The sequence below is a fragment of the Cibotium barometz genome, chromosome 36, assembly GCF_041138505.1.
Source record: "Cibotium barometz isolate CiBa-2024 chromosome 36, ASM4113850v1, whole genome shotgun sequence".
Lineage (NCBI taxonomy): Eukaryota > Viridiplantae > Streptophyta > Polypodiopsida > Cyatheales > Cibotiaceae > Cibotium > Cibotium barometz.
The window spans coordinates 46,204,545-46,276,633 of NC_141081.1; the positions used below are offsets into that span (position 1 = coordinate 46,204,545).

The window sequence follows — 72,089 nt, forward strand, 5'->3', positions numbered from 1 at the left end:
TGGAAGAGTTGAGCACAAGAGAGAGGTGGCAAGCCACGATAGAGTACACCAAGCCCAGCCTAACGACCACCACCGCAAAAAGGGCTCTGCTGCAGTAGGTGTGTCGAGGCAGCGAGGCAACTTGGGCGGTGCTACTGGCCTCTCTTCTGCCTGTGTAATTACTAGAGTGAACATCATTCACAAGAGAGTTCAGAGAGTAAAGTGCAATGTGTTCTTTCACTGTTCACACATGTAAAGGTTGCAAATTTATTAAATTTTCTCCCTCTTTGTTGCCCCTCTTTTACCCCAATTGATTTAATTCACAAGAACTCTCTGGAGTGTCCTTGGTCTTGGTCTTATTGACCAACTGGGTTGATTCTTGCAAGGCATTTTGAACGTTTTTGGGGTTTTTACATCTCTTCTCTATAACTCTATCTCTATATACATCTCTTCTCTTCTCTATCTGTAGGACACATCCCTCCATTGCCATGTGCCAGAAGCACAAGCAATGGAAGAGTTCCCCAATTAATCATCTCATCATGTCACAGATGCCATGTTTGAGGTCTCTGCCAACAAACATTAGTCGCTATAGCGTCCATTGTCGCTCTCTTTGTGAATGCTAACTGGGGCATGGCTTTTTCTTGGGGTGACTTCAAACCTGTAAACATTTTTTTTCATTTTAGACTTCAAGGCACCCTGTTTCAAATTTTTCTCCACACAATCATTCCTTTCGGGGCACCATTTTGGGCATTCAACAATAGTGTGGTTAATGATATGGAAGTTCGAGCAGTTAAGAGGAGGCTAGGGAAACTCACAAAGGTGGATCATGAGTACATCGCCATCATTATAATATATCCTATCTACATTCGATTCCCAGATTCCACACTCACATCAGATCAGCTATGCAGTCTCTGACTCTCTCTCTCTCTCTCTCTCTCTCTCTCTCTCTCTCTCTCTCTCTCTCTCTCTCTCTCTCTCTCTCTCTCTCTCTCTCTCTCTCTCTCTCTCTCTCTCTCTCTCTCTCTCTCTCTGTGTGGCAGACCAACAACTGCTATTCCTTAGTGAGAAGTTTCCACTCATAGGGCCACATGGAGGATGCATTGCTATTTGAGCTCTTGCAAACTGTACCAATCCTTACCCATCATTATATCCATGCCATAGAGATCAACCAGCACATCAGGAAGTCTCTCTCTCTCTCTCTCTCTCTCTCTCTCTCTCTCTCTCTCTCTCTCATGTCGTTGGTGTGCGTGTGTGTTGGATATGTGCAGGTCTACTATCGGACCGCTCTTTTCGTAGTTTGGACCCATAGGAGAATTTTCAAAATCTATACTTGTGCTTCAAAATTCTCTTCAGGTTTGTGCTACTGGGGAAATTCATTTAACTTGCTTGCAATAAGTAAGCTTTAAGCTTCCATGGGAGCAGAGGGAGGTTGAGTGTCCCAAAGGACGATTGCATGAGCTCTGAGAAGATGGGTATCCTTGTGTATGTGGCTCAAAGAAAGAATTGAAGAGAAGCTATAAAAAGTAGAGCTCTCTCTCTCTCTCTCTCTCTCTCTCTCTCTCTCTCTCTCTCTCTCTCTCTCTCTCTCTCTCTCTCTTTCTCTCTCTCAATTGAATTTCAGGGCCCTGCAAATAAACGAAAGAGAATAGAAGGAAACGTGTTGCAGATGTGGAGATCAGAATCCATATCTCCTCCTTACTCTATATTTGCAGAGATTGCTCCCAATAATTGGCACCAAGATGTAAGAGAATGAAAGGAGGGGCAATTTGACAGTGATTTTTCTTACACGAGGTGCACCAATACCATTGCTAGAAAGGTTCCATCACTGAAAGTCTACATTTGATGAGTGCCCTTTTGTCTTTACCTCAGATACTCTCTTCGGGTTTTGTCTTCGGAAGGAGGTAACTAAATAAGTGTTCCCTTCCATTGCTGAGCAATAAAGCGATGGGACTTCTTAATCAAACTTTGTGTTATGGGGGTGGTTCCCAGCTTATGAAGTGTGCTGAAGCAAGGGAGATTCTAGTTGTATGCCTTGTGTGTGTGTGTGTGTGTGTGTGTGTGTGAGAGAGAGAGAGAGAGAGAGAGAGAGAGAGAGAGGATCCCTTAGGTGGGCATATCAGATGGGAGTACTCTCCGTCGACATGGTTCATCCTCCACTCATCACATTTTGCACCATGATTGACACACAATCAGAGACCTAGAGTCCACATTCATGTCTGACAGTTTGTATACTGCATGAGCAGGCTGGATCCAGCACTCATGGAGATCTCTATACTTAGGGTATACATAAGATATGATCTTTTCCGCGAGAGAGAGAGAGAGAGAGAGAGAGAGAGAGAGAGAGAGAGAGAGAGAGAGAGAGAGAGAGAGAGAGAGAGAGAGCTACTGCACATCCTGGGAGGTACTAGAACATGTGTGCATACATTCATAACCTCCTGCAAGATATACTATCTTCCCTACTGAATGTATATAGATACTTCTGGTGATCTGGCATCAACACGGCTCACACTGATTTGACATACTGTCTTACATGGTGCTCATATATGTCTACCAGGTCTATGGTGAAGTGGATCATGGTGGGGGTAGGCTCAAAGGATACCATGGTGAAGTGGATGGTGGGGGTAGGCTCAAAGGATACCATGTGAGCTGAAGAAGCTTATGATAGTGATAGGTATGTATGGTCTAGTCCTATCGAGTGCTGTGGTTACTACTATGGTTAGATTCTGGAAGATGTGTGGTCTCCTTAGATCCAAGTACATAGTCCAGAGTGCTATGCCCTCCCCCACTGAAACACGTGTGTGTTTCATACCTGGGCCACTTATGCCATCCCGTTATAAATAACGAGATGGTGTCATGAGCCAAGTCAATCAGATACTGACCATAAACTTCTTGAATATAATGCTGATCAAAAGAAGAAATCCTACTAATTAATATGTCGAGTTAATTTCTATCATGAATGGATGATGTATTTCTTGGCTGAGTAATATATGGGTATAAATCCTAAAGAAGCATAATTAAATGCTTGCAAGATCAAAAAACTAAGTTTTTTATCACAAAATGTGCAGCTGACCCTCTTATGGTTCTTTGAAAGATTCATGTTTTGCGTGAGAAGATATCTGCATAAGAAGATATGGCTGGAAGCAAAGGTAATCATGCTTTAACTTTGACCAGCCTGCTGCCTCTTGTGTCTTGTCTACCGTTTTTTTTGTATTTGCATATTTATGTAGAATCTTGTCAACAGGAACTTTTAAACAATTGAATTTGAAGAGCTGGATTTTAGCACGCTCACCTCTAGTCCCTTCCGAGGTGCAAAAATCTGAGCAAGATGCATGCAATCAAATGTTTGCAGAGTTATTTGGAGAAATGTCATCTACTTCCGAAGGGAACGATGAGCTTTTGGCTGAGATAGAAGAAAGTAATGAAGCCACAGAAGCTAGTACCTCAAAGCCAAAGGTTGGATCAAAAAGAAAGTTCAGAGACTCCTAGAGGTTTTTTCACGGTTGGGTGCTACCAGATTCCAAAAATGGTGAATTAGTGAAATGCCAGGTCTGTATAGCAGCAAAGAAAAGAAACAAATTTGCAACCACATGATCAGATGTTATGCACCTTGCAGCATTCAGAAAACATGAAAGTACGAATCATCACCAAAGTGCCGAGAGGATAAAAGAGAAGCTTCTAAAAAGTGGAGGACAAATAGTTGGAGCAATGGATACAGGCTTGCAAAGAAGTGGGGAAGTTTACAGGTCTCAAGTCATAAGTGTTATGCAGGCAGTTTACTATAAAGCTTTAGAAGGAAAGAGCTTGCATGGTATCCCAAGGCTTATAGAATTCTTAAGATTCATGCAAATAGATTTTATCCCTATTAGTGATAGTTATGGGACTTATGGAAATGCTATGGCTGCAAGGGAGATGCTACAGGCTATCTGTGATTATGTAAGAGATGAATTACTAACAAAGCAAAGAAGAAGTCAGTTTTTCTCTTTGTCCATCGATGAAAGCACAGATTGACGCCTAGAGAAGCACTTGATTGTTTATGTGACTTACTTAACATCACAACTTGAGGTTGAGGTGAATTTTTTGCAGCTATTGGAAATAGAAAAGGCTCATGCTAAAACAATTTACAATAGCATCGTTAAGCTCTTCAAGGATTTGAAGCTCGACACAAGAAGATTTGTCGCCATTGCCACTGATGGTTGTAGCACCATGACAGGGAAGAAAACAGGTGTAGTGGCTAGATTGAAAAGGCTGTTTTCCTCTCTAATTGCTGTTCATTGCATTGCACATAGAGAGGCATTAGCTGCCAAAGATGCTGTTGATCAATTTCTAGAATTGGAGTATATGGACAAATTAGCAGGAAAAGTATACACTTGGCTGGGAAAATCTAGTAATCGACATGCTGAATTTTCAAAGCTTTTGAAAGAGTTTCAAGTCCATGACTTGGAAATTCTACTTCACAGTGTTCGATGGCTTTTAAGAGGTTTGGTTATGGCCAGAATTGTAGAGGTAATGCCAGCTATATTGGAACTTTGGAAAGCAAATAATCATCTAGATTATGGAAATATGTTCCTTTATCAAGTTCAGTTTTCATTTCACTACCTTGCTGATGTTTTGGAGCAATTGAACATACTGAGCAAAGTTTTTTAGGAAAACATCGTTGATGTTTTGTTATGACCCATGTTATTTGACGAATGATAATCATGGTCATTTAATATTTGATTTATATATTTTTTATGATGCCTATTTCTCATGAACACGTTAGGATTGATTGATGTGATGTCAATTGATTGTTACTACTGACGTGGTTTATGTTTATGAGTTTAGGTGATGAGGTGTGCAAGGGTACCGATTTAGGTGTTGCACAGTGCGAGGGTACCGATTTAGGTGTCGCACGGATGGTGGATTGAATCGTGGCGTGTGGATAGATCTCATTATTATGTTCGCAATATTTTGTGGCTGTACTATGGCGTTTGATATTATTTTAACATGAGTGTGATGTGTGTGTGTGCACGCGTCAATTTATTGTACAGTGTGCATACGAGCATTAGTTGATTTATTTTGTAACGTGCATATGTGCACAAATTAGATTATTGTATTAGAAAAATAGTGCAAACCTTAGAAGGTTTGAGGACAAAGGTTAATTGAGGAGACAAAGGCTAATTAAATGGCAAAGTCCAAAATATAGGGATGTATACTTTATTTTTGGCTGAAAGCCTACTTTTGGGAATATATCAAAAATACCCATGCGAGAAGAAGTCACTCACGTTGGGGGGGGGAAGATTGCACCCAGTCTTGTGTTGCCTTGTGTTGATGGTGGTGATGTATTTCTTTCTCTTGCTCTATGTTTTGATATGTGCTTTAATTTTCAATTTAATTCAAGTAGTTGTTTTGATATTTGATATAATTTTTATGAGTCTTTTGATTATTCTCTTCAAGAAAATTAAAGGTCCGGTTTGCAGTGGTATCAGAGCTTTGGTGTAATTTAATTTTCTTGAAGGCAGTCAAAAGAGGTGAAAGAGACAAAAATAGAGGTGATTTTGGTAATTTTCTTGAATTTTAATTGAAGAAGAACACATTTAGGGATTTTTGTTTATGTATGGATGAAATAAAGCTTGCTTTTAACCATTGGGTAATCAATCTCCATCAATCTATTGCCCAAAGGGTAAAACTAGATGGAAAACCATTAGTGGGTTTCTAAAACCATAAAACCACCTTCTTCTTCACTAATCCTCTTCTTAATCTGTCCGTACGGATTGAAAGAGCAAGTAGAGGAGCATTGAGAGCCATAATCGGAATTGCTAAACCTTCCCTTTGCTCAGTTTCTATAATCAAGGGTGGGAGGTGATGGATTTTTCTTAATTTCTTTCAATTACTGAAAGCGCATTAGTCTCTGACAAATGAGTAAAATCCATATATATATATATATATATATATATATATATAATTTTCAATTAATCTTTTCCAATCTCTCTCTCTCTCTCCCTCCTTTGTACCCGGCGGCGCGACCGCTGCAAATCTCTCTCTCCCTCCTTCATACCCGGGCGGCAGCGCGAGGAGGCGCTGAATTTCTTCTCTCCATTCGGCCGGCGGGCCGGCGGAGGGAGCTGCGAATTCAGGGGGGAGCGCCGATTTTCTAATTGCCCTTAGTGAGGCTTAAAAAAGGCGATTTTCTAATTGCGCTTATGGAAGCTTAAAAGCTTTGATTATTACAAAGCTTATATTACCTAAAAGCTTTATAAGCTTATAATATTTATTTTTATTTTTAAATTAGATATGCTGAATTTTTTTTCATGGGCTGCGTTCCAACCCTTGGCGTTGGGCATTGGCAAGCTTTAATAGTAAAGCTTTCATAAGCTCTTTAATAAGCTTAATAAGCCTAATATTAAAAGCTCTATGAGATAAAGCTTAGTATAAAGCTTTGATATAAGCTTAGTAAAAAAAAAGGAGACCATATCTATAAATATATCACCTCTTTTCTAAATTTGTATCTTCTCTAAATTTGGGTTAGTTGAGCTGATAGTTTCAGGCTGAGAAATGCTTGAAAAAGCTTTTATTATAAAGCTTTGTTAAATTTTTCAAATAAGCTTTCAAATAAGCTTAAAGCTTTACAAATGAGATTAGTAAAATGTTTTACAAAAGAAAAATATTTTTTGACTATTCTCATCATATTTTATGGAAAAGAATCTCATGAGCATATAGTTAGTTTGGGATTTCTTCTACAGATTTTTAGAATTTACCTCGAGAAATTTTGAGACTTTAGTCAAATTCTTATGAATAATGTTGTTTTCTAAAATCCTCATGAAGTACGAATAATATAAACAGCTTGTTAGCGAAGATATCATTAAAATGTTGCTTTAACCTACGGCTAGTTTTCTAATTTTAAAGAATACATGGATTATTTCTTGAAAAAGTATGCATTTTTATATTGAGCTAACTTGGCAGGAGACTCACATCTAGCTCGACATTCCATATGAGATAAGAAACCCTATCTTTTCTCTTGTTTTAAATTTTTCCTATTCCTTTTAATTGTCAAGAAATGGGTGAATATCCGCAGCACCATCATACTATTCAGGAACAGCTTGATTCTCTCTATATTCTTTTGAATCAAGAACGAGAGTATCAGGACAACGTTCAAAGAAAGATTGAACGACGTCTATCTAGAATAAACAAATATATTAAAAAGAAAGTTCAAATTGTGGAAGCATCTGACATGCATAGCCTGACCAATGACATCGTATCCAAGCTGCCTATTGTCGAGTGTTTCAGGTGTACGATGTTGGGACATTATGCTAAATCTTGCCCAACTAGAAAGAAGAACAAAATTGCACAAAAGGACATGCTTGACATCGAAGAGGTTAACGGACTCGACACATTAGCCAAAGGTGGAGGTATGTGTTTTAAAAAAAATATTTATTGTACACAATTTCTTGTTTCCTTTTGTATCTGTTTTCTGAATATTCTTTTCTTCTAGACCTAGTTAGAAAACTTTAGCTCCTTAAAAGAATTTTAGATACAGTGACCTGACTAGAAAGATCGAGACAAGATTAGCAAAAGTTATCTTCAAGATCTAGTTGCCCAAATTCAAGTAAAAAAATGATTGCTAGATATTTCATACGAGGTTAAGACCAATTTGAAGATTCAAGAACCCATCAAGTTTCTCCAATCTTTGATTCAAGTTATCAATTCCTTCACCATCGAATTTAGTGATGATGAGAAAAGTAAAGAAATAGCTCTCAAGTGACTAGAAACCAAGTTTAAGTTGTATACCAATCACAATTACGAAGTTTATACCAATTCAAGTAAAGTTTTCTCTAAATTTTCAAGTGTTCTAGTTTAAGATTTCTCCAAGTACAAGATTCTTTCCAGACCAAGATTTGCTCTAAGTCAAAGATATATTCACAAGATTTAAATCGCTTAAGAACAAGATTTGCTCTAAGTCAAAGATATATTCAACCACAAGATTTAAATCGCTTAAGAACAAGATTTATTCAAGAATTATAATTATGATTAATTAAAGACTAATCTCTCAATTTTCTTCTATTCAAGTATTTTTAATCTAAGCCAAGATTCATTACTAGTACATCAAGTTCTTGCTATCAACTAGGGCACAAGAAGTCTATCATTATTCAAGTTCTGATTTCAAGTTTAAGATTAAGCTTAAGATCAAGATTTCCTTTAGATTTCATTGTTTACAAGTAAGATTTACAAATTCAAGAATTATATACCTATTCAAAGATTATAATTTTTGAAATTTAGTTAGACAATTACAAGATTGAGATCAAGAAAAAATCCCAAGAATTCATCAAGTTATTGACAGTAATGTAAGTGATTATTTTTTAATTTTAAGTTGATAAGAATTTCCATTTTGACCTAATTCATTTTTGGAATAAGACTTGTAGTCTAATTTTAAGGATAGAGAAAAGTTATGTCAGAATGAAAGTTTCAGAGGGAATTAGCTACTCCGTCTCAAACTTCTGTCCTTAAGGTAGTGTTGTGTGGAATTAATCTATGGTATGGGACATTAGATTGGTTTTACATACCTACCCCAAACGTATCTATGTCTTCTATCTTTCACCAACGAGTGTTTGTATGTGGAAGGTACCTCTGTGGTATGGGACACTTAGATCCCTTTTACATGCGTTCATTTGTTTGGTTTTATTTTCAGAAATTGTTTGATATGATGATCTTGTCCTCCACTTGTGCCATGAAGCCATCCACTCATTGATTGTGCAACTGAGGACAGTTGATTCTCAACGGGGAGGACTGTTATGATCCATGTTATTTGAGGAATGATAATCATGGTCATTTAATATTTGATTTATATATTTTTTATGATGCCTATTTCTCATGAACATGTTAGGATTGATTGATGTTAGTGCAAGGGTACCGATTTAGGTGTCGCACGGATGGTGGATTGAATCGTGGCATGTGGACAGATCTCATTATTATGTTCGTAATATTTTGTGGCTGTACTATGGCGTTTGATATTATTTTAACATCAGTGTGATGTGTGTGTGTGCACGCGTCAATTTATTGTACAGTGTGCATATGAGCATTAGTTGATTTGTTTTGTAATGTGCATATGTGCACAAATTAGATTATTGTATTAGAAAAATAGTGCAAACCTTAGAAGGTTTGAGGACAAAGGTTAATTGAGGACAAAGGCTAATTAAATGGCAAAGTCCAAATAGGGATGTATACTTTATTTTTGGCTAAAAGCCTACTTTTGGGAATATATCAAAAATACCCACGCGAGAAGAAGCCACTCACGTTGGGGGGGGAAGATTGCACCCAGCCTTGTGTTGCCTTCTTGTGTTGATGATGGTGATGTATTTCTTTCTCTAGCTCTATGTTTTGATATGTGCTTTAATTTTCAATTTAATTCAAGTAGTTGTTTTGATATTTGATATAATTTTTATGAGTCTTTTGATTATTCTCTTCAAGAAAATTAAAGGTCCGGTTTGCAGTGGTATCAGAGCTTTGGTGTAATTTAATTTTCTTGAAGGCGGTCAAAAGAGGTGAAAGAGACAAAAACAGAGGTGATTTTGGTAATTTTCTTGAATTTTAATTGAAGAAGAACACGTTTAGGGATTTTTGTTTATGTATGGATGAAATAAAGCTTGTTTTTAACCATTGGGTAATCAATCTCCATCAATCTATTGCCCAAAGGATAAAACTGGGTGGAAAACCATTAGTGGGTTTCCTAAAACCATAAAACCATTAGTGGGTTTTCTAAAACCATAAAACCATTAGTGGGTTTCCTAAAACCACCTTCTTCTTCACTAATCCTCTTCTTAATCTGTCCATACGGATTGAAAGAGCAAGCAGAGGAGCATTGAGAGCCATAATCGGAATTGCTAAACCTTCCCTTTGCTCAGTTTCTATAATCAAGGGTGGGAGGTGATGGATTTTTCTTAATTTCTTTCAATTAGTAAAAGCGCATTAGTCTCTGAGAAATGAGTAAAACCCATATATATATATATATATATATAATGAGTAAAATCCATTATATATATATATATATATATATATATATATAATTTTCAATTAATCTTTTCCAATCTCTCTCTCTCCCTCCTTCGTACCCGACGGCGACGACCGCTGCAAATCTCTCTCTCCCTCCTTCATACCCGGGCGGCAGCGCGAGGAGGCGCTGAATTTCTTCTCTCCATCCGACCGGCGGCGCAAGGAGCTGCGAATTCAGGGGGGAGCGCCGATTTTCTAATTGCCCTTAGTGAGGCTTAAAAAAGGCGGTTTTCTAATTGTGCTTATGGAAGCTTAAAAGCTTTGATTATTACAAAGCTTATATTACCTAAAAGCTTTATAAGCTTATAATATTTATTTTTATTTTTAAATTAGATGCTGAATTTTTTTTCGTGGGCTGCGTTCCAACCCTTGGCAGCATTGGGAATTGGCAAGCTTTAATAGTAAAGCTTTCATAAGCTCTTTAATAAGCTTAATAAGCCTAATATTAAAAGCTTTATGAGATAAAGCTTAGTATAAAGCTTTGATATAAGCTTATTAAAAAAAAAAGGAGACCATATCTATAAATATATCACCTCTTTTCTAAATTTGTGTCTGAATCTCTAAATTTGGGTTAGTTGAGCTGATAGTTTTAGGCTGAGAAATGCTTGAAAAAGCTTTTATTATAAAGCTTTGTTAAATTTTTCAAATAAGCTTTCAAATAAGCTTAAAGCTTTACAAATGAGATTAGTAAAATGTTTTACAAAAGAAAAATATTTTTTGACTATTCCCATCATATTTTATGGAAAAGAATCTCATGAGCATATAGTTAGTTTGGGATTTCTTCTACAAAATTTTAGAATTTACCTCAAGAGGAATTTTGAGACTTTAGTCAAATTCTTGTGAATAATGTTGTTTTCTAAAATCCTCATGAAGTACGAATAATATAAACAGCTTGTTACTGAAGATATCATTAAAATGTTGCTTTAACCTATGCCTAGTTTTCTAATTTTAAAGAATACATGGATTATTTCTTGCAAAAGTATGCATTTTTGTATTGAGCTAACTTGGCAGGACTCACATCTAGCTCGACATTCCATATGAGATAAGAAACCCTATCTTTTCTCTTGTTTTAAATTTTTCAAATTCCTTTTAATTGTCAGGAAATGGGTGAATATCCGCAGCACCATCGAACAGCTTGATTCTCTCTATATTCTTTTAAATCAAGAACGAGAGCATCGGGACAACTTTCAAAGAAAGATTGAACGACGTCTATCTAGAATAAACAAATATATTAAAAAGAAAGTTCAAATTATGGAAGCACCTGACATGCATAGCCTGACCAATGACATCGTATCCAAGCTGCCTATTGTCAAGTGTTTCAGGTGTAAGATGTTGGGACATTATGCTAAATCTTGCCCAACTAGAAAGAAGAACCAAATTGCACAAAAGGACATGCTTGACATCGAAGAGGTTAACGGACTCGACACATTAACCAAAGGTGGAGGTATGTGTTTTAAAAAATTTATTTATTGTACACAATTTCTTGTTTGCTTTTGTATCTGTTTTCTAAATATTTTTTTCTTCTAGACCTAGTTAGAAAACTTTAGCTCCTTAAAAGAATTTTAGATACAGTGACCTAACTAGAAAGATCGAGACAAGATTAGCAAAAGTTATCTTCAAGATCTAGGTGCCCAAATTCAAGTAAAAAAATGATTGCTAGACATTTCATACGAGGTTAAGACCATTTTGAAGATTCAAGAACCCAGCAAGTTTCTCCAGTCTTTGATTCAAGTTATCAATTGCTTCACCATCGAATTTAGTGATGATGAGAAAAGTAAAGAAATAGCTATCAAGTGACTAGAAACCAAGTTTAAGTTGTATACCAATCACAATTACGAAGTTTATACCAATTCAAGTAAAGTTTTCTCTAAATTTTCAAGTGTTCTAGTTTAAGATTTATCCAAGTACAAGATTCTTTTCAGACCAAGATTTGCTCTAAGTCAAAGATATATTCAACCACAAGATTTAAACCACTTAAGAACAAGATTTATTCAAGAATTGTAATTATGATTAATTAAAGACTAATCTCTCAATTTTCGTCCATTCAAGTATTTTTAATCTAAGCCAAGATTCATTACTAGTACATCAAGTTCTTGCTATCAACTAGGGCACAAGAAGTCTATCATTATTCAAGTTCTAATTTCAAGTTTAAGATTAAGCTTAAGATCAAGATTTCCTTTAGATTTCATTGTTTACAAGTAAGATTCCCAAATTCAAGAATTACATACCTATTCAAAGATTATAATTTTTGAAATTTAGTTAGATAATTACGAGATTGAGATCAAGAACAAATCCCAAGAATTCATCATGTTATTGACAGTAATGTAAGTGATTATTTTTCAATTTTAAGTTGATAAGAATTTCCATTTCGACCTAATTCATTTTTGGAATAAGACTTGTAGTCTAATTTTAAGGATAGAGAAAAGTTGTCAGAATGAAAGTTTCAGAGGGAATTAGCTACTCCATCTCAAACTTCTGTTCTTAAGGTAGTGTTGTGTGGAATTAATCTATGTATGGGACATTAGATTGGTTTTATATACCTACCCCAGACGTATCTATGTCTTCTATCTTTCACCAACGTGGAAGATACCTCTGTGGTATGGGACACTTAGATCCCTTTTACATGCGTTCATTTGTTTGGTTTTGTTTTCAGAAATTGTTTGATATGATAATCTTGTCCTCCACTTGTGCCATGAAGCCATCCACTCATTGATTGTGCAACTGAGGACAGTTGATTCCCAACGGGGAGGACTGTTATGACCCATGTTATTTGACAAATGATAATCAATGATCATGGTCATTTAATATTTGATTTATATATTTTTTATGATGCCTATTTCTCATGAACACGTTAGGATTGATTGATGTGATGTCAATTGATTGTTACTACTGACGTGGTTTATGTTTATGAGTTTAGGTGATGAGGTGTGCAAGGGTACCGATTTAGGTGTTGCACAGTGCGAGGGTACCGATTTAGGTGTCGGACGCTGGTGGATGGTGGATTGAATCGTGGTGTGTGGACAGATCTCATTATTATGTTTGCAATATTTTGTGGCTGTACTATGGCGTTTGATATTATTTTAACATCAGTGTGATGTGTGTGTGTGCACGCGTCAATTTATTGTACAGTGTGCGTACGAGCATTAGTTGATTTATTTTGTAATGTGCATATGTGCACAAATTAGATTATTGTATTAGAGAAATAGTGCAAACCTTAGAAGGTTTGAGGACAAAGGTTAATTGAGGACAAAGGCTAATTAAATGGCAAAGTCCAAATATGGATGTATACTTTATTTTTGGCTGAAAGCCTACCTTTGGGAATATATCAAAAATACCCACGCGAGAAGAAGCCACTCACGTTGGGGGGAGAAGAATGCACCCAGTCTTGTGTTGCCTTGTGTTGATGTATTTCTTTCTCTTGCTCTATGTTTTGATATGTGCTTTAAGTTTCAATTTAATTCAAGTAGTTGTTTTGATATTTGATATAATTTTTATGAGTCTTTTGATTATTCTCTTCAAGAAAATTAAAGGTCCGATTGTAGTGGTATCAGAGCTTTGGTGTAATTTAATTTTCTTGAAGGCGGTCAAAAGAGGTGAAAGAGACAAAAACAGAGGTGATTTTGGTAATTTTCTTGAATTTTAATTGAAGAAGAACACGTTTAGGGATTTTTGTTTATGTATGGATGAAATAAAGCTTGGTTTTAACCATTGGGTAATCAATCTCCATCAATCTATTGCCCAAAGGGTAAAACTAGGTGGAAAACCATTAAACCATAAAACCACCTTCTTCTTCACACTAATCCTCTTCTTAATCTGTCCGTACGGATTGAAAGAGCAAGCAGAGGAGCATTGAGAGCCATAATTGGAATTGCTAAACCTTTCCTTTGCTCAGTTTCTATAATCAAGGGTGGGAGGTGATGGATTTTTCTTAATTTCTTTCAATTAGTAAAAGCGCATTAGTCTCTCTGAGAAATGAGTAAAACCCATATATATATATATGTATATATAATTTCCAATTAATCTTCTCCAATCTCTCTCTCTCCTTTCCAATTAATCTTTTCCAATCTCTCTCTCTCTCCCTCCTTCGTACCCGGCGACCGCTGCAAATCTCTCTCTCCCTCCTCCATACTCGGGCGGCAGCGTTCGTGAGGAGGCGCTGAATTTCTTCTCTCCATCCGACCGACGGCGCAAGGAGCTGTGAATTCAGGGAGGGAGCGCTAATTTTCTAATTGCCCTTAGTGAGGCTTAAAAAAGGCGATTTTCTAATTGCGCTTATGGAAGCTTAAAAGCTTTGATTATTACAAAGCTTATATTACCTAAAAGCTTTATAAGCTTATAATATTTATATTTTTTTTCAAATTAGATGCTGAATTTTTTTTCGTGGGCTGCGTTCCAACCCTTGGCGTTGGGCATTGGCAAGCTTTAATAGTAAAGCTTTCATAAGCTCTTTAATAAGCTTAATAAACCTAATATTAAAAGCTTTATGAGATAAAGCTTAGTATAAAGCTTTGATATAAGCTTAGTATTAAAAAAAAAGGAGACCATATCTATAAATATATCACCTCTTTTCTAAATTTGTGTCTTCTCTAAATTTGGGTTCAGGCTGAGAAATGCTTGAAAAAGCTTTTATTATAAAGCTTTGTTAAATTTTTCAAATAAGCTTAAAGCTTTACAAATGAGATTAGTAAAATGTTTTACAAAAGAAAAATATTTTTTGACTATTCCCATCATATTTTATGGAAAAGAATCTCATGAGCATATAGTTAGTTTGGGATCTCTTCTACAGATTTTTAGAATTTACCTCAAGAGAAATTTTGAGACTTTAGTCAAATTCTTGTGAATAATGTTGTTTTCTAAAATCCTCATGAAGTACGAATAATATAAATAGCTTGTTAGTGAAGATATCATTAAAATGTTGCTTTAACCTATGGCTAGTTTTCTAATTTTAAAGAATACATGGATTATTTCTTGCAAAAGTATGCATTTTTGTATTGAGCTAACTTGGCAGGACTCACATCTAGCTCGACATTCCATATGAGATAAGAAACCCTATCTTTTCTCTTGTTTTAAATTTTTCCTATTCCTTTTAATTGTCAGGAAATGGGTGAATATCCGCAGCACCATCGTGCTATTCAGGAACAGCTTGATTCTCTCTATATTTTTTTAAATCAAGAACGAGAGCATCGGAACAAATTTCAAAGAAAGATTGAACGATGTCTATCTAGAATAAACAAATATATTAAAAAGAAAGTTCAAATTGTGGAAGCATCTGACATGCATAGCCTGACCAATGACATCGTATCCAAGCTGCCTATTGTCAAGTGTTTCAGGTGTAAGATGTTGGGACATTATGCTAAATCTTGCCCAACTAGAAAGAAGAACCAAATTGCACAAAAGGACATGCTTGACATCGAAGAGGTTAACGGACTCGACACATTAACCAAAGGTGGAGGTATGTGTTTTAAAAAAAATTATTTATTGTAAATTTGTACACAATTTCTTGTTTGCTTTTGTATCTGTTTTCTAAATATTCTTTTCTTCTAGACCTAGTTAAAAAACTTTAGCTCCTTAAAAGAATTTTAGATACAGTGACCTAACTAGAAAGATCGAGACAAGATTAGCAAAAGTTATCTTCAAGATCTAGGTGCCCAAATTCAAGTAAAAAAATGATTGCTAGACATTTCATACGAGGTTAAGACCATTTTGAAGATTCAAGAACCCAGCAAGTTTCTCCAGTCTTTGATTCAAGTTATCAATTGCTTCACCATCGAATTTAGTGATGATGAGTAAAGAAATAGCTCTCAAGTGACTAGAAACCAAGTTTAAGTTGTATACCAATCACAATTACGAAGTTTATACCAATTCAGGTAAAGTTCTCTAAATTTTCAAGTGTTCTATTTTAAGATTTATCCAAGTACAAGATTCTTTCCAAACCAAGATTTGCTCTAAGTCAAAGATATATTCAACCACAAGATTTAAACGGCTTAAGAACAAGATTTATTCAAGAATTATACTTATGATTAATTAAAGACTAATCTCTCAATTTTCGTCCATTCAAGTATTTTTAATCTAAGCCAAGATTCATTACTAGTACATCAAGTTCTTGCTATCAACTAGGGCACAAGAAGTCTATCATTATTCAAGTTCTGATTTCAAGTTTAAGATTAAGCTTAAGATCAAGATTTCCTTTAGATTTCATTGTTTACAAGTAAGATTCCCAAATTCAAGAATTATATACCTATTCAAAGATTATAATTTTTGAAATTTAGTTAGACAATTACGAGATTGAGATCAAGAACAAATCCCAAGAATTCATCAAGTTATTGACAGTAATGTAAGTGATTATTTTTCAATTTTAAGTTGATAAGAATTTCCATTTTGACCTAATTCATTTTTGGAATAAGACTTGTAGTCTAATTTTAAGGATAGAGAAAAGTTGTAGTCTAATTTTAAGGATAGAGAAAAGTTGTCAGAATGAAAGTTTCAGAGGGAATTAGCTACTCCGTCTCAAACTTCTGTTCTTAAGGTAGTGTTGTGTGGAATTAATCTATGGTATGGGACATTAGATTGGTTTTATATACCTACCCCAGATGTATCTATGTCTTCTATCTTTCACCAACGAGTGTTTGTATATGTGGAAGGTACCTCTGTGGTATAAGACAATTAGATCCCTTTTACATGCGTTCATTTGTTTGGTTTTATTTTCAGAAATTGTTTGATATGATGATCTTGTCCTCCACTTGTGCCATGAAGCCATCCACTCATTGATTGTGCAACTGAGGACAGTTGATTCCCAACGGGGAGGACTGTTATGACTCATGTTATTTGACGAATGATAATCATGGTCATTTAATATTTGAAGCCATCCACTCATTGATTATGCAACTGAGGATAGTTGATTCCCAACGGGGAGGATTGTTATGACTCATGTTATTTGACGAATGATAATCATGGTCATTTAATATTTGACGAATGATAATCATGATCATTTAATATTTGATTTATATATTTTTTATGATGCCTATTTCTCATGAACACGTTAGGATTGATTGATGTGATGTCAATTGATTGTTACCTACTGACGTGGTTTATGTTTATGAGTTTAGGTGATGAGGTGTGCAAGGGTACCGATTTAGGTGTTGCACAGTGCGAGGGTACCGATTTAGGTGTCGCACGGATGGTGGATTGAATCGTGGCGTGTGGACAGATCTCATTATTATGTTCGTAATATTTTGTGGCCGTACTATGACGTTTGATATTATTTTAACATTAGTGTGATGTGTGTGTGTGCACGCGTCAATTTATTGTACAGTGTGTGTACGAGCATTAGTTGATTTATTTTGTAATGTGCATATGTGCACAAATTAGATTATTATATTAGTTGATTTATTTTGTAATGTGCACAAATTAGATTATTGTATTAGAAAAATAGTGCAAACCTTAGAAGGTTTGAGGACAAAGGTTAATTGAGGACAAAGGCTAATTAAATGGCAAAGTCCAAATATGGATGTATACTTTAATTTTGGCTGAAAGCCTACTTTTGGGAATATATCAAAAATACCCACATGAGAAGAAGCCACTCACGTTGGGGGGGGAAGATTACACCTAGTCTTGTGTTGCCTTGTGTTGATGGTGATGTATTTCTTTCTCTTGCTCTATGTTTTGATATGTGCTTTAATTTTCAATTTAATTCAAGTAGTTGTTTTGATATTTGATAAAATTTTTATGAGTCTTTTGATTATTCTCTTTAAGAAAATTAAAGGTCCGGTTGCAGTGGTATCAGAGCTTTGGTGTAATTTAATTTTCTTGAAGGCGGTCAAAAGAGGTGAAAGAGACAAAAACAGAGGTGATTTTGGTAATTTTCTTGAATTTTAATTGAAGAAGAACACGTTTAGGGATTTTTGTTTATGTATGGATGAAATAAAGCTTGGTTTTAACCATTGGGTAATCAATCTCCATCAATCTATTGCCCAAGGGGTAAAACTAGGTGGAAAACCATTAGTGGGTTTCCCAAAACCATAAAACCACCTTCTTCTTCACACTAATCCTCTTCTTAATCTGTCCGTACGGATTGAAAGAGCAAGCAGAGGAGCATTGAGAGCCATAATCGGAATTGCTAAACCTTCCCTTTGCTCAGTTTCTATAATCAAGGGTGGGAGGTGATGGATTTTTCTTAATTTCTTTCAATTAGTAAAAGCACATTAGTCTCTGAGAAATGAGTAAAACCCATATATATATATATATAATTTCCAATTAATCTTTTCCAATCTCTCTCTCCTTTCCAATTAATCTTTTCCAATCTCTCTCTCCTTTCCAATTAATCTTTTCCAATCTCTCTCTCTCCCTCCTTCATACCTGACGACCGCTGCAAATCTCTCTCCTTTCCAATTAATCTTTTCCAATCTCTCTCTCTCCCTCCTTCATACCTGACGACCGCTTCTGCAAATCTCTCTCTCCCTCCTTCATACCCGGGCGGCAGCGCGAGGAGGCGCTGAATTTCTTCTCTCCATCCGACCGGCAGCGCAGGGAGCTGCGAATTCAGGGGGGAGCACCGATTTTCTAATTGCCCTTAGTGAGGCTTAAAAAAGGCGATTTTCTAATTACGCTTATGGAAGCTTAAAACCTTTGATTATTACAAAGCTTATATTACCTAAAAGCTTTATAAGCTTATAATATTTATTTTTATTTTTAAATTAGATGCTGAATTTTTTTTTTGTGGGCTGCGTTCCAACCCTTGGCATTGGGCATTGGCAAGCTTTAATAGTAAAGCTTTCATAAGCTCTTTAATAAGCTTAATAAGCCTAATATTAAAAGCTTTATGAGATAAAGCTTAGTATAAAGCTTTGATATAAGCTTCGTATTAAAAAAAAAGGAGACCATATCTATAAATATATCACCTCTTTTCTAAATTTGTGTCTTCTCTAAATTTGGGTTAGCTGAGCTGATAGTTTCAGGCTGAAAAATGCTTGAAAAAGCTTTTATTATAAAGCTTTGTTAAATTTTTCAAATAAGCTTAAAGCTTTACAAATGAGATTAGTAAAATGTTTTACAAAAGAAAAATATTTTTTTACTATTCCCATCATATTTTATGGAAAAGAATCTCATGAGCATATAGTTAGTTTGGGATTTCTTCTACAGATTTTTAGAATTTACCTCAAGAGAAATTTTGAGACTTTAGTCAAATTCTTGTGAGTGAATAATGTTGTTTTCTCAAATCCTCTCATGAAGTACGAATAATATAAATAGCGTGTTAGTGAAGATATCATTAAAATGTTGCTTTAACCTACGGCTATTTTTCTAATTATAAAGAATACATGGATTATTTCTTGCAAAAGTATGCATTTTTGTATTGAGCTAACTTGGCAGGACTCACATCTAGCTCGACATTCCATATGAGATAAGAAACCCTATCTTTTCTTTTGTTTTCAATTTTTCCTATTCCTTTTAATTGTCAGGAAATGGGTGAATATCCGCAGCACCATCGTGCTATTCAGGAACAGCTTGATTCTCTCTATATTCTTTTAAATCAAGAACGAGAGCATCGGAACAACTCTCAAAGAAATATTGAACGACGTCTATCTAGAATAAACAAATATATTAAAAAGAAAGTTCAAATTGTGGAAGCATCTGACATGCATAGCCTGACCAATGACATCGTATCCAAGCTGCCTATTGTCAAGGTACCTACACGAGATGGAGGCATCTCGTTGTTGCCAGGGGGCAATATCTGGTCTTTCAAAAGCCTACAAGAATGGCAATATCTGGTCGTTACTATTAAGATTTAGTCAAATACAAGTTGAAAATTTATCATTTCAACAGTAGGTGTAATCTCCAAAAAAAGTCCTTACTTGAATAGTTCAGTGACACTTGTATTAGACCATCCAAAAATTGACTGCAAATTTAGCATCGTAAGAGATGCACGCAATACAGATATGTTGGCACCATTGTATAATGGAAGGCATGCAAGTTTACGCATGGCCTCTTCCTCTGGTTCATAATTTGACCGTTGAGAATGTCGTGGTTGATGATCTTCATGTTCATGCTCCTCGAAGAGAGCTTCTTGTTGCTCGATGAAGGCATCCAACATTTCTTCCATTGGACCTTCTTCCATTTCCTGACCTTCTTCCATTCCCTCGGGTGCTGTTAATTGAGCTCCATCTGTCACTCCCTCCTGCGATATCCTCATCCTTTGTTGGGGATGAGAATTCACAGGCGCAATGTTATCAAGATGCGGTTGCACACTTGCTTGGTTGTACGATTGAAACCGTAAATTTTGCAAGCGCTCCATTGGAAATATGCCAGTGTCATGAACATGCTGGTTGCACAAATCCTTCGTTTTCGAAAGATTTGGTACTTACATCGCATGATTGGACACGCTATTCTCTCTTCAAGATTGAGAGGCTCCATCTAGCAGGATAACATGTATATGTAGCTCATTAAATACAAATCATTATGCATTGCACAAAGCATTATGTAAACCATAAAACGGGGCTTCTTTTCCCCAACCATGATGAGGGAGATTTTAAAAATAACATTTAAAGCGTCAAACGGGCTTCTTTTCCCCAGCCGTTGAGGGAGACTTTAAAAATATTAAAAAAAGTGTCAAACGGGCTTCTTTTCCCCAACCGTTAAGGGAGATTTTAAAAATAACTTATACATTAGCTTATCTTCTCTCCATACAAAATTAAGAAGGTAATTAGAACAAGGATGGAGAGAGAAGCTATCTCTATTCATAAATAGCTATTTATAAAGGCTTCATAAATAGCTATCTCTATTGATAAATAGCTATCTCTATTTATAAAGGCTTCATAAATAGCTATCTCTATTCATAAATAGCTATTTATAAAGGCCTTATGCAAAAATCTATATGCATAGATTCTGTAAATAGAGCCTACACATTGAGCTCTATGCATAGAAGCCTACACCTAAAGCTGAACGCATAGAGCTTTATGCATAAAGTCTATGCATAATGATCTATACATAAGCTTATGTGTAATGCTCTATATGTAAGTCTTATACAAGCTTTATGTGTAATGCTCTATACGTAGGTCTTATGCAAGCTTTATGAATAAGGTTTATGCAATCGTATGCATAGTAATGCTCTATACGTAAGTCTTATGCAATCGTATGCATAGTAAGGCTTGCAAGCCTTAAGTATAAGCTTGCATAATAAGGCTGCAAGACTTATGCATAAGCTCTATGCATAAGCCATATGCATAAGTCTTATGCATAAGCTCTATGCATAAGTCTTATGCATAAGCTCTATGCAAGACTTATGCATACGCTCTATGCATAAGCCATATGCATGTCTTATGCATAAGCTCTATGCAAGACTTATGCATAAGCCATATGCATAAGTCTTATGCATAAGCTCTATGCTATAAGCCTTATGCACTATGCTAGACCTTAATCCCATCACCCAATGGTGTAATAAACATGATCTTGTCTTACATGGATAAGAGATCTTACCTTGATAATATATATAAACTCTATGAATAAAGCTAATTGGTTTGGTGCCCGGAACGACATCAATGCGATGAGGCAAAGCTCGTTCGGGTGGCAAACCCTCTGGTAAATCATTAGGAAAAATATCTTTAAATTCTTGTAACAGTTGTTGCAAAAACAAAGCATTGACTAGTTGCTTAAGATTATTTAAAGAGATTTTAGAAGAAGGTAAAGAGAAAGAAGGCATCGCTGAGGAAGATTCATTTGAAGAAGAAACATCATGCACATCAAACCCACTAGTTTGAGACACACAATAACAAAAATAGACTTCTTCTATTTGATTTACTATGCTCCAAAAAAGAGAGTTCGGCATTACATATGAGTGGTGTTGGGGGTACATCACGTTCCCCAATAAGTAAAACATGCTTACCATTGGCCTCAAACGTAAACGTATTATGTTCATAACTCCTTTTGATTGATGACCCTAACCCATACAACCACTCCCGTCCTAAGATGACATCCGCACGAGACATATTCATCACTTGGAAGTCAAGAACCATAGTGTGTTCTTGCACAAACATAGGCACTTGCCGTACTAGAGTATCCCACACATCGTGATCATCCCCCTGAATGGTGGACACCACATAACGATGAGAACTCTTTGTCTCCGGCAACTTTAGTTTCTTAACTAATGAATAGTTCAAGAAATTGTACGTGGCACCATCATCAATGAGAATACGTACTCGATGACCATAAATGGAGCCATGCATACGGACCAAATCGTGTGGTCCAACTGTCTCTTGCCACATAGATGCAGTGAGATTACACTCATGCAACTCGGCAATGTGCGAAACCTCTACCGCAAAATACTTAGGATCAGCATCCAAGGAAAGCGTTTGCACCATGTGTACAGCCTTCTCCTTGACCTTATCCTTATTCTTGCGAGGCAACTGTGGACAATTTTTCTTCTCATGATCACTACCTAAGCAATGATAACATAGTTTCTCCTTCTTGGCCCGTTCATAGTCTTGTGGAGACAACGGACCACTTGACCCTTTAGACTTCTTTGTGTTTTCAGTAGAATTGCTGGCAAGTTTACGCTTATTAGCATTAAATTGCGAGCCATTGAATTTGGCCGGTCTATCCATGCCCTTCTTATCCATGGTGTCATCAAAGATAAGGGCACTTTGGATAGCCGCTTCCAAAGTTTTAGGATACTAGGTTTTAACCTTTGCCTGATATTCTTTATCAAGGCCTCTAACAAACCCACGAACCTTTTGAAAGTCGTCCAAACCGTCTAGCTTGAGAATGACTTCACGGTATTTGGACACATACTGATTAAGTGTAAGACCTTCCATCTTGCACTTGTCCCAGGCTATCCAACTCCGATCTTTCTCGTTTTGCGGTAAGAACTCCTTTTTAAAAGCTGCCACAAACTCCTCCCAAGTCTTAGGGCGAGTTTCAATAGGTAGACTCATCCACCACTTGTAGGCTTTACCTTCAAGTGTGAGACTCGTCTCAGTGACCATAACAGCAGTGGGAGTGCGGCGTAAGCGATGCAAGTCCGTCCACTTGTGTAAAAATGTATGGACCGCATCCTTGTTACGATCGCGCTCCTCTCCCTTAAACACAGGCGGCTTCACGTTTTTCAACATAGCCCCTTCCTGCGTTGCAGATGGTGCAATAGATTCTACTGTAGGATTTGGAACAAGAGGAGGCATAACTATCGGAATAGGCCCTCCACTTGCCGCCAATCCACTTGCAAAACGTGCCATAAATTCAGTAAAAAGCGTGCTCATGTTTGTGAGATTGGTATTGACATTTGTTATAGTGCGCTCAGGTGCAACTACCCTTGAAGTGAGACGCCCAAACTCTACCGTGTCTACCAAACCATAATCATCTATTGGACTCGCACCCCCTTCGGCATCGGTCATGTTGTCATCCCGATCAGGCGCAACGGCCTGTCGCAAATCACCCACACCACCACCCAAAGGGTGTGCCTCACTAACATCATGCATATCATTCTCAAAATCGAAGTGAACATGAGACGGTTCCGCTGAGGCCATGGTATGCACGTGCTTACAAATAGAGAACGGATTACCTTCAAAAGCAAACTCCAATTGAAGCGTCGTAGAAGAATTCCTCTTGCATGCACGAAAATCGAGAAGAAATCACCACTCGAGTCGTCAATCAACACATGCATGCAAAAAAGTGTGTTGCATGTAGCATGTCGTTGAAGATCCGTCCACCAAAAACTTCCAAACTTGGAGCATAGAAAACTCCTCTCACAAATTGAAAGAAGGAAAGTTGAAGGTGAAAAGGTCACTTTCCTTGTAGTTTGTGTCACTTTCCTTGTAGTTTGTGTCCTCCCTTGAAAGAATAAGTAGAGCTCTTTTGAAGAGAAGAACAACACAAGTGAAAAGGTGAAGTGGCTAGCACACTTGCCTTGGAGCTTGAGGTGGTGGGTTCAAAACCCCACTCCTTGGATGGTGAAGCCTCCCCCTTGTGCCACTCAAGTAAGGGAGAATTCTCGCGCGCTCTCCAACGGCGCGCCAACGATCGCTCACCGATCGCCTTCGAGGACTGCCGGTCTGCCTTGGTCGCTGCCTTAGGTGGCCGTACGGACGACGGGTAGGCAGCGACGGCGCTCGCTGTGGACTGTTCACGCAGGCGCGGCAGGTTGCGGCTGTGCTCGCTGTGGACTGTTCACGCAGGCGCGGTAGGTTGCGGCTGCGCTCGTGTAGGTCACCGTACGAGCGGCGGCTGTGCTCGTTTCTTTTGCTGCGGCGTTGAGCTCTTTCTCGTACAGGTCACGTCGGCCGCCGCTGGCTCTGATACCAGTGTAACGCCTCCGCTACGGCTGCGTCTTCCTCAAGCCGCCATAGCCTAGGCATGGAGAAGAAGAGAGGGTGGAAGTCGGTTCACCTCCCAACCATATAATGACAAGTTAGGGTTTCTCGTTGGGTTTTATACCAAAACCCTGGCCTGTGTCCACACCTCCTAGCTCGGCCACCCATCTTACTTAAGAGCCGTGCTAACTTAGATGTGTACACACATCGACCAAACCCTAACGCCCATTAACCCCTGAACCCCGCTAGCACTAATAATACTCTCGAGACTCCGAAAGCTATTAAGTTATGCTAGGGTTCGACTTCCGTAGGACCATAGTCCTGACACATGGGCTTCCAATTTGTACAAGGATTGAACCCACAACCTCACAACCTAGGTATTTAAGTCAAAAAACCCTCTTTTATAAATGTAACTTCCCTCATTTTTATGACTTAAATGGAGCCATGGGCTTCCAATTTGTACAAGGATTGAACCCACAACCTCACAACCTAGGTATTTAAGTCAAAAAACCCTCTTTTATAAAAAACCTTTGTTTTTGGAGAAGATAAGAGAGCACGAATGTTATAGGTGACTACCTCTTCTTGTGCATTGATTTCTTGAGCTCGTGGAGCACAAGCATTGCTTGCCATTGCGTCTTTGATCATGTGTAAGTGTTCTACCAATGCTTAGCTCTTGATTAATGTCCAATTTGTATTGATTTGAGCCTCTTTGTTCTCTTGATTAGTGAGCTTAATCAAGGGATTTAGGGCTTCATTTGCATTGTTTTCGATTGCTAAGTAGCTTAGGAAGCTTCTCCTCATGATCCTAGTGATGATTCTTGACTAAAATCTCTAATTTCTAGCTATGGCAATAAGAGATCGCGATTTCTGTGCGCCTTGGTTTTAGTGATTTGAGGTCTTAGCAGTGTTCCTTGGTGTCATGTGTGTATGCTTACCAAGTTTCATGACTATAAGAGAAGTGACAACTACATCCTTCATTAATGAGGGTGCATCTATGGTCCTCATTGAAAACCTTAGGGCAATCTTTGACAATATCAAAAGTGCACAGAGCAAAGAAAAATTGGCTACTAGAAGAGCAATGCTTCGTCGTATCTTGGACAACACAAGGAATAAGAGACACACTGATAGCAAAATTGCAGATGCTCTTCACATTCAACCACGCGATATGAAGAAGCATAGAGTGGATATCCATGACTCCATTTTTTGATGGGATAATGAAATATAAAAACCTTGAAGTGATTGTTTAATTCAAGAAGTTGTGAGTGTGTCGTAAAGTTTTGGAAGTTCAACACTCACGTTTTGTCCAACAAGAAGAATATATGCTAAAGGAGACTCGGTGTGCAAACATACAAAAACCCACCCTTTGCATTTGTTGGAGATGAAGAGGTAGCTTTGTAAGCAACTTTTGTGTTTTTAGTAATGTGTATCTAATATTAGTAATGTGCTTTATTTTTATTAGACGTAAACACATAGATTCAAAAGGGTACTTAAGTATATTACAGTATAGTATAACCAATATGGTTTCTTATACTACAAATCACTATGCAGCTGCACTGAACTTTAAGTTTATGATGTATCTTTTGCACAACTTTTCGACTATGTTACTTTAAAGATGAAATCTACAGTTCTCTAAAATGTACCTTCTGCACAATACCATAACAGTATAGTACTATTGTACTGTATTGTAGGGTTTAATATTCCCCTTTGCTTATTTTTCCTAAGGAATGTAGTTCAAGTACTATAGTGTGCTTTGTTATCAAATTTATGTGTATGTTGTAGTCCAAATACTATACTTGTTGGGGTTATTATGATGTTTCTTTTGCACAATACTATCCAAGTATAGTACTATAGTATATTTTAAAATGTTCCCTTTGCACAGTGCTATACTATCCAAGTATAGTACTATAGTATAGTACTATAGTACTATACTATATTTTAAAATGTTCCCTTTGCACAGTGCTATACTATAGTCTAATATGTTCCCTCTTCATAGTACTATCTCAAGGATTGTAGTCAAAGTACTATATTCTACTATGTTCTTTACTTTGTAGTGTACCTTATTGTTGACATATACAAGTGAATAAGGTGTGTGCGGGAACAAGCCCTTGGTTAGAGGCTGTAAAAGAGGATGTGTAAATGTGAAAGAACCTGTGAAAAGGTGAGAAGAATCTACTGGGAGAGAATAAAGGGTAGCATGAGAAGATTTAGGAAGTGTGGAGATATTCTGGGAAAAGTGAAGAGGTGGAGAAAATCAAGCAAAAGAGGTGGAGTGAATCAAGGAGAAATCAGTGGGATTAGATGCTTGGATGTAAACTCTATAAATTGAGGCATTGCCCTAATGAGAATTTGTTGGTTTTTGATTATCCATGCCTACATTAAGCTATTTGCTAATTACTCACTAATTACATCTTAATTATTTGCTAATTATTCACTAATTACGTCTTAATTATTTGTTAATCACTTTGTTAGTGATGTTGATTCTAGTGTTTGATCCACCATAGCTCATCACAATGCTCTAATTTCAACATGGTATCAGAGCCATGCCTAGAATCCATCATTTTGTGAGCTCATTATCTTGCTAATTATTTTACTAATTAGGATTAGTAGAAAATTATAATTTTTCCTCTTTTTTCAACTCACCTCTATACCCCTAGCTGGTGGAGGAGCCCTAGCTCCTTGCACACTTCAAAATAGGCCAAACCCTTCTAGCACAAGGTAGCTAACACACCAATGCTCCAGCTAGTTGAATCCACGCAGCAAACCACTGCCTACAGCTCCCGATTTTTGCCGATTTGCTAGCACCGTTTTTCTACAGAGAAGAATGAAGATGATGTCTTGCTCAGTTACAATGGGTCTAATTTCTCTTAGTCCAAGGTGTTTTCAAGCATGCTCTACAAGCTGGTGAAGACAAAATTCAATTTGATCAAGTCTACAGTGAGATCCAAGCTCTTCAAATTTGCAGGTGAAGCTTTCAATATTTGGTCAAATCTTGTGTTTATTGGCTTAATCCTCTACTAGATTCATTGTTATTGATGGCTTTGAAAGCATTTGAGCTCATTTGAAGTCTAAGGCACCAGATCTGGACTCCCCGCATACTCTGTTTTCTGCTAATCAGTGATTAATCAATCCTCAGTGCTAATCACTATATTTTGGTGTAATTGAGGGTTCAAATTAACCATTAGGTATCTGATACAGATCCCTATAACTTCATATTTCAATTCGGAGTTGGTTTGATACTCCAATCATTCCATACAAATTGGTTACCCTTGATTTAATGTAATTTTTGGTAAAATTGTGCTGATAATTATCATTTTGCATTTAACCCTTGGTTAATGCCTATAAATCTCACTCAAATTCAAGATTATTCACAGTCAGAGTTGCATTTGGGAATGTGCATTAGAATGAATGCTATATGCATTATGTATTGGGCACATTACATCAGTGTAAATATGGGAACAGACACTGCCCTTGTCCAGAATAAGGCAAGAGGTAAGACCTCCCACATAGATTTGGGTTTGCATTGCATAATGATACAAGATTAACATCAACAGCCCAAAAGAACTGTCAGCAAAACATTTAAACATGTTGCTCACATGGAGCAAGAAGACCTAACGGACAAGCTCATGGCCCCAGCCATGAAAGAAGAAGAACATCTCTTTCCAAGAAGAAGATCCACACCAGGAAGCATTGAAGAAAGACATGGATACGAGAAGAGAAGCTGCCCCAAGAAGACTGAAAGAAGAGAAAGACACGGACGCGTGGAGAGAAGCTGCCACGACAAGAAGACTGAAGAAAAGAGAAGATGTGAGGCTCCAAAGAGTGAGGAGCCATGTGAAAATCTCTGAGAGAGAGAGAGAGAGAGAGAGAGAGAGAGACCCCACAACCCAATGTAACCTGCCCCAACAAAGTAAAACCACCTCTGAGCCACCAATGATGTAGGCCACGTGGTAGATGTATGTGTGAGCACTTTAGTCAAGGTCGTGGGCAACTAGTGGGATTAGATGCTTGGATGTAAACTCTATAAATTGAGGCATTGTCCTAATGAGAATTTGCTGGTTTTTTATTATCCATGCCTACATTAAGCTATTTGCTAATTACTCACTAATTATATCTTAATTATTTACTAATTACTCACTAAATACGTCTTAATTATTTACTAATTACTCATTAAATACGTCTTGATTATTTACTAATCACTTTGTTAATGATGTTGATTCTAGTGTTTGATCCACCATATCTCATCACAATGCTCTAATTTCAACACTTATGTGTAGAGTACTATAAATATAGTACTATAGTACTATACTATAGTAAAAAATGTTCCTTTTGCATAGTACAATCCATAGGATTGTTGTCCATTGGTTCCATTCTACTCTACATGTTCAAAGTACTATAGTACATAGTACTATCTCAAAGTACTATATTCTACTATGTTCTTTACTTTGAGATAGTACATAGTACTATCTCAAAGTACTATATTCTTCTATGTTCTTTACTTTGTAGTGTACCTTATGTGTAGAGTACTATAAATATAGTACTATAGTACTATACTATAGTAAAAAATGTTCCTTTTGCATAGTACAATCCATAGGATTGTTGTCCATTGGTTCCATTCTACTTTACATTCTACAATTTTGCTATGTTGTAGTTTAATGTGTTCCCTCTTCATGGTACTATCTCAAGGATTGTAGTCCAAGTACTATATTCTGCTATGTTCTTTATCTTGTAGTGTACCTTATGTATAATATTATAAATATAGTACTATACTACTATAAGTATTATACTACAGTATTATACTATAGTGCAGAATGTTCCTTTTTGCACAGTACAATCCATAGGATTGTTGTCCATTAACTCCATTCTGCTTTACATTCTACAATTTCTCTACCTTATGTGTATCTAACAAAGATGTTATGTATGGATATTTGTAACACATCTTTTGGACAAATTTATAAAGTATAGTAATACCGTACTACTTTGTAGTACATGATGTTCCCTCTGCACAGTACTATCCCAAGAATTGTAGTCCAAGTACTATCAGGTTCTATGTTGTCTAGCTATAGATTTTATCGTGTTCTATGTTGTCTAGCTAGACTTTATCAGATGGTTGTAGATTTTATGCAAAAAAAGATTTTTTTGGCCGATTCAAGGAGGAGCACTTAAATGTGAAATGAGCTTTGTGCTTTTCAAATTTTGAAGCCATTCTATGTGAGGAAGCTTAAGAAGAGAAATACATGCTGTTGTGTTTATCATGTACGCACGTGTTTTAAATCATGTACGCACTATTTCTTGTTGGCTTGTGTAAATCAAATGCGGTGTGATAATCTATCTTTGCATATAAAGGATTGCAATTGTGTATGGAGGGGTTTGTTGACCAAATCAAGAAACATTTTGTGCTGCAACAAAGAGCAGTGCAAATATAAATTGGTGAGAGCACTATGGACTTCTGTGCTATGTCAAAAGGAAGTTGAATGTCAATGTCATGTGGGTAGAAGCATGGTAGGGTGTATGTACTATTGGCAAGATGTTTACTATACTATTCACCCTTCTAAGATTCACGTGAAAGTGAATGCTTAATGTGAGAATTGACAGTGTAATCATGCAAAGTTAAACTCACTTGAAGATTCCTTTCACCGATTAATTATGGATTGTTTCCAAGTTTAGTATATGGTACGTACATGCAAATTCAAATTCCATGCACCTCATGCCTTGGGTCTTTTCGACCATCATTTGTCTCTCAATCCCCCTTTCATCTCCAATTCCACTATTCTGTGCCTCCCACACTCTTCTACTACATAGGCCCTGCTAGAACAACCCTTACGTACCTCTGCTAATGGCCTCCCAAATAGCTCCTCATGCTAATTTCTTCTATAGACCCTAGTTCACACACACACTCCCTCTGCATAAGAAGCCCTTGCCATAATCTTCATCCTTCAAAGGAACTGGTTCTATTGTGCATAGGGGAGCTTCTACACTATCATGGCCACCCCAGCAGCAGCTAGTCATGCAAAGAAGGCAAGGTTGTCTGTAGTAAAAGCTATACCCACCACCTCGAGATCCTTTGACTGGACCACCTTCCGATGAGCAACGCCCAAGAACCTGCTAAAGCTGCGCGATTGGATGCTAACAACATGGGGTAAGGTAGACTCTGACAACGGTTGAGGTTACCACTTGTCCAATTTGAAGAACATTTGGAGGAAGGAGTTCATGGAGGTATACACTTACATTTGGAGGAAGGAGTTCATGGAGGAGGAAGGAGTTCATGGAGGTATCCACTTACATCTATCGCAGCAACTCTATCTACAACAATGAGGTGGGCAAGATCATTTGCAGCCTTCAAGCATGGTGTAGAGGTTGACTGGAGCAACTGTGGCTGGTCGAGACTCCAAAGCACATCCAACAGTAGGTGGAAATAGCAAGGAAAAAGCAGAAAAGCTTGGTAGCGGTAGCAAGGACAGAGAGTCAGCAGAAGTTTCAACACCTCAAGAGTGCATGCAAGCACCTCTGTCGGCTAAGTACCACATGCACATTCTATCCATGTGGCGGGTCAATTTGCAAACAAGGTCATCATCTATAGACCTTGATTGCAATGAAGCAGAGGTGAAAGAAAGGGAGGCACAAAAAGAGGTCGACTTTTGTGAAGGCACTCCTGCATGGCTCACAAACAAGATTACATCACTATCAGGCTCCGGTGATCACAATTTCATGAAGGAGTCGTTACAAAAGGACATAAGAGATGTTGAGTCTCGACTTCAAGGTGCAATTGATCGACTTCACCATGTTCAAGTAGAACGACAGGTCACTGAGGGTGAGATGCATAGGGAGATGCTACATTGTGAAAATCTACAATGTATGATAGAGAGCATTACGCATCGTGGCCTGCAACTCGTCATGCCACTTCCAACCACACATCCTGCTATTTCTGAAAATGATATTCGTGTGCAAATTGATAGGTTTGTGTCCTACATAATTATTTCCATTGTAATTTGTTTTGCCATGTATTGCATAGGTGCATGTTTTCCATGTATTGTGACCTACAGAATTGCTTCCCCTATTGTGTAGATGTATGTTTTGCGGCCTTGGGTTTGAGCAGGTGACAATGGATGCCATAGTCACTCCATGCTTGCACACATACCATCTGCTCTATGCTATAACCACTTTTCCTCAAAGCCTGCAATGTCGTGCTGCAACGTGTGTCCTAAAGGATGTTCCTGAGGAGTGGGTAAATGTCATGGGTTTCAGGGCTTTCTTAGGTAAAATTTGTACATACACTACTACTGCCTTTTGGAGTCCACACAGTACACATGTAGTGTCAGAGACCATAGTAAAAGTACTTAGATACTACCTATAAGTACTTTGATAGTACACACTTTTGTTTGGAACACACAGCTTATACATTGTATGTGGACATATTCCATAGTACACAGCACACTGATAGTACTCGCTGCATGGGCATAGTAAAATATAGCCTCTACAGTCTGGCCATGATAGTGATTGTAGTCTCTTCAGTATTATATGTTCGTGGATATAGTACAATAGAGTATATGCACATAATACTATATATCAATCTAATAGTAGTAGTACAATGTACATTGACATGACAGTGATAGTACTCTCTACAAGGACATACTACAATAGGGTACTCCAACCTAGTACAATACGTATGTTCGTGGATATAGTACAATAGAGTATATGCACATAATACTATATATCAATCTAATAGTAGTAGTACAATGTACATTGACATGACAGTGATAGTACTCTCTACAAGGACATACTACAATAGGGTACTCCAACCTAGTACAATACGTAGAAAGTACTATTACTATCATGTCCATTTGTCATGTGCACAGTGTGTATCTACTGTGTGCTATACGCATGCAAGACTAGTTTTGAGGCTTGGGGAAGCTTGGAACTAGGCTTGGAACTAGGCAGGCTGATTGACGAGCTGAGTTAGGGAAATACTAACGGGCGGGCACCCAAGTATGGACGGGCGGGCACCCAAGTGTGGACGCCTGATGATCGGCCAAGAGCCTATAAAAGGGTGGCCAAGTTTAGTTATTGGGATATAGAGAGTCTCGCGAGTTTGTGAGAGCTCTATGGTCTTGGAGCCTGGATCTAGTGCAGACGTGCACTTGCTTTATGCAGCCGAGGCCGGCAGTAGTCTCGAGGCCCGCGAGGGCAGCTTCGTGGCGGTATGGGACATCGCGAGGAGGAGATTGGTCGGTACGTCAACCTAGTTAGCTCAGCTCGTGGCTCGGTGGGGACAGCCAAGACTGTGGGCTTGCCCACGGCTGTCATGGTTGGGAGGTGAGTTAGGCCTGCACCCCCTTGCTTTGTTTGTTTGTTCGTTTGTTTGCAGGATTCGAGTTTCAAACCAAGATCGATCACGAGGGGATCCGTGGGATTTGACAGTGGTATCAGAGCATATCTCGTGAATGAGCAAGTCGGTAGGTAGAGAAGAAGAGGTCGAAGAAAGGTATGTGTTAAAAAAGCTTGCTGTTTTTTCTGTGCTTACTGCAGATTTCAGATTTAGTATGTGTTTTTTTTCTTCATCAAAGAGACCCATGTTGATGGGAGATGGTAGTGTAGTAAGGGTCGTTGCTTTGCAAAGAAGAGAGAGAGTTGTTGGTGCAGTTGCATGAACTGTAGGAAGAGAAATCATAAAAAAGCACGTTTGTTTTTTTCGTTGAACAAGAGAGAGAGAGCATTTGTGTGAACGATGCACTTGCGGCTGGCAGGTTGTGCGTTGGCAAATTTTGCAGGCAGTGGCTACCGACAGGGCTAGAGGCGCCTAAGGCTAGGCGGCCAAGCAACCAGGCCAGGCCGGCGCCTAGGCAAGGCATGGCGGGCGCCCAGGCCACGTGGTCTTGTGGCCAGACTAGCGTAGCCAGCCCAGGCGGCGCCTAGGCCAAGCGGGCCGGCGCCCAGGCCTATGCGGGCTGGCACAGGCGTCGAAGGTACTGGCAGACAGGCGCAGGCGTAAAGCACCGGTAGAGGCCGCCGTTGCGGCAGTCGAGCAAGCGTCGGGGCAGGAAAGATCACGCCGGCAGTACTCGCCGTCAGCAGACAGGCGCCGGCAGTGCAGCACTCGACGTCAGCATCCGCCGAGAGGAAAAGCATGCGCCGGCAGCTCACCGACGGGTGAATCCAGGAGGAGGAAAAAAAAAACCAAGGAAAGCTTACATTTTTTTTAGCTTTCGTTTTTTTTGGAGTTAAAATTTTTTTCCAAAGTTTTAAAAGAAGCCTCCTCCAAGGTTTCCAAGGTGTTTTATTTTTTTAAGACAATAGAATATATATATATCCATATATATATATATTTATTCAAGAAAAAAACACACAAAAGCTAAGCCTAGCTTTTGGAGATTTTTTGGCTTTTGGGAAACCTTTATAAACCCCCTCAAGTGGGCTTCTTGCCACACATCACTCAAGTTCTCAAGTTTTCAAGCTCTCAAGCTCTCAAGTTCACTCGCACTTTTGTTGTGCAAAGATCGAATTTTCTCTCCACGTATCCTCTTCACGATGTCGACCCAAGAATCGGAGTTGGAGCTCCTTGTGGAACGCGAAGGCTTGCCGGCTACGGAAGGTACCGATGCCGATCTTTTTGACGATTTTGTGTCAAAATCAGATTTCCAAGAGTTCAAAGTAGCTCTCGCAGCTTCTTAGACGGAACGTCAGGCACAAATCACAGCTCAGATGCAGGCTTTGCAGAACTCCATCGCTCTATTGACCACTACTCTCTCTACTTTCTCGGGTATGGATACCTTGGCTTCAGCTTTAGGTTCCAACATTACTCTGGAACCCTTCGGGGGCGAGCAAAAGCAGCGAACCAAGGAGATCGTGGACGCGTGGCTGCATAAGTGGCAAGTTCACTTTCAGTTTCATCCATATGATGATGGAAAGAAGATCCAGTTTAGCAGCAGGTTTCCTGTCCGGCAAAGCTTTGCTTTGGTGGAAGGAACACAACCCTAAGCCAACGACTTGGGCACAATTTGAAGACGTTTTCAAGAAAGAATTCCTCAAGAAAGAGGATGATTACGATGTTGTTGCCCGGTTTTCAGCTTTGACAATGACCTCGCAGCACCTCACTTATGAGGTCTACCTCCAGAAGTTTCGTGACTTGCAGATGAAAGCTACAAAGATGGATCCCACTACTCTTTTGGGGTTTTTCGTAGCTGGTTTACTAGACTCATACCGATTACAAGTTAAAAATAACAAATGTAAAACTTTGGACGAGGCCATTCATTCAGCTCGTATCTATGATGATACGATGGTCTCTTCCAAGTTGAAACCCGTTACCGAGAAGGGGAACAAGCATAAAAGAAAGTTCTCCGCACCTATGGCTAACACAACAGAAGGAAAGTCTTCGGACCAACCTTCGAAGAGTTCGAATTCGACACCAGCAAAGAAGAAACGACTCCTTAGGGCTTTGAAGCTCAAGAAGGAAGGACGTTGTTTTATCTGCAAAGAAAAAGGACACATGCGTAAAGAGTGCCCGAAGCAAAAGGGTACCAAGTCAAAGGCAGGATCCAAGCCAAAGGCAGCTAATCAGTTGTCTTTGACAGGTACGTTAATTACTATACTTTCTCGCCCTAGTACTTGTTCTGATTGTCTGTTCAATTCTAAGGTATTTGGCATGCATGATCTTCTCTGAGTTTATGGAGAAGTGAATGGCCATAAGATTCACATTCTTTTAGACCCTGGCAGTTCGCATAACTTTGTTAACTACAAACTTGTGCAGAAATTGAGTCTTGATACGACACTCAGCGACCATACCTATGAGGTACGCTTACCTGCGGAAAGGCAAGTTTGGGATCTCAAGGTGGAGATGCTTCCAATCTAGATTCAGGACTACAAAGATACTCTGGAATGCTATGTTATGCATCTGGAAAATGTAGACTTGTTATTAGGGATTGAATGGTTTAAGACTTGTTATTAGGGATTGAATGGTTTAAGACTCTTGAAGTCCAGATAGATTGGTCTAGTCATATTTTTTCTTTTCAGCATAGGGACACCAAGTATAGTATTTTAGGTGATTGTATTCATCCCTCTCAGGGACCTCTTGTAAATACAATTGATTTTGGAAATATAATGAATTCTTCTTTTGTATACCGCTTTCCATTGTGTATTGATTCCACTTTCTTCCTTTCTCATCCGTTCCATGGATGTAAATGAATTAAGTGTGTTTGAAAGCAAAGAATTACAGAAGATACTTGATTCGTTTCAAGATGTATTTCCTAAGGAGCTGCCATCGGGTTTACCACCTGAACGGGTAGTAGATCATCGTATTGACTTGATTCCTGGTGCTCATCCCGTGAGTATTCCACCTTATAGGATGAGCCAAACTGAGGAAGATGAGTTGGCTAAACAACTCGAAGATTATTTTGAGAATGGGCCAGATCCGTCCAAGTAAATTACCTTGGGGTGCACCTGTGTTGCTTAGGAGAAAGAAGGACAATACCTGGAGAATGTGTATAGATTACAAGAGATTGAACAAGCTGACAATTAAGAACCGTTATCCTCTCCCTAGATCAGATGACCTGATTGACCGGTTAGCAGGAGCGAAATATTTCACGAAGATAGATTTACGTACTGGCTATCACCAAATACGTATTCATGAAAGGCATGTCGAAAGAACCGCCTTTCGGACTAGGTATAGCCATTACGAGTTTCTCGTATTACCTTTTGGGTTAACCAATGCTCCAGCCACTTTCCAGCAAATGATGAACGATCTTTTTCGTGAACATTTGGGAAAATTTGTGGTGGTGTTCCTTGATGATATTTTGATTTATAGTCGTACTCTTGAGGATCATGTCAGACACCTCACAATTGTTTTATCTATTTTAAGACAGAATCGACTATATACTAAGTTAAGTAAATGTGAGTTCTTTATGACCGACATCATTTACTTGGGACACAAGATCACTAGAGATGGATTGAGCATTGACTATGACCGAGTTTAGAAGGTTTTGGACTGGCCTATACCGCGAACAGTGAAACAACTTCGTTCTTTTCTCGGTTTTGTTGTTGTTCTTCGGAAATCTGTACGGGAGTACTCTCAGCTCACACTACCGATGACCGACTTATTGAAAGATCGTGGACGTAAGTCAAATCAGCCTATCACTTGGAATAACGATTTGGATATGGCCTTCAGACTTTTGAAAGATAAAGTCAAGGAAGTACCTATCTTAGCATTGCCTGATCCTAGTCGGCCTTATGTTCTTGAAACTGATGCCAGTGACTATGCTATCGGGGCTGCTTTATTTCAAGATGGTAGACCAGTTACTTTTGAAAGTAAAAATCTAGACGACACTCAATCTCGTTGGCCAACCCTTGAGAAGGAGCTTTATGCTCTGATTCATGCTCTCAAGGTTTGGAGACATTATTTATATGGCTCCAAGTTTGTGGTATTGACTGATCATTAGTCAACTAAGTATGTGTGTGATGCAGATGATTTGAGAGGAAGGAAAGCTCGTTGGGCAGAGTTAATGCAAGATTTTGATTTTGAGATCCGTTATCGGAAAGGGTTCATGAATAGTATTGCAGATGCGCTTAGTAGGATTAGAGAGGTGAATACTTTGTCGTTCACCGAGATTTCTACTGACTTATTTCAATCATTGAGAGGGCTTTGCAGGACTGATAGTTATTTTGGTCCATTTTGGCAGAAGATCCAGGACGGGAGCTCATTGATTGACCAAGACTCGGTGACTGAGCAGTCTACTATTCAGGCTGCAGGAGGTCAGTGGATGATTCGGAATGGTTTGCTATTCTGTAATGACAAAATTTGTGTACCACAGATCCCGGACATTAGGTCCAAGATTCTGAGGGAGTGTCACGACGCCCCTTCTGCTGGACACCCTGGGGTACACATGACATTATCATTAGTGAAACACACTTTTTATTGGCCAAAGATGAAAGGATATGTAGAAGATTATGTTCTCAAGTGTCAGATTTGTTAAGCAAATAAAGCTGAACGCTTTAGACAGGCTGGGTTGTTGCATCCTTTGCAAATCCTAGATAATAAATGGGAAAGTATTTCCATGGATTTTATTACCGGATTGCCAAGAACACATCAAGGCCATGATTCTATTTGGGTTGTGGTAGATCGCTTGACAAAAATGGCTAGATTTTTGCCGACCCGGAAGACTATTACAGCTACACAATTAGCTCGGCAGTTTATCGAGCAATTGTTTAGACTGTACGAGTTACCGCAGGACATAGTCAGTGACAGGGACTCTAAGTTTACGAGTGATTTTTGGAAACTTGTTTTGAGAAGTTGGAAACAACTTTGAATTTGAGTTCCTCTGATCATCCTCAATCTGATGGCGAGACTGAAAGAGTGAATCAGATTTTGGAGGATATGCTTCGAGCATATGTATCCAAAAGACAGAGCTCATGGGAGGATTATCTTCCTATGTTAGAATTTGCATATAACAGTACCAAGCATACGAGTACAGGGTTTAGTCCTTTCATGCTTATGTATGGTTTTCAACCTAGATCACCTGTTACAGTAGGATTCTCAGGACTTCAGCATGATGCAGCACGCAATTTTTTGCAAGATATGCAGGAAATGTTACAAGTTGCGAAGGAATCTATTAGAAGTGCTCAAGACCGAGACAGGTTTTATTCTAATAGACATCATTCACCTAGAGAGTTCTCTGAAGGAACGATGGTGTATTTACGAGTTCCGAAAGATTCCGAGACTTTACGGACAGGTAGATCTTCGAAATTATCCCCTAGATACTGTGGACCATTTCGTGTTACACGACGGATTGGTTCAGTTGCATATGAATTGGATTTGCCTGTAGACTTAAGGAAGTACTGGGTGGAGCAGATCAGTTAGTTACTCCTCAAGAAATTATAGATATCGAGGGCATGACATTTGTTCCGCACGAACCTGAAAAGATTCTTGGATTTCGTGAACGAAGATTGCGTAATACGCTTATCACGGAATACAAGATCAAGTGGAAGGATCGTGTTGAGGAGGACGCTACATGGGAGACATTGACTACTCTTCAGAGAGATTGCCCTGGCTTTTTAGTGAGCTCAGGAGTGAGCTCTTAGAGGAAGGGGAGTATGTCATGTGCACAGTGTGTATCTACCGTGTGCTATACGCATGCAAGACTAGTTTCGAGGCTTGGGGAAGCTTGGAACTAGGCAGGTTGATTGACGAGCTGAGTTAGGGAAATACTAACGGGCGGACACCCAAGTGGGCAGCCAAGTGTGGACGCCTGATGACCGGCCAACAGCCTATAAAAGGGTGGCCAAGGTTAGTTATTGGGATATAGAGAGTCTCGCGAGTTTGTGAGAGCTCTATGGTCTTGGAGCCTGGATCTAGTGCAGACGTGCACCTGCTTTATGCAGCCGAGGCCCGCGAGGGCAGCTTCGTGGCGGTATGGGACGTCGCGAGGAGGAGATTGGTCGGTACGTCAACCTAGTTAGCTCAGCTCGTGGCTCGGTGGGGACAGCCAAGACTGTGGGCTTGCCCACGGCTGTCATGGTTAGGAGGGGAGTCAGGCCTGTACCCCCTTGCTTGTTTGTTTGTTCGTTTGTTTGCAGGATTCGAGTTTCGAACCAAGATCGATCACGAGGGGATCCGTGGGATTTGACACCATTTATGTATATATCTATAGACATATGTGTATGTGTCCATGCTGACATAGTAACAATACATAGAAAGTACTAGTACTGTGTACATGGACATGATAGTGATAGTACTCTCTACATGGACATTGTATAATATTTATTTCATAGTAAATTCTGGATAATGCTAACATAGTACTTATCTAGTACTCTTTATACAATTTAATAGTAGTAGTTATGTGCACATGGACATGTTCATTTGCATTCTTGAAAGTACATTGTGCATATGTGTTACTCACTGCTTTTGGTATGTTCTAATATGTGTTGCTCACTGCTGATTCCAGGTCATGTTTCCCATCAATTTTTTGTTGAAGAAAAAAGGACTGTCCTTGGAAAAAAGCCTGCGGTCCTTCCTGCAACTCCTAAGGCAATCAAAGGTCCAACAGTGGCAACAAGCACGCCTACTTCTACCAAAAAAGCCAAGTCAAAAAGGAGCAACAAGGAGGTTGGCAGTGAAAATATAGATGATGAGGACGTGGTTCTTAATTGTGTAAAGAGGCAACAACAAATTAGCAAGACAAGTCCAAGTAGCTCTCCACAGTGCAGGTCTCCTAGACTTGGGGGAAAGACAAATGAATTAGCAGAAGATGTTGGTAAGTAAATGAACTGACTTTCATTTGTCTTATTACTTGCACCTATCTTATATAAAAGGCTGTCAATCTTATATGAGTGCTATGATTTAATTACTTATTGCTTGCACCTATCTCCATATAAAAGGTTGTCAATCTTATATGAGTGCTATGATTTTATTACTTATTGCTTGCACCTATCTCCATATAAAAGGTTGTCAAATCTTATATGAGTGCTATGATTTTTTTACAGCTCTGACGCAATGCAGTGGAAAGGTGGATCTCATTCTAAAGAAGCCTCAACTAATTGAAACAAAGCCAAGTGTAGTGGCTTGCAAGAAAAGTATAGCTATTTGATCATTGCTATACAATCACAAGAAGTCCAAGGGGGGGAGTGCGCAAATGCAGAAAGACGTTGGACATCCAGGAGAAGGTATTCTTGGTGTGCTTATTGCACTATAACATCCCTCTACTTTGAAGGTATATCTTTCTAAATCAATACATATTATTTTCATTAGGTGGAGATAGCCAAGAGGAGCATGTGACAGAAGTGTCCTCTGATACGGATGAGGAGCATGTTTCAAGTGAAATGCTAGAGAGCCAAGATGTTAGCTGTATATTGGACTTGCCTGCTGAGGACACACTATTGGACTTGCCTGCTAAGGAGCATGTGTCTGGTAAAATGCCAAAGAACCAAGTCGTCAACAATATGGAGGACTTGCCTGCTTGCTGCTCACATTGATCACATGGTAGATAATTTTGTGGAGCTGGTCATGGTGCATGTGGAAGGGGTAAATAAGCCTCTATTTTTTAAGCCAACTTGCAGGGGACAAAAAGCTAGTGGCAGAAGGTGTTGGCTTGGGTGATCAGGACACACGTGGTATCAAGTGATGCTACACCAGGTGATGTAGAGATGGATGTATGCAAAACACATGTTGAAGCAGGTGATGCTCCACTAGGTGATGCAGAAGCGGAAGATGATGCAAAAGGTCATGCTGAGAAGGTGGATTCCGCACATTCTAGTCTAGGAGGAAAGCGATGACTTGTAACAGTGAGGCAAAAGGAAGAAGGTGCCCCCTGCAGAAGCAGAAGATGATGCAAAAGGTATGCAAAACACATGTTGAAGTAGGTGATGCTCCAACAAGTGATGCAGAAGCGGAAGATGATGCAAAAGGTCATGCCGAGAAGGTGAATTCCGCACATTCTAGTCCAGGAGGAAAGCGACGACTTGTAACAGTGAGGAAAAAGGAAGAGGGTGCCCTACAGAAGAAAGATGCTTCAGCCTGTATATTGCGCAGGATTAAAGCTGCAAAGTATTTTTCTGTTTTTCTGTTTTTTTGTTTTTTTGTTTTTATTTTTTTGTTTTTATTTTTTTTATTTTTACACACACATACACATATATATATATATATATATATATTTCCATCTCATGTCAGTGTAATGGGCTCTCAATTGTGAGATTGTGGGTTCAAATCCCCCCTCATCACATGGGTAAGAGCATCCCCCCTTCTCTAGTGTAGGTGGACACAAAGGATTGTGCCAATCCTCATTACCTATGGATCGTCTAGGGTTCTTCGTTGGTGGCAAGTAGTGATCCAATTGTTCTTGAAGACGACACTTTGGAGCGGGATTGAAAATATCAAACTATCACAGCTTGATAGCGCATTAGGGGTTTCGCCCATATCACCGATTGATTCCGTGGTGGGGGACTAATTCATCATCCCAAGCTTGGCCACTCCCAAATAAAAATTGAAGGTGGTACATTGTTGTGTGGGTGTGTATGGTTATGAGGGAAGGACCCACACCTCCTATATATATATACACACACACACTATTCTTGTCCTCTAAAAAACAATGATAATAATAATCATCGTCATCATCACCATCAGCCTCTAACGATCATTGCCATGACAAGTAATTATCATCATCACATTAATGAGCTTACTCCTAGTGGTGCAGTGTGTTTAGAGACACTAGAAGGTGAGCAAATGCCTAACTTCATTAATGGAAGTCATCTCAAGAAATACAATGAACCATTAATTGAAGCCATGCTTCAACAAATGCATGTTGTCCACACACGGAAAGAAGCACATGACCTACTCATCCTCTCACCATCACCATAACCCTCAGTCTTTTCAATGTAAGTGTGCAACCACTTGATGCTTTTCACTTTGATGTTTGAAGGCTAACAATCTCGTTATAACCAGTAATCTTTATCATTAATCATATCATCAGGTGTTACAAATCTCTTGGATTTTAAAATTATCAACATCATTGACATTGTCATGGTTGTCCTGAGTGCAATCCTTTATACTAATCACCATGATAGTCAATTTTCATCTTACTCATCATGAGCAGCATCACCATCACACAACTAGGGCCAAAGAAAGTAAATCCAAAAAGGAGTGAAAACTTAAGCACTTGTTTCAGTGCATTGGCATACGTATGATCGTTGTTCTCATTAAGACACTCAACAGAGGGCCACTATGCAGTCCACCAGGTCGACCTAGAGCAGGGGAACATCAAAAATTAGGAAAGCCCAGAAAGAATTGCATTAAACAGAAGACAAACAAAAACCCAAGATCAAGAAAAAAGAAAACCCAAGAAGAAACGCTTACATGAAGAAGAAATTACCTGGTCTTTTGCGATGGAAGAAGCTGCCATGGCCTTTGAAGAGACTCTGTAGTACAGAAATTTTGAAGCGCAGCACAAAATCAAACGTAGCGCAAAAGAGAATTTATTTTTATTTTTCTTACATCTAGGCGAGAAGGTACAAAGCCTACAATTTAAGCATATTGTGCCTATCACTTCACGTTTACATACTATATTTATATGAAGAGGAAGAGAGCACAAAACATCATCATTGGGCATAACATCATCATCGGGCGGTAGCTTAGTTGGTAAAGTATATACGTGTCAAACCACAGGTCATGGGTTCAAACACTATGACTCTATCTCGATTGATGCCCTTGGGGTGTGTGTGTGTGTTTTCATCTCTCCCAATAATAGTAAAAAAATCCACTATGTGGCATCATTCTTTTCTTTTAAGAATGTACTCAACATAGAACATAGAATGTTTTCAAGTGCACACAAACCTAGAGATAACACCAAATCCATATGCAAGAAAGCATTGTCGATGCTAGTTAGGTCACTCTGATATGTTGTGGCTATGTGTTGCTCTAATATAATAAGGTTGCGAAGCATGAAAAGTAAAGGTGGATGTGAGAGAACAAAAGAATGTTTTCAACTCTAAGCAAACCTAGAAATTACATCTTGCACCTACCGAATCCACATGCGATAATAAAAGGAAATTCTACACAACAAAGATGCTTTCACAATGGTTGTGCCAGGGAAGGTGGCACAATTCTCCCCGAATTTTATAATCCCAGGGAAACATGACCTTTCCTTGTCCACACATCAACACCAAAATATTCCTCCTATAATCTCTTGTCAAGTTATCTAGGCTTGCTCAAATTTGCAACCATTCATTGTTCTAAAATGCACCTATTCTTGCATGATACATATGCTTTGCATGTGAAAGGAGCTACACACAAATCACGAAGGGGCAGCGATTTGCCATCAACTTATAGGAATAATATGTGAAAGGAATCACTAATGATTATTTCGAAATTGTAGCCAATGTCTTCCTTTTGAAGATAGTATGAGAAGGGGTCCTCTAAAATCTTATGTTAAACTTATGTTCTTAAATACAGGGTAGGAAATAATCTTTTTCTTTAATCACATGCATAAGACATTGAGAAGATTTCTCTAGAACATAAGTTAAGAGTTGTTTAATGCCATTCTAATGATCTTTCTTGACTTAGTATTAACATATTTGAAGATATGTTTCTAATTTCCAGCGCCTGCTGAGAGGTGGTTGCACTCTGCAGTTTGAACAGGGAGGTAAGGGGTGTGAAGGGCAATCGCGCTTTGTTGCTAAAGGCCTGTGGAGCTTCAAGAGGAAGTACACTCAAGAGGGGTCGGTCATGCTTGGAGGCGGCTACTAGCACTCTTCTACCCGTTGTATTCTCCTACTTTATTCAGCTTCATTTTTTAGAAATTTGTCCATATATCGATGATCCTCCTCTCTCATGAAGAGGAGGATCAATTATGTATGATTTTGATGGAAGTGGCTGGAAGGGATTACGTGTGATGGCTGAAGATGTTTGTAGTTTTAGTATGTGATGGAAGCAAGTGGGTGAGTGGGTTAGCATATCCATTGCTAATCAACTCGATTAGAGTGTGTAAGTGAGTAGAAGAGGACAAAGGTCTTGCCTAGTGCTTGAGCTAGAGATTCCCTCACTTTGACAAGGTAAGGTAACCTCCGTGAGCTAGCCGGGTTAAGCTTTCAGTAGTAGACACACTTACTTTCGTAAGTTGTTGGATAAGGCCGCTATGCTATGGCAACCCCAACATGATTGTAAGTGAAAATTTGCTTAAGTTTATTGTAGGGCTTTAGTTTGTTTTGGGCCTGCTAGAGGCAAAGGCCTTAGTGGTGGGTTACTTATTTTTTCCTAAGGCAAAAAATCATTACAAGGGAAAATTATATGTAACGTGTCCCACAATTATGTAAAAGAGATGAAGAGAGTTCTATGGGTCTAAGCACAATAGGGTGGGCATACTTATGGCAACATGAGTATTATACCTTTTCATTTTTATTAAATTCAAAGTAGGCATGTCCCAGTCAAAAGAATGGTGGGAAAGGCAATTAGTGCCAAGTGGCCTTTTTTAGCAAACGGGCAAATTTTACATGCACCAACCATCACTCTAGTGAGCGAAGGTACCGCTCACACACTTTCACTACCACTACCATTGTGTGTCTTGTCTAGCTTCTCACCTATCCTCTCCCCCAAGCCTTCCAATTATGCATAGAGCCTGCCCTGCTACCTTGCTCAGGTATGGTGACTCATGCCCTTTGCACGATCTTAGCTTAAATGCCCCTTTGTCGGGCCTTGTCTAGCCTCTCACCTATCCTCTCCCCCAAGTCTTGTCTAGCCTCTCTATGTGTCTTGTCTAGCCTCTCACCTATCCTCTCCCCCAAGCCTTCCAATTGCGCATAGAGCCTGCCCTGCTACCTTGATCAGGTATGGTGACTCAGGCCCTTTGCACGATCTTAGCTTAAATGCCCCTTTGTTGGGCCTTGTCTAGCCTCTCACCTATCCTCTCCCCCAAGTCTTGTCTAGCCTCTCTATATGTCTTGTCTAGCCTCTCACCTATCCTCTCCCCCAAGCCTTCCAATTGCGCATAGAGCCTGCCTTGCTACCTTGATCAGGTATGGTGCCTCATGCCCTTTGCACGATCTTAGCTTAAATGCCCCTTTGTTGGGCTTGTGTGTGTGTCTGTGTGTGTTTAGGTGAATAGATTCTTCTCCCCATAATTTCTCTTTAAAACCCTACAAGTTTTTGCAGGTTTAATGGCACCCAAATAGGGGAAGGACTTTGACTTGGAAAAGCTCCAAGGAATTTTGCATATTGGCTAAAGGAGAAGCATGAGTCAAATTTGAAGCTCAACAAGTGGATGGTCAACACTTGGGGCTAGGTTACGAAGCACAGTAGGAGGGGCTACAAAGTAGATTCTTTATTGGGCCGACCTACTATAGCATTTGTCACACAAATACAATCATGAACGAGGAAGTCAGGGTTGCCTTGGCACGTGCATTTGTAGGGCACAAAAGCACGGGGTCCTAGTCCATTGGTAGTCCTTTTCTAAGCACAGGGGCAGTCGGGTCCATATGATAAGGAGTGAGGAAGCAAGCACTATTATGGAGGATGTGAAGCCTTACATCGTGCAAGGAGCCAAGGCCTTTTAGAAGGGAAATGAGCTCGTTCCTTACAGTTTGGAAGACTTGGCCACAGTTGCATCATGGAAAATTGCATTGGAGGAGGACTTAACCAGAGCCAAGGATCAACTAGCTTTTGCTTTTAAACAGGAGAAAGAGGCCAAGAAGCTTCTTGGCACACTAGAGGGTAGGCAATCACACATTCATTCAAAGATTGCACAATTGGCAGAGAAGCAGCATAAAATTTTGAATACTCATCATTTCTCAGACAAAATTAATGCCATATGGAGGTGGCCATCATTCTTTCACGGGATGATGCCTTGCGAGAAAGCTTGAACGATGATATGTTGGAAATTGGGGGTCAATTTTCTCGTGTGTCTGCAATACTCAAAGGAAAACTTGTTGTACATAGATAAAAGGAAGACAAGTTGTTTAAGCTTAATTCATGCATGGCCAATCTTCTGCAATACTCAAATGCATATCTGCATCCGGCAACCCAACTCCTCTCAAGCATCCTAATATAGTGGATTTTAATCACTTTTTAGTGTGGAGAGCTATAGCAAGATCCTTATGCTAAAATTATGTTTGGAATTTTTTGTTATCCTTTTCATTCCTCTAACCACAGTGTGTTGCTTGCGCCTATCATAGGTGCACCTTTTGTGGATTGGGTATTGATCCAAGTGGCTAGATATTGTGACCACATCATGCCGGCACACCATGTGTGTGCTTTGGTGAAAGAAAAGCTCACCATGGTTGCCCAGGCAGAGAGAGTGAAGTGTTTGGCAGCCATGGGCTTTGGTAAGCCATGCAGCCGTCCTCCCTCGAAGAAAAATACTCCCTCTAGCTTCCACTACTTTTTGCATTGGTGCATGATGATATGTTGCATGATTGTGAGAGTAGTAAGTAGTGAAAGTATATCAGTGGATTACAGTGAATTTTGGTGTGTCATAAGTTTTATGTATACTTTTGTTGAACTTAAATGCGTATAGTCTAGAATGGTATATCCTAAACTCTCTCCATAGTCTAAAATGTGTGCACTATCTTTCAATCTCAATGATACGTCTTAGGTAGTGGTCTGTCCATCAAAACTCAGCTTTGTCTATTATGGCTCTTGCCATAGTACCATGTGCTACATCTGTCAAAACTACAATGAGTTTTAAGAACTATGTGTACTAGGGATGGATTCCAACAATGACTACTCCATACTTTGGTATGTCTTTAACTTTGTGTAGACTCAGTACTATTTGTACCACTTTTCAAATACAACCAGTACTAGAAGATCTTAAGAACTATGTGTACTTTGGATGGATTTTAATGAGTTTTGAATAAGTACTAGCATATCCTCACCTATGCTCTATTTGGTACTATGCTGCCATCATGTGAGATTTATGTGAGTATTGTGTGAGTCTATGTAGGTTTTGTGTGCTATGTGGCAATGTTCGTTAAGCAACACAGGGTCTATGAAGGTAATGGACTAATGTGGGTTGTGAGTACTTGGTTACTGTGTGAGTATTGTGTGAGTACTGTAAGTGCTATGTGAGTAATGTGTGAGTATTGTATACATACTCATTGTTGTGTGGTATGGTCTACAAGCAAGCCAGGGTCTAAGAAGGTAATGGACTAATGTAGGTTGTGAGTATTGTGTGAATACTGTTTGAGTACTATATGAGTATTGTGTGAGTACTGTTGTGTAAGTATTGTATTCTGTGTGGTAGGTCTACAAGCAAGGCAGGGTGTATGTTAATTGTCAAAATTGATAATGCGGAAGCAAAATAGACATGAGAGACACAAAAGAGAGATAGACATACGCAAATAGTATTAACTTGATTTAGCAATTGAATGAGTTAGTTACAATGGTGGGTAGGGGTCACTTATATACTCTCAAATGGGAATTGCCCTACCCACAAAGTTTGTAGGACAATAAAATAAAATGTCAAAAAATAGACAAAATATCCCATATGAGATGCAATAAAATCATCTACTAGGAGCTTTGATTAGCCACCTCTCCCACTCACGTTCCTCTCTCTGGCTGAAGCGTGTAAGGGGAAACTACCCTTATGGCTAGTAGGTCGGCATCCAAGCCGTGGTGGCTCAAGCCACGCTAGTTTGGTGAGGGTCCTTTGATTCCTTGTGGCAACGTCACTATCATTGCAACTGTCCTCCTCCTGCTTGCCTTTCTTGGAAGTGTCTTTGCTTTGTTCTTTGAGGAGGATTTTTTATTGTCTTGTGAAGTACAATCACGAGCCAAATGTCCCCACTGATCATAGTTAAAGCAACAACTCTCACCCTTCTTTGTTACATGCAAAGCAATTTCTAAATCTTCAGTTGAGCTTGAGATACGCATTTTGCTTTGTGACAGCAAGACAAATTCTTCTTCTATGAGAAAGGAGCTAAGTTCATCAAAGTCCAACTTATTCTTTGTAACTTGAAGCCATAACACCTTAAAGATCACATCATAATCTACTGGTAACTTTATAAGGACCAAGGCAGCTATCTCAGTACTAGACAATGCACCATTCATAGCCAAAAGTTTATCTTGCCTGCATCAAAACCACTATGATCTTGGAATTTAAGGTTGAATAATTGTCCAAGTAAGGCGATCACATGCATAGTTGAATCTCGATCAAAGAGATCTGCCAACTTGGACCATACGACATGGGCAGTTTTTAACATTTGAATGGCTGGAGAGACTTCCTTTGTTATCACATGCACAATTGCAAACAAAGCCTTGTAACTGTTAATATCCCAATCGGCCAACAATTGAAGATATTTATCTTCCTAGAGTCGAGTCCCTTTGTTGCAGTGGACAGGGCGCTTGGGTCTAGTCTCAGTTTCATTCACGATGTCCCATAAACCCTTTTGCTAGAACCAAATCTCCATCGTCAATTTCTAATGGGAAAATTTTTTCCCATCATGTTTGTCGTCTTTATTGTGCATGGAGGTGCCATTTCGGAAATGCTACTTAAAAATGCTGATTTAGACCTTTCTCCTGTTGCTAATTTGACCACCATACATTGTCCTCTTGAAGTTCCAACCTTTCCCTTTGTGATGTCTCAAAAAACGCATGTGTAGAAAATGCCAATTTTTAGCCCTCTCTTGCACTAGAAACAGCCCCAAATGTGCCTGAAAATGGGCACCTATGGACCCTATGAAGATGCCTTGTTTGCAGCTCAAATTGACCTAGATCTAACAAATCTCCTCTTTGCCTAATTTATTGCAGGTAGGGTTTGCAAAAGAAGCAAGGCAGGGTCTATGAAGGTAATAGACTAATGTAGGCTATAATTACTTGGATACTGTGTGAGTATTGTGTGTATACTATGTGAGTGATAACTGTGTGAGTACTATGTAAGTATTGTGTGCTATGTGGTAGGGTTTGCAAAAGCAAGGTAGGGTCCATGAAGATTATGGACTAAGATAGACTTAGACTTAGATACTGTGTGAGCGTTGTATTATGTGAATATTGTGTAAGTGTGTTGTGTGGTAGGATATGTGAAGGTTATGGACTAATGTGAGTTGTGTGGTAGGGTCTACAAGCAAGGCATTGACCAAAAGGAGAGATAGCTGTCAAGATTATGGACTAAGATAGACTTAGACTTAGATACTGTGTGAGCGTTGTATTATGTGAATATTGTGTAAGTGTGTTGTGTGGTAGGGTCTGTGAAGGTAGAGGACGGTGGGAAGATGTGTCTGTTCTTAACAAGGCTGATGTAAATCAACCTTGTTAAGAAAATACGGACACTACAAGATGATGACGACTATGATGAGTATCAGTCTGCTAAGAAAATACGGACACTACAAGATGATAACTATGATGAGGATGCCCTACTAGAAAAGGTCAAGAAGCAAGAAGTGATAAAAGACAAAGGCAACTCTACAAAGCTTGAAGCTACCCCAACACGAAGGTCTTGACGATTGTGTGGAGAATTGGAGGATTTGTAGAGTCTAGGAATGAGTCACCTATACTTGAGCGTTTGCTTTATTTTGATGTCACGTCTAGCAAATTCATTGGTCTCTAATGTTGTGGTGTGATTTCTTTGCTTGCGCTCAGAAGACCTCAGTACTCCAAAGTCTAAACGTCGATTGGTAGCTATTAAAGGGTCATCTGCTGAGGTGGTTCAATTAGCCAAGGACATCTCTGAAGATGATGAAGAGCATAGGGAAGGTATGGCAAAGATTTCTAATTGACATGTTTTTGTGTTTACTAAGCTAGGTTGTAAGAGTAAAACCAGTATGTGCAATGCAAGTCACTGTGAAGGGGAAGGTAAAGTTTTTGTTACGGTGTCTGAAGCCAATTCCAAAGACAATGTTAGAGCCTTCACTAGCTGTTGTTGTATGTGACCCTTTAGTGGCACTGCATATTAGTGAGCCTACACTATTTAAATTTCCTATTGGTGAGCCTACTATCGTTGTTCGCAATATTTTGAAGCTTGAAGTGGCTCCTGTAGACAAATGTGTGGAGCTTGCTATGGGTGGTGTGAAAATGGAAAAAAGGCCCTGATGTGAATGTTGAAGAGTTTGCCTTGATGCTCTGAAGGAAAACGATGGCACTAATGTGAATTCTAGGGGCCTTGTTGTGGATGATGCTATGACAGAGGACATGGACCATCAAGACAATATGGGGGAGCTGGCAGTTGATGGTATGTATCTATTGTGTGAAGCAATGACCATTCTTGGGAATATGTAGTTAACAGAGTTTAAGAATTGTTATGCAAAAAAATAACTAGGCCTTGACAGGTCTATGGGGTCCTTGATACTAGTTTCTCTTTCAAATGTGCACTATCATTTCGGAGATGTGTTTTAACCTAATAATTGTTATGTGCAGTTTTGGGGGAAGAGAACAATGATGTCCCACTCCAAGATTTTTTTGCAGCATCAAAGAGGAGAGGGAAAAAACCCAATCCAAAAAGCCCCACAAAAAAGCAAAGTTGGCTTGTTGTCTATAACCATTTGCCAACTAACTATGCAGTTGGCATTTTGATGTACTAATTATGTGAATGAAACTTTACTCTTTGTGTACACTTATTGCATTTCATCTGTCCAATTGTGTTTTTGTCGTTAAGTAGAGTAGTGTGTGTTGTCTCCTGACTTCATAAATTCTCTTTGCACTCTAAGACTTATGCCCCTTTTCTTAGGTGTTGCAAAAGCTATCATGCTAGTAGTGAAGAAACTGGTAATTTTAGATTTGAATGGTCTGTTGATTAAGCAGTGGCACTTCAATATCAGTAACTTGTCATTACTTAGATTGGATGCACACAATATGGGCAAATATAGAGTTGCATTGAGACCAAGATTGTGTGCTTTCCCAAGGGATTTGTTTGGCTTGTTTCATGTTGCATATGGTCTTCAGTAATGGAGAGAAATCTCATTCCGTTGGTTTGGTTGATAGTCAGAAAATGTGAGCATAAGGGTTTCAAAGTCCCTCAATTTGCGTTTCTTTATTCGCATGAGGTATGTGTGCAGAGGCCATCATAGGCATCGGAGTCTAAACCAGTTTTTTTGAAGGCCTTCAACAACATCAAATTTTTTTGCTTTGATTGTTTTCAAACACTGCTTATAGACAACTTCCTAGAAAAGGCAACTTTAAATCCACCTCGCACTTGTATATCTCCCTTTCCATGGGAAGGTGTACCAAGGGACACTACCTAGTTGTAGCAATTACTACCATATTTGAAATGGCTTGCAGAGTTCAATGCCTTGGTTCCTAAGTTTGTGTAGTGTTATCCATGGGAGTAGTAGCATGAAATAATTTTTGTCTAGCTATTATGTGGCAGCCTTTTGAGAATCAATAATAATTATTACTTTGTTATTACAAGGTTTACTATAAGTCACCATCTTTTGGGGAGGTAGCAAGGACATATGATTGCCAAGGAGTTGCATGGTAATTATATCAATGTAATCAATATACAATTGTTGCATTTTGAGTATCCAACTATTGTAATGTCAGTAGAGTTTTTTAAAAAAATTCTATGAAACATTTTATACCGAGTGAGTGTTATATGTGTATTATATAGTAGCTGTATGAGTAACATTTTGGCATAACATTAGAGAATAACACATAGTAGTGCTCTAAAGCACCATTGCGGTACTGTATGGATACTGTATGAACAAATAAAGGAGTACTATGAGAATACTATGTGAGTGATGTGAGTACTGTGTGAGTACTATGGTCTTTAGGGCATTTGGGGATAGTGGTCCGAGTAACAATAATATTGAAAAATAATAAAGCAATGCTCTAAAGTACTATTAAGGTACTGTATAAATACTTTATGAATAGATGAAGGAGTACTATGTGAGTATTGTGTGAGTATTATGTGATTACTGTGTGAGTAATGTGAGTACTATGTGAGTATTGGTGTGTGAGTAATGTGAGTACTATGTGAGTACCGTGTGAGTATTGTGTGAGTAATGCGAGTACCATGTGAGTACTATATGAGTAATGTGTGAGTAATGTGTGAGTAATGTGAGTACTATGTGAGTACTATATGAGTAATGTGTGAGTAATGTGAGTAGTATGTGAGTACTATGTGAGTAATGTGTGAGTAATGTGAGTACCGTGTGAGTATTGTGTGAGTACTATATGAGTAATGTAAGTAGTATGTGAGTACCATGTGAGTATTGTGTGAGTAATGTGAGTAATGTGAGTACTATATGAGTAATGTGTGAGTAATGTGTGAGTACTGTGTGAGTAATGTGTGAGTACTGTGTGAGTACTGTGTGAGTAATGTGTGAGTACTATTAAAGTAATGTGTGAGCACTGTGTGAGAAATGTGTGAGTCTGTGTGAGTACTGTGTGATTATTGTGCAAATATTGCACAATAGTGAGTTTGTGTAAGTATTGTGTGCTATGTGGTAGGGTCTACAAGCAAGGTAGGGTCTGTGAAGGTAATGGACTATTGTGGGTTGCGAGTACTTGGATATTGCATGAGTACTTGGATATTGCATGAGTATTGTGTGAGTGTTATGTGAGTAACGTGTGAAGCGAGCATTGTCATAAAGACTTTGGCCATTCAAGAAGGCTTCACACCATACTCTAAACATAATCAAGGTTATGAAAAATAAAAGAGTTAAACTAGATTGAACACCACATAAAGCATAACATAGTTACAACTTTGCATCTACATCAAAACCACAATAAAACCTCTGGTTGAAACATTTAAAGTAACATTAATGCAAATGAGGACCAACTACAACACATTAGTAGAGAGAATTACCTACTAAACATGTCAGTGTGATAGAAGGGCATACAATAAGTAGCAGCTCAAGAAAGATTTTACAAATTTAAGTTATCAAATATCTTTGCATGCACTCCCACAGATCTCTTTGATTCACATCTTACTCCTTCACCTCCACAAACATCCTAGATCCCTACTTTGCATATGTCATAGTTTCACTCAACCAAATAAGAATATCGTTGGCATTCTGCAACTTTGCTCCATTTATTTTGAGATGATTTGCAGTGAGGTCTCTTTTAACCACTGCGTCTACACCATCGTGTTCACCTTTACCATGTTCGAATGCAAAGAAGTTCCAGATCATGCGAATCTTAGTGAATGAAAAGCACCTACATCATTAAATATGAATATCTACTTTAGCAATAGTTTTTTTGCAGCAAATAGAGACCATTATGGGATAGCATAAAAGACTAGTGTTCTAAAGTACTAAAAGAGCAATGTTGTAAAGTACTGAGCATCGTTACAGTACTGTATGAGCACTATAGGAGAATTGTATAAGTACTGTAGGAGAGTTGTATGAGTACTATAGGAGTAATGTGTGAGTAGGAGAATTGTATAAGTACTGTAGGAGAGTTGTATGAGTACTATAGGAGTAATGTGTGAGTAGTGTATAAGTCATTGTAGGAGTAAATTTTGAGTTTCATGGAGCTATGGATGTAGATTCCAAGAATGCAACATGTACTTTTTATATTTAGTTAGAACTGTGTGAGTAACCTTATGAGTACTTATATTTAGTCAAAACTGTATGAGTAACCTTATGAGTACTGTATGAGTACTATGGATACACTTTATATGGAGTAGAATTACAGTACTATTTCAAAATTGTAGGAGAATTTTATGAGTACGAGTACTGTATAAGTACTCGTACTCATAAAATTTTATGAGTACGAGTACTGTATAAGTACTCAATGAGTAAGTATTGTATGAGTACTATGGATACATAAGTAAAACTATGGATACAACTTATATGGAGCACTATTAAAGTTTGTATGCGTGCATGTGCTTATCACAATACCTTGAATGCAGTGTGCACTTATTATATTAAGGCTTCCAAGAATTTGACAAATTTGGCCACAAAGTAGAAGGTCGTGCGGTTTTGAATTGGGAAGCGGCATTGTCAGACCAAACCCAATGATGCTTGACCTTTAATCCCATCTCTTCAAGCGGTTTTGAATTGGGAAGCGGCATTCTCAGACCAAACCCAATGATGCTTGACCTTTAATCCCATCTCTTCAATCCATCTATGATGTAGGGAGGAAGCAATGTTGCACAAATAGAGTATCATGTTATTTGTCTCATGAGATATGTAGAACACTGACCGCTTTTCTATTTCACCTCCTCATGCCAATACCAAATGTGGACAAATAATGTATATTGCTCCTATCCTAATGCATGGACTGAATTTCATTTTGGACCTTGAAGGTGTAGTTCTCTTCAAAATCTACGACCAAGACCACTACATCATCCAGGATGTTTGCCATGCATTCTTTGTACTACTTGTGGTGCCACTGAGCTCTAAAGTTGTGTGCAATAAAGATCTTTAGATGATGTTGAAATTGTTGGAGTAGTGCAGATGGTCTTGTTTCTTTGTACACCAATTTGATTCTCTTCTTATCACCTCATTCATTCTTCAGTGGAAGGGCAACATACTCATAAGTCCTCCATTCGACAAGTGCTCCATTAAAATTTGATTGCTCATAAGGTCATAGAGGCACTAGGGGGATGGACCACACTGTTTGCAACTACCCATCAAGCACGGGTGGAAGCATGGTAGGGTGTATCAAAAAGTACAAAATTTGACGTTTGAATCGTTAGTACTATATGGGTACTATTGACCCTTCTGAAAGGATTTTTTATAAACACCCACCATCTAAATATAGAAGGACCTGCAACTTTTAAATGGCACTTTTTTAAACTCTTTTATGAGGAGCTTTATTAATTTGAAGTTACATTAACCTAAGTTCAAGCTTTTTTTTAAAACTTCCTTTAATGGTGGAGTTATGCTAGTCGAGCCATGTTCAAACGAGTTATTCTCCTACCATCCTACGTTTCCCTCCCCCTCTTTCTGCAACAAGAGCAGGTGTGCAAATTGTAAAGCACAATCGCACCTGCTAATGCACCATATTAATCACCATCCTACGTTTCCCTCCCCCTCTTTCTGTAAGAGTTGGTGTGCAAATTGTAATCACACCTGCTAATGCACCATATTAATCATGTTATCATAAGGTAAGCCCTTGAGTCTCCCTCTTCTCTCTCTCTCTCTCTCTCTCTCTCTCTCTCTCTCTCTCTCTCTCTCTCTCTCTCTCTCTCTCTCTCTCTCTCTCTCTCTCTCTCTCTCTCTCTCTCTCTCCATTCGTGTAAATAAGAGCGCATAAACAGAGAGAGAGAGAGAGAGATAGGTAAACATTGTTGTGAATACTGTACTATACTGATGGCATTTTACTTTTTTTGTTGTGCAAGAGGATGGAGCACTATAATAATGGTGTTTACTATTTTTTTTGTGCAAGAGATGGAGCACGATTCATTTGCACCATGTCAAGCTAACTCTCAGGAAGTGCTTCTTCTCAAGAAGCAGTTGGTAGTGCTACAACAGAACTAGAGATTTTTGACAAGGTGCAACAAGGATGCTCTAATAGGAAAAAGTGAGAGTTGGCTTTCTCCATGGTTCACCATTTCCAATAGGTTATAGGTACCCTAGATGACACCAATAAGGCGGCAGTGCACAAAAGTTTTTCTGCCAACCCCGCATGCAAGTAATTGTCGAGAAGACAACCTTTCCTTCTCTTGATTTAGGAGCTATTTTAGTTTTAATCTCCATAACAAAAGATGAGAAAAGAGAGAGTTTTTCCCTATCTTTAGGAGAGAGAAAACTAGCATTGACCAACAAATTAACCAAAGCTAACACAGAAGAGCCAAAAGGATGGGTAGGAAGGGACTTTCCCTCAATGCGAAGGACAAGGTTATTACAAAATTTTTGAAGGTTCAGAGCATACATATGAAGTTTAGAGAAATCAAGGTTTTCCATGTCTTGTAAGACATTTAAGAAAGCTTTAAGTTTCTGAAGGGCAATTGTTGACCCGGGGGAACACTCTCCTAAAGAGAAGCCAGCCACCAAGAGAGGGTCCCACTACCTTTAGTTAACGGAATGCCATTGGAGGGAAAGCCACTACAAGAGTGGGGTGACTTGGCATTTGAAGCCCCTGGCGTATGCATCTTATTTAACAGGCTGATGTGTCATTGTTCAGGGTTGTTGGTTCCATGTGTATCTTATATTTGGTCGTGAATAAATGGGAGAATAGCTTTTGTCTATTGTTGTCACGTGAATCAACAAAGAGAGACTTTGAGAGAGAGAAAAAGAAGAATAACAGAGTGCACGGATATAGAAGAGCCAACCAAAGAATCTTTATTCTTCAAGAATTACAATAGATATGAGCTCAATCAAAACCTCCCCACCACCCCCCGCTTTCTAGATACATGTATTGTCTCACTCACACTCGCACTCGCATTCGCACTCGCACTCACATTCGCAATCCCAATTACAATCAGACCTCCCCAATTTATTGAATTGGGGCGTGTCAATCCATTAGGTGCATGACATGCATGCTTTACGGTAAAGTGTAGTTCGATTGAATCAAACTCCAGCCAAAAAAATTAGGTTGGTGAAAAAGACTCCCCGAAAGTACGCGTCCTACAAAAATAGCCAAAAGACAACCAAGAATATCGCGGACGAAAAGAATCTCTCTTTTTTTTTTAAGTCCACAAATTAACGCGATTTTGCACGGCCTGTATCTCCAAAACTGTTCAGAATTTGACCGTCAATGTATCCCGGCTTGTGAGATAACGATTTGTTCATCTCATTGAGCTTTACGACCGTTGGTGAGATGCTCCAAAGTCAAATTCCTTTTATAGATTCGTTAGAAAATGACCTGCAAGTCAGCAAATACTAGAAAAAGAGTGTAAAACATGCATTTCTCAATATTCCAAAATCAAAGATCCTAAACGAACACTAAAACCAAAGAATCTTAAGACGCTCAAAGAGACAAAGTTTTTCTAGTACCTTAGGTCTACATTTCATTCATACAACAGTTTCCGAAATTCTAACTTTAAGACACTCAAAAATGACACACAAGATTTGTCCCTGGGACACTGAATAAAACTAAGCTCGCTGAACCCAAAATTCATCTACATGCTTAAAAAGTCCCAAAAATCACTTCAAAAAAATATTACTACTAAATTATATGCAAAAGACCTATTACATTCTCCCCTTCTTCAAAATTAACTCTGTCCTCAGAGTTGGAAAGAAGGGTACTCCGCTTGTAAAACATCTAAATCAACCCAAGACGCATCTTCGACGAGATACATATCCCACTTAACCAAAACGTCTACAATACTTCTACTTCTAAGTTTCTTAACTCTACGATCTAACACGATCTCAAGTTCTATATGCAAGGAACCATCATCTCGAAGATTATAGCTCTCCTGCAAAACATGATGAGGGTTAGGCACGTACTTTTTCAACAAACTCACATGGAAAATAGGATGAACTTTCACATGTACAAGCAATTCAAGTTTATAGGCAAGTGAACCAACTTTTTTCAAAACTTTAAAAGGACCTGCAAATCTTGGAGACAAACGCCTATCCTTCCCAAGAATTAGATTAGTACGTTTAGGAATTACTTTTAAGAAAACCATATCACCTAAATCAAAGGTCAACGGTCTTCTATGCTTATCATAATACACTTTCTGCTTCTTTTGTGCTTCCTTAATGTGTTGTCTAATCTTGGTGAGTTCTTGATCCATTCTGTCACAAAGCATTTGCTTAGAGATTTCCACTTTATTTTTAGGGTGAGAAAAGGTTAGAGTTGAGCAGTTATAACCATACATCGCTTCAAAAGGTGCCATTTGAATCGATGAGTGACATGAACTGTTATATGCAAACTCAACTAATGATAAATAATCCACCCAATTATTCTGACTCTCACTCACGTACATCCTAAGCATATCTTCCAAAACCCTATTTACCCATTCAGTTTCCCCATCAGTCTGTGGATGAAATGCAGTGCTCATTCTTAACTGTGTGCCTATAGCTTGAAATGTAGCTTTAGATGTGAATTTAGAATCCCGATCGAACACGATGCTTTTAGGTATACCATGCAATCGAAATATCTCTTTCACAAATAACTTTGCAACATGCAAGGCAGTATCAGTTTTCTTCATAGGAAAGAAATGAGCCATCTTAGTTAACCTATCAACCACAACAAAAATTGTATCATAACCCCCTCTAGGTAACTTAGTGATAAAATCCATAGATATGGATTCCCACTTTTTACATGGCACATCTAAAGGTTGCAATTCACCAGGCAAATGCTTTTGTTCAATCTTAACCCGTTGACACTGCAAGCATTCACGTACATAAAGCAAAACATTAGATCTCATATTTGGCCAAAAGAAAGAACTATTCACTTTGGCGTAGGTTTTGTTAAACCCTGGGTGACCTGCAAAAGGAGTGTTATGACATTCCCACAGTATTTGTTGTTTTAAAGAAGAATCAGCATGTATACACAAACGATCATGATTACAAATTTCCTTTATACAAGTGAAATTTTCCCTCATACATTTCTCCCACATATGCATTTAAATAGGAAATGATGTTAGAGTAGAAAGAATTATTTGCTATTTCAAGTCGGACTTGATCAATCAATTCACTTCGTACAACAGACAAAAGATTACACATGGGTCTATGACTTAAAGCATCAGCAACTTTGTTCTCTTTACTTGCAAGATACTTAATGCCAAAATCATATTCACACAATAATTGAAGCCATCTTTTCTGCCTATTATTAAGGGTTGGGTGAAAATATATTTCAAACTTTGATGATTAGTTCTTAGTTGAAATTTCACGCAAGCAACAAATGTCTCCAATGTTTCAAAGCATGAACCACAGCACCTAATTCCAAATCATGAACATGATAATTTAATTCATGCTTCCTTAAGTTTCGAGATTCATATGCAACCACTCTTCCCTCTTGACGTAAACACAACCCAATTGCTCCCCACTTGCATCACAAGTTACCACAAAAGGCTTTCCCATTTCAAGAATTTTCAGTATGCAATTTTCGGTTACCCTTTGTTTTAATGTTTCAAATGCAATTTGACATGCCTCAGACCACACAAAACCGTTGTTTTTCTTAGTTAGCTCAGTTAGAGGACTCACAATTTTAGAATTTTGAGTATGCAGTTTTCAGTTACCCTTTGTTTTAATGTTTCAAATGCAATTTGACATGCCTCAGACCACACAAAACCTTTGTTTTTCTTAGTAAGCTCGGTTAGAGGACTCATAATTTTAGAAAAATTCATAATATGCGCTCTCTCATATTGTGCTAATCCTATAAAGCTCCTCACAATTTCCAGATGGGATGTACAAACTTTGCATAGATTATCGAGGGCTGAACAAGCAAACAATTAAAAACAAATATCCCCTTCCGCACATCGATGAGTTGTCAAGTCAACCCAGTGGTGCGAAAGTCTTTTAAAAGATTGATCTACGATCTGGATACCACCATATTAGAATCAAGGAAGAGGATATACCTAAAACTGCTTTTCATACACGTTATGGGCATTATGAGTTTACTGTATTGGCTTTTGGATTGACAAATGCGCCTGCTACATTCATGTGCTTAATGAATAATATTTTTCATCCCTTTCTCAATGATTTCATTTTGGTCTTTTTGGATGATATTTTTGTGTACTCAAAGAATGAAGTGGAACATGATGAACATCTTAAGAAAACTCTTGAAATTCTGCGTGAGCATCATTTGTATGCAAAAATGAGTAAGTGTTTCTTTGCAAGAGATCAAATTGTGTATTTGGGAAGGGTTATATCTAAAGAGGGAATTCATATAGACCCTGAGAAGGTAAATGCAATTGTAGAGAGTACACCAAGGAGACACGCTAGGTCTAATAAGCCCTTCTTCAAATGGTCATCCAATTGAAGTTTTAGTTCTTTCAGCTCTTCTATGTTGAACCTATAAGGAGCCCGAGAATAAGGTTTTGTTCTCGGGTAAAGGTCTATCCTATGATCCAACGACCTAGGATGAGGCATACCTGGAAGATCATCAGGAAAAACGTCCTTGAATTCATCAAGGAGTTTCTCCACATACGGTGGGTTTTCCCCCCCTTTCTGTTTAGATTTCAATTCATTAGCAAAAATCAAAAAAGTTTCACATCCTTGCCTAAGTCCCCTTATCAGTTTCATGGGACCGAAATGATTAGTGACTTAGAATCCCTTCCTTCCCCAACAATAGTGTGACTACTCCCATTTGTGTGCTTAAAAGTGATTTTCTTTTCTTCACAATCAATAAGCACGTGATTTTTAGTCAACCAATCCATGCCTATGATCACATCATGCACGCCCATATCAACCAATCCATGCCTATGATCACATCATGCATGCCCATATCAATCACATAAAAATTACCTATGTGATTTTGACCGTTCAAAACAAAAGACAAATTTTCAATATGCCCTTTGGTAAAACTTTTATAACCACTAGCTAATTCCACAGGTCTTTTAATTTCTTGATTCACTTTTAGATTCAGATTCTTTACCAATTTAGAAGACAAAATACAATGTGTGCTGCCAGAACCAATTAGAAAATTCAATTTTTAATTTTTAACTTTTTCCATGAATTTAATCACAGCTGCCTTCTGATGATGAACAGAAGTAGTAAAACATCACAGAGGAGGGTCAAATAACTTACCTTTGTCATCAGCATCATCAATTGTCTCCACATTAGCCATCTTGGCTTGCACAACCTTGCCAATTTCCTTGTTGGGACATTTATATGTACAATGCCATTGTTCCTCGCATCGAAAACATAAACCGAGCCTTCGAACTCTCTCAAGGAACTCAGGATCTTGCTGCCAACAAACTGGCTGCTTCTTCTGATTCTCGTTTTGATTACCGTTACTAGTTCCCGAGTTTAGCCCTCGTCGTTGTTGCTGCTAATTATTATCTTCATCGATTTGGGTTGGGCGGATTTGGCAGATTTTGAGGATTTGTTGTAGCAGGGTTCTGAGGACGGTGTCCCGTTTGAATCACCCTCGTCGATGCTCTTCTTTAATGAAACCTCTCCATCTTCTCATAGTTTTCGGCCTTAGCTACAGCATCTAGGAAATCAAGATAGGCCACACCTTTAACTTGGAACTTCAGTTCTTCACGCAGGCCTTCAATAAACTTCATCTTCAATGCGTCACCCGTCACCTCCTGTGCGTACTTGTGAAGGCACAAAAATCACTCTTTGTACTTGACACTGAGGTCGTGCTTATCTGCTTCATGTTGCTTGAAACCGTAAAACTCCATTTTGTGTTCCATATTGTAGTGAGGTGAACAGTACCTCTTCTCATCTTTGGCTCGAAATTCTTGCGATGCAACCGTACTGGCGCGTGTCCTGGTCTGCATGTAAGACTTCAACCAAAGCTTGGCCACGCTTCATCGTTATCTCACAAGCCGGGTGTGCAAAACCGCCTTAATTTGTGGACAAAAAAAAACAAAAAAGAAGTCTAATTCTTGTCGTTCGCGATATTCTTAGTTGTCTTTTGGCTATTCTTGTAGGATGCGTACTTTCGGGGAATCTTTTTCACCAACTCGATTTTTTTGGCCAGTGGAGTTTGATTCAACCGAACGGCACTTTACCGTAAAGCATGCATGTCATGCACCTAACAGATTGACACACCCCAATTTAATAAATTGGGGAAGTCTGATTGTGATCGGGATTGCGAATGTGAGTGCAAATGCAAATGCGAGTGCGAGTGCGAGTGTGAGTGAGACAATACATGTATCTAGAAAGCTCGGGGGTGGTCGGGAGGTTTTGATCAAGCTCGTATCTATTGTAATTCTTGAAGAATAAAGATTCTCTGTTTGGCTCTGCTATATCCGTGCACTCTGTTATTCTTCTTTTTCTCTCTCTCAAAGTCTCTCTTTGTTTATTCGCATGACAAGTGGTATTAGAGCAGCTTTTGATCCAACGGAGATGGAAGCTTATGAGCAACGACTGAAGGAACAAGACAAACTCATTAAACGACTTGTGCAAGACCTTAACAGAGAAAAAGCAGGCAGAGGAGTGAATGAAGACGTATGTATTTCAATTGATTTAAATGAGGAAAGTGATTCGTTGCCGCCTCCACAACCGAATGGGGCGAATAAGAAGGCTGACCAGCGAAGACGAAAGAGGAAGAGAGACGACTATGAAGACGAAAGAGGAAGAGAGACGACTATGAAGACGAAGATGCCGGTGAGGCTGCATTGCTATAGGTTTTTAAGAAAGCAAAATTAAATGAGTTTGATGGCATAAAGAAGACATGCAAAAATCTTGAGGCCTGGATCGAGGAATTGGAGGATTTCTTTGCATTGTGGGAATTCTCGGAAAAGGCCAAGGCGAAGATTGCTAGCTTGAACAAGGGGAAACTGTCCAAAAGTATGTGGACAAGTTTTGGGATGCACGTCCCAAAGCCACTGTCTTCAAAAGGATAGATTTTCCTGAGCAAAAGCAACAGTTTTGTGCTGGTCTTCCTGAAGACATGAAGATTTATGTCAATGCACAAAAGCCCCAAAATAGGGATTGGCTATGATTCTATCTTGCTAATAAAGAAAAATTCAATGTATAATTTCTTTCACCAAGGAAGTAGGTTCCTCCTTGGACAAGGGTTGTCAAGTGAAAGGTGTTTTGTCACTTCAAAATGTTGACCAAGGGTCTAGCTTTAGGGGTGGGCTTGGTGAACCGAATGAGACGAAGTGGTCATGGCGACCTCTATCTTACATGGGTGTAATTTGTTAACCCATTCCTAGGGTTAACAAGAGCTACTGCCATTATCTTACATCAAGGAGTCAAGGTAGATACACCAAAGGGTCATACATTCAAGATATGAAGCAATGGTGTCCAAAGCTATAACTTGGACATGCGCCCGTAATGGTGTGACAGATTATTTATGGTGATTTTTGCTTCACCATTGTGGGTGCTCCAAATTGCCATGGACAATAGTGTTTGCCTCTTCAACCTTTGCCTTGCCTTTGTCATCCTTCTTGGCATCATCATTCTTTCCACCCAACTTCTTTTGCTCTCTTTTCCACTTGTAGCAATCCTTTTTAACATGGCCTTTCTAGCCGCAATGATAGCGCTCAATGTCTTTGTGACCACAAGACTTGCTATGAGATCTGCCTCTCTCAACAGATTTCCCCCTTGCATTAGATCTTCCTCTAACACTAAGAGCATTGCCACCTTTTGAAGCATCAACATTCTTGCAGTTAATTTCCTCAATGAGTAAAGCACTAGCAACATCTGGCATTTTTAGTCCATTCACAGCTACACTATTACTAATTGTCGTCCTCAAAGTGTCCCAACTCTCTGGCAAAGTAGTAAGTAGAAACATAGCTTTCAAACAGATCTACAATTGGAACCTTCTGTGCATGTAAGTGACTAAAGATCGCATTGAATTCATTCAATGTGATCATTCAAATGATCTGAGACTATCGTCCCTTCCTTCATTCGACAATCCACAAGTTTCTTTAGCTAATAGACTTGAGATGCAGCACTCTGCTTCTCATAAAGATCGCACAACTTGTTCCTTAAATCATATGCACCGCCATCTACTTCTTCGACATTGAAATAGACTGATTTTGACAAAAAGTCTAATGGTAGACTTTGCCAGCTCATCCCAATTATCTTCAGACATATCTTCGGGCTTTGCTCCTTGCAACTTTATCGGCTTAATCTACCTTTTCTGCACTAGAACATCCCAAATTTGCTTCTTCCAATATGAAAAGTTGGTGCCATCTAACTTTTCTATGTTGACCAAGGTGTTCTCTGACATGAAGAAGAGGCCATAACTGCTACTCAGAAAACAAGATGTCTAAGCAAAATTCAACAGCAGTATATCGACAATACAAACCATAAAACGGTCAATGCCAAACTGAGAATGACTACCAAACTGACTATTGTCAATGCATCATGAAATCAAATGCATAAACTCACTATTTGTGGGAAACAACTCTGATAAGTGAATGCATAAGTTGTATGATATCAATGCCACACAGCAACTGAGCACATGCATACCATACGTTGTCATGTCCACATAATACATACATCCGTCATCCCATAGCCATAAGGCGTATGAGGTCTTTGGCAAGGCTAGTCAAGGGCACACTCTAGTACCTAATCCACCCCAGAGGGGCTCACAAAAACCTTACTCGGTCCTCACAGATGGATGCACATTAAGATCACATACATGGTCTCACCACATAAGATATACATTTAAACCACAATGAGAAAATGCTGATGTAATACCGCCTAGTGGCTGTCCACTAGGAACCCACAATGAACATACATAAGCTGTCAATCAATGTCTGCCTGCAAACCACTGTGTGTATGAGGGAAACCTCGCGGGTGAGCCCGTCAAGAAATGGGGAATAGTGCCACGCAGGTGTGGAGCCGCCGAGACGTAGAAGACTCGCTGTGTGTGTGCTCTCCAAACGAGCACACACTCATGTATATGTGGATATAAAACCAAGAGTATCAATGCTCCCACCTGGACTGAAGGTATCTCCCAAATGAAGTGTGTACCACACTAGAAGCATCAAACGTATCGAAATGTGTGTCCCACTCATGCACCAACAGTGCATAGATGCATCAGCAACAAGAAATAGAGCATATAGAGCTCATACATGCCACATCACTAGCGACGTACATTCTCAATGAGTGCACTCTCAAAGCAGTCCAAGATGAACACCTGCACCTGCACCTGGAGTCAACCATAAGAGGCGCCAAGGCATAGAAAATTTGAATTATCTCCCATCTGGTGCAGAATCTCACTCTGTCTGCTGTGAGACACAAAAATGTGCCGAGTCTGAACAACGACATCCTTCAGACAATGCGAGCAGTTTTGCGAAAATCAATTTCTACAAAAAAAATTCCCTAATCAGTAACGTTTTGCTCTGATACTAGTTGTGGACCTAGGGAGAGAGCACAGAGTGAGAGAGGAGACAAATGTAGGTGCAGGAGAGGTAGCCTGCTTATTCCTTATCCACACTAAATAATAATCAAGAATGATATACACTATACAATATTAGTTAGTGTTAGTGATGGGCGTCCAGCAAACTAGACACTAAAGGTACAATGGCCTTTAGTCCCAACACATACAACACAATGAGTAGAAATACATCTCCACTCCTGTTTACATAGAGGGTACTCTCAATAGGATTGTTTTTCAAGCATCGATTGGTTTCGTAGGCAGAACACCTTTCGAAGGCTTCAAGAGGCTAACATGAAAGGCATTGTGAATCTGCCAATGGGCTGGCAGCTTAAGCCTATAAGCCGTTTCATTGATCTTTCCCTGAATTTGGAATGGTCCATAATACCTTTTGGCCAGCTTAGCATAAAACTTTTGATGACAAGTAGACTCGATGTAGCTTTCTCATGTTAATCCTAAGTTTTGAGCCCATATTCCTTCAAGTACTTTTAACGTAATATGGTTTGCCTTAGACGGCGGGCCTTTCGGATTTAAGGAGTACCCATTCGTCATCCTTAAAAGCAATAGCTTTTCGATGCTTATCATTTGCTTGCTTTTGCTTTTGCTGCGAGGCACAAATAGCATCTTTTATCTTCTAAAATACTATCTTGATGTCCCTTACATACTCATCAGCAGCAGCAGCAAAAATCTTTTCCTTCATTCGTAGAATGGGGGGTGGCCTTCCACCACCTCGAATGGGGGGCGGCCTTCCACCACCTCAAATGGAGTTTTTCCTGTAGAAGAGTGAGCAGTATTGTTATACACATACTCGACTAAAGGAAGATAATTATCCCATTGATTCTTCTCTGTGACTTCATTCACATAACATTTGACAAGATCAAGAATCATGGAGTTAACTATCTCGCTTTGCCTATCCGTTTGAGGGTTATAATAAGCAGAGGAGAAGTTAAGCTTAGTTCCCAAATTATCAAAGAGCCCCTTCCAGAAGAGACTTGTCATGTGTGGGTCTCTATCTGAAACTATAGAGCTAGGTAGCCCATGATACTTAAAGATTTGAGCAATGAAGAGGTTAGCCACATGATGGGACTTAATGCTCTTTTTGACAAGTATGAAATGTGCTTGTTTACTAAACCTGTCAACTATTGTCCAAATACCTGTATTTCCTTGTCTTGACTTAGGAAGACCAAAAATAAAGTCCATTGAAATACTCTCCCAAGGAGCTTCTGGTATTGGCAATGGTTGTAGCAGCCCTTGTTGCTTGCCTGTATCGTACTTGATCTTCTAACATATCAAGCATTGGGAAACATGTTCTTGAATGTCCTTTTCATTGAAGGTCAATATAAATATGTATCCATAGCACTTATGGTAGCTTGAATTCCGCGATGTCCTGCTTAAGGAGGAGCATGGGATTCATTCAGAACCTTCTCTCGGAGCTTCTTTGTCACACATAACCGTGAGCATGTAAGAGAAATCCATCTTTTATTATATATGGATCTTGGCTCTGCCCACAACTGGTTAGTTTAGACATTACATCAACAAAGTCTAGATCAGTAGCGTACGCATCTAACATGCTTGTTAGATCCTGGTGATATGCTACAAATACAGCATTCACTCTTGGTCGTCATGATCTAACATGCTTGTTAGATCCTGGTGATATGCTACAGATACAACATTTGCTCTTGGTCGTCATCATGAGAGAGAGCATCCGCTACCTGATTATGATTACCTGGAATGTGAGATATATAAAAATAAAATTGAGAAAGAAAATTATTTGTTTATCAGACAATTTGGTCTGTGTCATAAAGTACGTGATACTTTGATGGTCTATCCGGATAATAAAAGGCGTACCCAGAAGATAATGCTTCCAAGAATCTAAGGCATGAATTACTGCAAGTAATTCCTTTTCATAGATGCCTAGGATTCTTTCTTCAGGATGCAAGTGGCGACTTTTGAATGCAATAGCATGTCCCTCTTGTAAAAGAACAACCCCTAAGCATTCACCACATGCATCATAGTGGACCTCAAATGGCTTGGAGAGATCCAGAAGCACTAGCGCAAGCTTTGTCATCATGAGCTTCGCTTTACGCTGCATTTTCCTTAGAAATCCATTGAAATTTAACCTTTTTCTTTGTTAAATCATGGAGAGGACCTGCTATCAAAGAGAACTTCTCTATAAATCTTCGATAGTAAGAGCACATGCCAATAAAGCTTCTTAGCTCAAGACGATTCATAGGTTGAGGCCATTCTTCTATTACCTTAAGCTTCTCGAGATCCATGCGGATCCCTTCTTTAGAGATAATATGGCCCAAATACCTTATTTCTTGTAAAGCTTATTATCTCACAGTTCTTGAAAAACTACTTTGAGATGTTCCTTCTTGTGCTCTTCTAAAGATTTGGAGTAGACTATGATATCATCAAAGAATGATCTCAGGCAACCTCGATGCTTTTGAAAAATATGTTCCATCATTCGATTGAATGTGGCTGGTGCATTTGTGAGTCCAAATGCATCACAAGAAACTCATAAAGACCAAACATCGTGCGAAACGCGGTCTTATGAATATCTTTCGGTACGATGCTGATGATAACCGCTCTTGAGATCTATCCTACGATAGTAGAAAGACCCTTGAAGCTTATCAAATAGATCCTCAATCCTTGGAACCGAGAACCTGTTCTTGATAGTATTCTTATTTAGTGCATGATAGTCCACACACATATGGTATGAACCATCCTTCTTTTGCACTAGTAACACTAGAGAGCAGAAAGGAGATGAGCTGGGCTATATCATCCCTTTCTCCAATAGTTCATGCACTTGTGTCATAATTTCTTCCTGCTGGGCAGGAAAGACTCGATAAGGTGGCTTGTTGGGTGGTGCGCTTCTTGGAATAAGCTCTATCTTATGATCATCTACCCCTCGTGAGGGAGGTAGTTCACTTGGAATAGAGTCGATAAAACAGTCTGAATATTCATCTAGAAACAACTTTAAATTTGTATCTACTTTTGATGAATCACTTGTTTCAGACAAGAGAGAGTTATCAACTTTAGAAGAATCTTTGACAAAAATCATATACACAGAAATAGCAAACTTTATTGATTTATGTAAAGCTTCCTTAGATAGATAGAATAGGAATCATATGTCCCTTGTCGTTAACTTCTAAGTTAGTCTCTCTACCTTTATGCTTAATAGCAATTACTCTTTTTGGGAACTTAAGATGAGCTGCCATCCTATGAAACCATGGCACACCCAACAAAACATCTTGGTTCTTAAGAGGGGAAATGAAGAAATCCTCTTGATCAACATAGCCCTGCACATGCAGTTGGAGCTTTCCAATCAAGGGGCTGACTAGGACTACTGGACTATCAAAAGCACCATCAACATCCATAGTAAGACCCATTTCATGTGTGTGGATGCCCAACTTCTCCGCTAACTCCCTTGATATGAAGTTGCGATTTGAGCCTGGGTCAAACATGATGAGACAATCTTGATCACGTACTTTGCCCATGCATAGCATTGGCGTGATACTTCGTCTTCTTTGGCCTCTTGGTTCTCCCGAGTGAGAATCATGGATGCTTAGGGCTTATCCTTTTTAGCCGATCTCGAAGGACAGGCTCGATAAGAGTGACCTTGTTCCCCACATCTAAAGCATCGATTCTCGCTTCGGTAACGTTCCATCTCTTTGAGAGAGAGGCGGCTTTGACCTTTATAGGGGCCTTTGTCTTTCTTTTTGTTGCCTTTGTTACGGTTGCCATTAGGAGCTTTATCTCTTGGTTGAAATCTATCTCCTTTGACCCCGACTTTGTAGCAGGAAAAAAAAATCTTGGTTGCTACCATCGTGTGGTGTATAAGCTCAGAGGTAGATTTGGGCTTCTGGGCGTTGATATAAGTGCGCATATCTTCAGGAACTTGTACACATACTTTTGGATAGTTTCTCCTTGCTCCAGCTTGAAGGTCCTCATGCTGTGAGGACAACTTCCTTTGCATCATCGGTGAGGAATTGCTTCAGGATAGCAATCTTGCACTCTCTTCAGGACTTTGGTGCTTGACCTTGAGCTCTTAGACTAGCCCACCATTGTCTACCAGACTTGTGGAAATTCATAGCAACATTTCTGAGCGCTTAGATTGCTCTGTAAAGTGCTCACCTCCAAAGGCCGCATCAAATTGGTGGATAAAGCTGAGTACTTTATCCGTATTTTCATAAGTTCCATCGTAAGAAAGGAAGGTGATGCTTTTCCCTCCTTCCTTGAACTTTTGGAGGCGGGGAGATCTCTTCTAGGCGGGATATGAATGCCTATGCCCTCTTCTTCTGGAAGAAGAACTTGCTTCGTGTGCTCTAAAAAAAGAGCTAGAAGAATTGGATGGAGAAGGAGGAGAAGGAGGAGAAGGTGATTCCCTTCTTCTATGACGAGGATGCCTCCTCTCATTGCTTCTCTCTCTGGAAGAGCTAGATCTTGGGCTGTGACATCTTCGCTTCGTGGTACAAGGAGGGGAGCGCTTCGGACGTCGTCGTCTTGGTGGCAACTCTTCATCAGAGTGCTCACGACATTCCGAGTTGTCCCCTTCATGTTGCTCATCATGGTTGTCACTAGCCTTCTCTTCTCTTGGCTGTGGTTCTTGGCTTCTTCCAAAGGCATGTCTTTGTCTCCTTTCAGTATGAGACCGATGCCCATCTTGTGGTGATTCCCACCACTCTAGAGAGCGAGCTCTCTCTTCTCGAGTGGGAGGAATCAACTCATTGACTTGTAATTGGGCTTGCACAATTGCTCGCAGATTTGGATTATCCTGTGCTTCTTGCAACCGACGTGCATAATACCTAATTGTCCTTATACTCTCATTAGCTTCATCGTCATTAAGAAAATTAGTTCTTTGCCAGTCCATGTTATTAGCCTATTGATCCTCAAATCCCATAGTTCTCTCACTTCAAGAATCAAGGAATATAGTCCTTTTTGATACCCACACCAGTGGCGAGAGTTCCGTCTATAAGCTAAAATAGAGGAGTGGGACGTAACAGTGCGACTTCCCGGTCCTGCCGCGACATAGTTGCCCAGGGGAGGCCGGCCTTTTTTATGCGCTATTGGGACCTTTTGGGGCCAGGCCTCCGCAGGGGCTTTCAGCATGTTTTGGACACTGGGCTGATGCCGTAGAGCTTTTCAGAGGGCTTGATCTATCTTATCCCCAAGGGGGAGGGAGTATCAGATGATATTCGGCATTGGAGGCCTATTACGATCCTCAGTACTGTCTACAAGGTCTTAGCAAAGGCCTTGAGTTTGAGGATCTAGCCCTTCCTGGGGGAGTTGATTCATGCTACTCAGACAGGATTTGTCAAGGAGCACAGTATCCTTGACAACATCTTTACTTTTTGGGAGGCGACGGCCCGAGCTAGATTTCTTGGCGAGGACTTGGTCGTGATGCTTCTCGATTTTGAGAAGGCATACGATAGAGTTGATTGGGGCTTCTTAGAGGGCACTATGCTTCGCCTGGGCTTTGAGCCAGGATGGATCAGAGGGGTGGCAGCTCTGTATTCCACAGCTCGCAGCCAGGTGCTGATTGCAGGAGGACGGGGGCCGAGTTTTAAGCTGACCAGATCAGTCCGTCTCAGGGGTGTCCTCTCGCCCCTTTCCTTTTTCTCTTCTTTGCGGAGGCTATGAGTATGTATTTGACGGCAGAGGAGGTTGGTTTGAGAGGACTTCGGCTCCCAGTCCGGGGGGAGGACCTGCTTGATGCTGAGTTTGCAGACGACGCGAGCTTATTTTTGCATGGCCAAGAGGCCAATCTTATTCGGGCTGAGCAGTCGCTCCAGGTTTTTAGTGCAGCTTCGGGAGCATTGATCAATTGGCGCAAGACAGTGGCCTTTTGGATCAGTAGTGCTCCCACTCCGGCATGGAGCCCGGATCCCGGTTTTAGATGGATTCCTCCAGGCACAGCAGTGTGGTATTTGGGATGCCAGATTGGCCTAGATTTGTCACCTGAGCAGCAGATTGCCCCGCTTCTTCTGAGCATTCGAAAGAAGCGATTGTATTGGAGTACAGCTCGACTATCCTTGGCTGGGAGGGTGGTGGTGGCAAATCAGGTGCTGTTAGCGACCATGTGGTACATTACGTCTTGCTAGATTTTCTCGAGCTCTTGCATCAGCCAGGTATAGAGGCTGATCAGGAACTTTTTGTGGTTTGGGCGGGACGGTTAGCCAGCTCGGGCAAAGGTTGCATGGGCAGTTATTACACTTCCGCTGGCTCAGGGAGGTTTGGGCATTATAGATCCAGTCGATCAGAGTAGAGCCTTATTGGGGAAGCTTATTGTTCGGGGGTTGCTTCCAGGCGCTGAGCCTTGGAAAGAGCTCCTCTTGCAGCGGTTGCAGGCTCGGGCGCCCCCAGCAGGGGGTACTTGGGCACCAGAGATTCGCTGGATCTTCATTGAGATGAGGAGGACAGGCCTTAGTAGAGGATGGGAGGACAGATTTGCTTTGAGTATCCTGAGAGCTTGGGAGCTGCTGAGACCGGGGCTCTCTCAGCGACCTCCTTCTTGTGTTGAGGAGCGGGCCAGACAGCCGCTCATTTGGAGCCCAGCGGTTCGCACGGAGCAGGGTCATATGGTGGGTTCTCGGCCTCGTCTAGCCTGGGGACCTTTAGCGGCAGGCCCAGCTCGTAGTTTTGGAGACTGGCAGGCTTTCTGCAGTCTACCAGAGGAGATCCAGGTGGAGAGGCTGAGTCACTTCAGAGGGGGGTTGATTATGAGGGATGATATTCAGGAGGCACTCACAGAGGAGTGGTCACGCCTCTCGAGCCAGTGGCCCCACGGTGGATGGGAGCCTTTACACAGTTGGAGATCCTGATTGCTGTCAGAGGATGCACTGAGGATGGCAGATGCCTCTATTATGAGATTCAGGATGAGGGCAGACTCCAGAGAGTGGAGGTGGAGTCGCCTTTGGTTGCAGAGTGCACCTTTCAGAGGATTCGGGTAGTGGCCGCCGCTTCTCGGAAGTGGCATATTGACCCCGACCCTCCTGATGTGCTCCCGGATTGGCGCATATGGGCATTATATGCAGCGCGCCGGCTACAGTGGGACCCCGGGGAGTACGAGTGGCATGATCCTTATGCATCCCTTGAGGCCTCAGAGATCACCTTCTTCCAGTATACTGTTCAGCTGGGGCGGCATATTTTGACGACGAGGAGGACGGTTTCTCCAGCGGCGGCAGCGGGGCATTGGCGACTACAGGGACTCTCACAGGAGTTCCTGGAGGATTTTTGGGCTCGGCTCTGGGCTAGTCGACAGGCCTGCAGGATTTCAACTTTTCAGTGGTGGCTGGTCGCCCATAGGGGCTCAGCAGTGGGTACTTGGCTTGTTTACAGCGGTCTTCCGGCGGCCTGCGTCCGATGCGGCCACCCTATGGAGACACAGAGACATTGCCTTTGGGATTGCCCTCAGGCACAGTAGATTTGGCTGCGGATGTTGCGTATTCTAGCCCCCCTCTCTCCAGAGGATATGTTTACGTGGGGTGCCGCTGCTTGGTCGACTTTGTCAGGGCCTGCTATATGGGCTATGAGATGGAGCAGGG

The 72,089-nt window shown here is 39.7% G+C and overlaps 1 protein-coding gene across 6 annotated transcripts; it reads left to right on the forward strand.

The window, feature by feature from the left end:
- The first annotated feature begins 29,706 nt into the window (after nt 1-29,706).
- On the forward strand, nt 29,707-45,756 carry LOC147617955 (uncharacterized). Of its 6 annotated transcripts, none has more exons than XM_086776226.1 (5): nt 29,707-29,723; nt 39,224-39,532; nt 39,762-39,941; nt 40,027-40,821; nt 45,224-45,756. In XM_086776226.1, the coding sequence occupies exons 4-5, from the start codon at nt 40,547-40,549 to the stop codon at nt 45,315-45,317; spliced, it is 369 nt and encodes a 122-aa protein (XP_086632352.1). In that variant the 5' UTR covers nt 29,707-29,723; nt 39,224-39,532; nt 39,762-39,941; nt 40,027-40,546; the 3' UTR covers nt 45,318-45,756. The 6 variants fall into 6 exon arrangements, 4 of the variants coding, with proteins under 4 accessions (XP_086632352.1, XP_086632349.1, XP_086632351.1 ...); XM_086776223.1 differs by lacking the exons at nt 29,707-29,723; nt 45,224-45,756 and adding exons at nt 30,616-31,249; nt 41,077-41,174 and having other exon boundaries at nt 40,027-40,793; XM_086776225.1 differs by lacking the exon at nt 29,707-29,723 and adding an exon at nt 38,956-39,030.
- The last annotated feature ends 26,333 nt before the right edge of the window (nt 45,757-72,089 follow it).

Coding starts and splice junctions, on each gene's coding strand:
- LOC147617955 (XM_086776223.1), top strand. CDS start 31,225: ATGATATTCGTGTGCAAATTGATAG. Junction 31,250..39,223: donor ATTCGTGTGCAAATTGATAG/GTTTGTGTCCTA, acceptor TGCTGATTCCAG/GTCATGTTTCCCATCAATTT. Junction 39,533..39,761: donor TGAATTAGCAGAAGATGTTG/GTAAGTAAATGA, acceptor ATTTTTTTACAG/CTCTGACGCAATGCAGTGGA.